This window comes from Triturus cristatus, chromosome 10 (genome assembly GCF_964204655.1).
Source record: "Triturus cristatus chromosome 10, aTriCri1.1, whole genome shotgun sequence".
Lineage (NCBI taxonomy): Eukaryota > Metazoa > Chordata > Amphibia > Caudata > Salamandridae > Triturus > Triturus cristatus.
The window spans coordinates 322,698,681-322,770,769 of record NC_140593.1 but is presented as its reverse complement, the minus strand read 5'-3'; the positions used below and the strand labels follow the sequence as shown (position 1 = coordinate 322,770,769).

The window sequence follows — 72,089 nt, the reverse complement described above, 5'->3', positions numbered from 1 at the left end:
ACTTTTAACAACAAGAAATATGGGCACCAATCCAGAATAGACCTGTTTTTGGTGGATCAAAATATAATAGACCAGGTTCGTAATGTAAATCATATGGGAGCACACTTGTCTGAACATTCAGCGATAACATTGACGTTGGCCCCGCTGACCGCAGTGGCACAACGGAGATGGACCATGGATCGTTCCATATTGTCGGACGACGAGGTGATAAATAAATTGGGCTTAGAATCCCAGGAATTCTTCCATAATAATCTGGGCAGTGCCTCAATAGGGATTGTCTGGGACACCTATAAGGCCTTTTTGAGGGGTAGGATTACATCAATTCAGCTGTATAAAAGCAAACAGAGAAAGGCGGAAATTCTTAGCATAGAAAACAAAATTCAGAGTTTGGAACATAAAATACAATGTATTGAAGTAGATTATGAAGAGGGACAATCAGGGATTCAAACTCTTACAGATTTGTTCACGGTAGTAGAAAGACGGCTACAAGAGAGATGGCAAGCTAGCAAGTTGGCCCATTTTAACTATGGGGAGGGTTGTGGCAAGTTACTTGCCTGGAAGATAAAGAGTGATCAGGCCAGGAGTTTTATAAAATAACTTAACTATGGAAAAGCTGGAGGCACAATTATAGCGGGGGCTAGTATAGAGGATACGTTGTTAAAATATTATGAGGAAGTATACAAAGAAGATTTATGTACAACAGGGAAGGGGGTTTTAGCCTGGCTAGAACAAGAATTACCTCATAAAGTATCTGAACCCGAAAAGGATGCCATCAACAACTCAATAACAGAGGAAGAAATAGAAAAAGCAATTAAATCATGGAATTCCAGTAAGGCACCGGATCCTGATGGGCTGCCTACGGAAGTTTTTAAGAAACTAAGTAAATATTTGATGCCAGCAATTAGTGAGTTATTTACAGCTATTTTTTAAAATGGAGAAGAGATCCCTCCCTCATGGAATGATGCCATTGTGACTTTGATGCTTAAACCCGATTAAAAAACAGATTACTGTGATTCATACAGACCTATTTCTCTGCCAAACTCGGATTATAAGATCTATTTGAAGATATTACCAGATAGTTTGAATGGGGTGGTGGGAGCACTCCATCATGAAGATAAAAAAGGGTTTGTGCGCGGAAGGAGTATTAAGGATTTAATTTATAGCCTTATAGGCGCCATCGATTTAGCCACTGTGGAAAAGGAGCCATTAGCGGTCATCACAGTAGACGCAACCAAAGCGTTCGACCGAGTGAATTGGTCGTATTTACATGAAGTATTGAGGTTATCAAACTTAGGAGGAAACTTCTGCAGGGCAATAAAACAGATATACAAAAACCCCACGGCAAAAATATGAATAAACTGGAGGTTATCTGAAAAATTCAACATCTACAGAGGGATGAGACAGGGGTGTCCGCTTCCCCACTACTTTTTAATCTTTACATCGAACCCTTGGCAGAGAAAATCAGGAAGCAGGAGGAGATACTCCCTTTTCGGGCCAGGGGTTGGCAAAAAAAAGTGGGGTTATATGGAGACGATCTGGTGGTATATACTTCAAATCTTATTTCAGCACTATCAAAAGTTTATGAGCTGGAGGCGGGTTTTGGAAAGATCTCAGGATATGAAATCAATCAAGGGAAAACCGTCATAATGGCTTGGAATATCACCACACAAGAGAGTTGTGTTAGAAAAGAAATGCGGTACTTGGGCATTAAAATTACTGAGAAAATAGAGCAAATCCCTGAATCTAATTTTCAAAAGACCAACAAGGAAATAGGGAAACTACTGCTGGGGTGGTCTCACCTGCCTCTATCTATTTATGGGAGAGTCAATATTATCAAAATAACCATTCTCCCCACAATTACCTTTCTATTCCAGAATATTCCACTGACTTTCAAGGATGAGTGGCTCAAAAAAACTCAATCCAAGTTTAATTTGGGCCTCTAAATGGGTGCGTATCTCGTGGAAAAAACTAAGACGACAATATGTGAAAGGGGCCTAAGGTTGCCAGACCTATCTTATTATGCCTGGGTTTTTCTATTAAAAGGAGGAAAAGGGTTGTTTAGGGGGCCAGCTGACTCAGAAATAGGAAGGATGTATACAGCAATGTTAAAAAATGTAAAAGGGAGAGAATTTTCATAATGCTTGTTTTTAGAGGGCTGACATGCATTTTTAAATGTAGGCTAGTAAGAAAGGTGCCAAGCCGAGGGCAAGGACTATATAGAAATAAGTTAGTAAGAGAGGTGAGTTATAATGAAATAGCACAAATAGAAAGGTGAAGCACAGAATGACAGGTGTTTTTAACCTAAGTAGCGAGGCAGAGAGGCAGGCAGAACCGGTGGGATTAAAATTCGAAAGTTTTGAGAAGTAGAGAGAAAAGAAGTGAAGATGAGGTAGAGAGATGAGTGTAATACAGAGGATGGGCGAGGGAGAAGTATAGCATGTAGAATTTGGGAGAGAGAGATAGAGGTAAGACCGATGTATTAAACGAGTGAGACGTAAGCAGAGATTGAACGGTAATAGTGAATGAGATAGAAAGAGAGATGAAAACAATGGTCGTAATAGATGGAGTGTAAGAGGTAGAGAGAGTATTGTAGAGATAAACTAATAAAATAATGAGCAAGGTGACATTAATAATAAGCAAGACCTGGTAGTCCAATTGTTGTGGCAAATTGAGAGGCTAGATAGTGTCTGTGAGGTGGGGAAGATAGAGATGAGGCAGTGAGTTGAGAGGCAGAGAGAGAATTGAAAGAGAATAGTGATTTAGAAAGAGGCATGCAAGAGGTAGTTAAAGGTAATGTACAGGTGTTAAAAATGTTTGTAATAAATGGTAGAAAGTGTAATAGAAAGAGATGAAATTAAGAGGGAGGTGAAGTAAATGTAAGAGAAATGATGTGGGATGAGATGTGGAGAGAGAGGAGAGAGAGGAGAGAGAGGAGAGAGAGAAGAGAGAGAAGAGAAAGGAGAGAGAGAAGCGAGAGAAGAGAGAGAAAGAGGAGAGAGGAGAGAGAGGAGAGAGAGAGGGGAGAGAGAGCGGGGCGAGAGAGTGGTGAGAGAGAGGGGAGAGAGAGAGAGAGGAAAGAGAGGAGAGAGAGAGAGGAGAGCGAGGAGAGTAAAAAAGAAGAGCGAGGGAAAGAGAGTGAGGGAAAGAGAGAGGAAAAGAGCATGAGGGAAATAGCACGAGGGAAATAGCGCGAGGGATAGAGCGCGGGGGAAAGAGCGTGAGGGAAAGAGCGTGAGGGAGAGGGTGATGGAGAGTGAAAGAGAGAGGGAAAGAGAGAGGGAAAGAGAGAGAGGGAAAGAGATGCAGAGTAAGAGGGAGAGGGAGAGTGAGAGGGAGATTTGAGGAGAAGATAGGGGCAGAGAGCTGATTGAGAGTTGGAGATCTAGAGTTAGGTTCGCAGTGAGGTTGTAAGTTGAGTTTATGAGAGGTAAGTGCAGTGGTGCACTGAGGTTTATTGAAAGAGAGGTGTGACGTACAGAGATTTTTTAAGGCTAGAACAATAGTGTGGTAGGTACCTAGTCATGTATAAATATATTTCTAAAAATTGAGTGTTTATGTAAAGGAATGAGATATGGGACATAAAGGTGGATTAGGGTTTTAGAAAGAAATGTATTTGCTGGTATAGAGAAGTGACAGTTATTTACAGAGTGTTGTATGTTGAGATGTAAGTTAGATAGAAGTGCAGGGATGTTTTTTTGTCTGGTCAGGTATATTCCCCTTGAGTGTAAATACCAAATAATTATTTTCCTTAAAATAAATTAACTCTTAAATCTGCTGTAATCCATAAACTAATGTAAACACTGTACAACGCTGAGATGAGCCCAGCATAGTCTCTTTAAAATTAGACCCAGCTAACAATACTGTTTAAGGTAGTTTTGTTTAAAAAGTACATTTTTTTCATGGTTAGTTTTTTGGGGAGTTGAGTGTAAAGTGACTCAGCTCAGAGGGGAAACAACAATTAAGGAGGATGTCTCCGTGTGCCTTGTGCTCGGCTGGTGCCTCGGGCATGTTTACTGCGGGAACACATGGGAATGCAAACCCATTAATCAAGCAGGATGGCTCTGTCTGCCTTCACGCCCAGTGGCCCCTGTTGTCTGTTTACTGCCAGAATTAAAGAGGAAAAAGACCGAGAAGGAGAGAGACATTCAGCCAGTAGACTGTGTAATGTTTAAAATATGTGACGAATGTACTATAAATGAAACTGCTTTAAAAAGTCATCCCCGTTGTATAAATTAGTAAGAAATATTCCATTGCAGAGGCCTTTTCACATCAAAATGAATGTTTATAGTTTTTTCCTGGGTGCCCTCTTTTGGTTACTCGAGAAAGTAGCATTTCACTAGATATCATGCACTGAAGTGTTTTTTCAATTACAATGTTCTGAGTAATACGGTTATGTGGGTGGCTGGCCACTTTGCAGGTTGGGAGTAATCTGTGGTTGACGAGTTTTATGATTTACAAGGGCTCATTGCGTGTCTGGTCTCAAATTATATGTGTGCGCTGGCTGAATTCAGAATTGTATTGTATGTTAATGCCCATGTCAGGCTACTACCAGAAAACAAGCAGAGCAGCATGAGTCACAGCGATTTGGAATAAATGACTAGTGAGAAGTACAGGCAAAGGAAACTAACGAAAAGGGAGGGGGGAGGGAAGGGGGAGATGCGAGCAGAAGTGACAAGAAGGGCTGGGCAAGAAGGGATGGGGGAATGCGAGGAGCCTGAATACAAGTGACGAAAAAAGGAGGAGAAGGGAGGAGGGAGATGCGAGCAGAGCAACAAAGGGCTGGGTGAGAAGGTAGGGGGGAATGAAAGGAGCAGAGGGGCAGCTGTGCACGTGCACGCCATCGTGCACGCAAGCTCTAGGCCAGCAAAACCATGTGGGTAGCACTTTTGAAAACCCACTTACAAAATGTCTCAAAGAGACAGCTTGTGCTGTCTCAGTGAGACCTAAAAATGTAAAAGGGGGAGAATATGGCTTTAGACAAAAAGATTTGTCTAAAGACCCTACAGAGCTTAGCAGAAACATGGCATAAAGTCAGAAGAGAGTTAAAAATTAATTATTTTAGTGGGTCGGCGCCAATTTTTGACTCTCCTGGATCCCCAGAATGGGCAAAGGACTGCATGGTACGTCCATTAAAGAACGCAGGAATCATCACGTGGAGTCAATTGATAAAGAATGGTTCCCTAATACCCTGGGAAGAGAGCCAAACATTGTCTAATGGCCAACTCTCAAGATTTAAGCATTTACAAATGTTGAGTTGGAATCTTATTGATGGTCGTGGAGCAGGTGCTACAGCGTGGAGTACAAAATCCCTCCCTCCGTCACAGACCAAAGATCTCACAAACATACACTATCCATACATTCGCTGGTGGGGCCCATAACACCAACATTCACTCACCATCAATCTGTGTTTCTCGGGAGGCGATTATCTTCCAAACGCTGACATGAAAGGAATTACCTTTTTACCCTAATGAGCAACAAATCTACGCAACCTTCTGATACTCATTAGGCCCTGAACTTCACCTTTTAGTATTCCTCTCATAAATCGGGATGGATCAGTTAGTTGCAGGTTTAGGTTGACTTCCAATTCTCTAATTTACCTTTAAATTAATACATTTTCAGCAAATAAACAACCCAACTCATTCTGTATTTGATCAATTTAATCTTTATCTAATTAATGCAAATTAAATCATTCATTTAATCAAGTCGCCAATCATATTTACCTACTCTGGCTAACTGTCGTCCTCTAAGTCAAATCTGGTAGTCTCGCAAATCCATGCCCATCAAATTTAGGAATTTCAGTTCATCAGGAGTTTGGGCATTAATTCAGTCCGTCAAAGATTCAGGGAAACAGCTGTCCTGCAGCGTCACCGTCCTCTCCGTCAGCATAACGTCAGGAAATCGAGAAAAGCCAAAAACAAACCCGCACCAACTTCTCTATTCTACCATAATTTATAGCAAAAATCATTGACAAATTGTAACAAATATGGGTCTTCAGCTCCTCTGATTGGACAATCGAAAATCGTCTGACAGGGTTCTCACAAAATAATGTCTCTTAGATCATCAGTCTTTCTTGTTCCGGTTTTTAAAGGCATCTTATTGTTCTTTCGGAAAAGCTGGCTTGCTTCCCAGGGCGACCTTGGTGGGTACAGTCTGGTTAGGGTCATGATGAGGCCACTGTAGCTGGCGTTAGCGCAGGCGCACTTCACCCAAACCTCGTGTAGCGTCGACGGTCAGGTCAGATACCAGAGGCAGCCATTTTGTGGCAGGCCCAAATGGTCAACTTAAGCACTAGAAACACAAAGCGTACTTAATACATAGAAATGACTAAATAAATGTTATTCCCTCACTAATACTCATATGTGTGTGTATTTATCTAGCAATAAGCAACACTCAAGCGATTTATACTTAGTAAATAAAGCACAAGTCACAAATACATCACAAAAGCAACATATATCATGCAATATTCTAAATCCGCACCACCAAAAGGACATCATTCAAAGACCGACTGGACAACAACACCCACAACAGCAAAGAACTCTTCTGCATCGTCAAAGAGCTCTCCAACCCCAGCGCCAGCAAAAACGACATCACTCCATCGCAAGAACTCTGCGACTCACTCGCCACGTTCTTCCACCGCAAGATCGCCGATATACACGACAGCTTCGGCGCTCAGACTACATACCCAGCCACCGAACCAACGCCCCCCACCACCACCCTGTGCACCTGGAACCCCGTCAGCACGGAAGACACCACCCTCATGATGAACACCATCCACTCCGTCTCCCCAGCCGACCCCTGCCCACACCACATCTTCAACAACAAAGCCGACTCCATCATCGCACCCCATCTCCGGGAAATCATTAACAACTCCTTCACATCCACCACATTCCCGGAGAGCTGGAAGCATGCAGAGATCAGCACCCTCCTGAAGAAACCCACCGCGGACCCCACAGACCTCAAGAACTTCCATCCCATCTCGCTCCTCCCCTTCCCCGCTAAAGTCATCGAGAAAACCGTCAACAAACAGCTGACCACCTTCCTTGAGATGAACGGCTCCCTCGACCCATCGCAGTCTGGATTCCGAGCGAACCACAGCACCGAGACCGCCCTCATCGCAGCCACCCACGACATCAGGACCCTGCTCGACAACGGTGAAACTGACGCCCTCATCCTCCTCGACTTGTCGGCCGCATTCGACACTGTCTGCCATCGCACCCTGACCACCCGCCTCCACCACGCCGGGATCCAAGGGAAGGCCCTGGAATGGATCACCTCCTTCCTCTCCGACAGAACTCAGAGTCCGTCTCCCGCCCTTCCGCGCAGCGGCCACCAAGATCATCTGCGGCGTACCCCAAGGATCCTCGCTCAGCCCCACCCTCTTCAATGTCTACATGATCCCTCTCGCAGCCATCGCACGCAAACACAACCTCAACATCATCTCCTACGCCGACGACACCCAACTGATCCTCTCCCTCACCAATGACCCCGCCAGAGCCAGCTTCCAGGAAGGAATGAAAGACGTCGCGGAATGGATGAAGCTCAGCCGTCTGAAGCTGAACTCAGACAAAACAGAAGTCCTGATCCTTGGACCATCCCCCTCTGCCTGGGATGACTCCTGATGGCCCCCTGCTCTGGGCACCGCCCCCAAGCTCACGGACCACGCACGCAACCTGGGTTTCATCCTTGACTCCTCCCTCATGATGACCAAGCAAGTCAACGCCGTTACATCTGCCTGCTTCAACACCCTCCGCATGCTCCGAAAGATCTTCCGGCGGATCCCCACTGGAACCAGGAAGACAGTCACCTAGGCCCTCGTCACCAGCCGACTAGATTACGGGAACGCCCTCTATGCTGGGACCACCGCCAAACTACAGCAAAGACTCCAGCGCATTCAGAACGCAGCTGCACGACTCATCCTGAACATTCCCTGACATAGCCACATCTCTGCTCACCTGAGAGACCTGCACTGGCTCCCCGTCAGCAAGAGGATCACCTTCAGACTCCTCACCCACGCACACAAGGCTCTCCACGACGCAGGCCCTGAATACCCTAATACCCGCCTCACGTTCTACAAACCTACCCGCCAGCTTCGCTCCGTCAGCCTCGTCCAACGGATTCGCAGAACCACCACCGGAGGAAGATCTTTCTCCTACCTGGCGGCCAAGACGTGGAACTCCCTCCCCGCCCCCCTTCGTCTGACCCAGGACCATCTCTCCTTCAGGAAACACCTCAAGACCTGGCTTTTCGAGCAGTAGCGGCACCCCCCTCCCAGCGCCTTGAGACCCTCGCGGGTGAGTAGCGCGCTATACAAATGTCCTGATTGATTGATTGAATATTCTAATTGTCTATCATTAGTATGCGTACATAATTTAGTTTACGAATTAATAAAGTCATGCAAAGCAATCCCACGTGTATTTCAGTCATTAATAAGGTTGATTAATAATTTCCACTTCAATCCATTAGTTTGATTATAATTGAGTAATTAATTTAATTAGCATAACATGCAAAATGGGGAGGGTATAAACATTTTTTTGAATTACCCGCTCCAGCAATCCCCCCTTTGGTGATTTTATCACCATACCAACCAAAAATTTTGTTCTGTCTTTTACGGAATCTTTAAATGTTTTCTTGCTCTTAATCATAATTCAGTTTCACCTACATCTTCTCTTTTTGCTGATTCATACATACTCTCCTTCCACTCCTCCAATTCTATCTCCTCAACTTCCCTTTCTTGTTTCTTATCTTTTCTTCTTAATTTTTCGCTTTTTACTCTTTTCTTGTTTTTATTATTTTTACAAATACAACCTAATCTTATCACTAATATTATGAAAATCACACATGTTAATGGAGACAATATTTTGCCTATAAATATACTACCAAGCTTTACTAAGAAATTTTTAATAGCAGCTATTTTCTTTCCGATCTTTTCCCAAACTCCTTCAACCTCCAATAGTACAATTTCATCATGCAATTCAGTAATATTCCTAATATACATTTTCAGATCTTTGCTTTCGTCAAGAATGTAAGTACAAAATGTTGAACTTTCAGCATTCCACAGACTCCACCCTCTTTTGCCAATAATATATCAAGGGCAAGTCAATTTTGCATTACCATAGCACGCATGGCAACCATTTCAGTGTCTACCAATAAAAATCCTCCAGCGGTGCTTGTTGACAAGCGATCCACTACTGTTGAAAGTCTTCTAATTTTGTTTGCATTCAGAGATATTCCCACTGCTGGTATCAATGCTCCAAAAATGTCACCTACAATTTCTGCCCAAGATTCTCTTTTACTCCGCACTAAATGATTACTTAAGCTATGTACACCATCTTCTCCTCTATCCATATGAAATATTTTTGGAAAGACCATGCCTACGTAACATGTGCCATACCAATGGTCTGGCAAACGATAATATGCCCTGTTCCCACAAATAAAATATTTTCCAGGAAAGACTGGATCTTTTCCGCCTTTAAATCCCCATCCACCCATGATTCGATATGTATCATGGCACTCACTATTACCTAGAAAATAATTATCATACACAGTTTGATTCCTTCGAATACAAAATTTCCCTTTCTGAGGCCAATCTAAAGCTATAGTTGGACTAGCTTTTCTCTTTCTACATCCCAGACTGTTTTCTCCACTTTCCCTTCTGCTGCCTTTCTTTGCATTTTCAGTCTCCTTTCTTCAACCATGTCTAAGAATGTCCTTTCTTCTTTCTTCAAACTGCACGTCAAATTGTTTCTAAAAATATATTCTAATGTTAGTTCTTTAGTTTCCAAGAAAAATTCACCTAATACCCTAGCAGGTTTTACCTTGTTTAGCTTGTTAAAAGTAGGCACTTGCGCAAAAATGTTATCTACATCTGAAAGATAATATTCTAATTTTCCTGTCTTATAAAATAAACTAGCTATTACACTACATGTTATTCCATACGTTGCTGGGAGGTGATAAGTCACTCCTTCAGAAACAGAGGCAGGAAACTGCATGCATACGTAGCAGTCCGTTACATCCATTATCTTTACCTATTCATACAATAATTTTGAAAACACATTATTAGAAAAATCTGTTATTGACCTGTCTTTATGTAAATAATTGTTATCTATTCTAGTTGGAACTACCTTTGGAATCTTCCCTATATTAGTTTTGTTCTCACTATGTCCTTCTAATGTATCTATAGTGACCTTAAAAGAAATAACAAGAGCAAGGATGTTCCATAAAAGCATTAAAAATCCTGTACAACAACAACACATTTTACACCATCTTTTCATGAATGTACATCTACCTTTGCTACTATCTATGTTAGCCATCTTTGTTAAAATGGACCGTGTCTTTTGACTTAGCCTCTTTCACTTCACAACTAGTTTTCTAACCTAAGGCTCTAACACCTATTTGGTTCTACCAGTATCTATCTTTTGACTTAATTTCTTATTTTCTTCATCAACAGCTTTCTTGATCTATTCAGTTTGGCATCTCATCATTCTTCACTTTCCTCTCGTCATCCAAATACAGAATATCCTGAACTTCCATTTCTTCTTCTCCAATGTCGGACAAGAGAACTCTCAGGATTTCTGATTCTTCCTCTTCTTCAACCACTTTCAGTACAGCCTCCTCTGGATTACCTTGACTATCTGCCTCTTCTCCCCTTTCAGGCTGAGCCACGTACGTCCATTCTGGTGACTTATACTTCTGGTTAGGTTTCCTTGTTCTTTTACTCTCTTTATTCTCAGTTATTTCGTCTTCTTTTGATTTTTCTTGACTTGTTACTTCATTCACCTGTTGAGCTCTTGGTGAATTCACTCGTGTCAGTCGATATCTCAATTTCCTTATTTTATTGGGCCAAATGTCATCCTTTGCATCTCTTTTTACTTTACTTCGTCGTTTTTTTCATTCCTCCAAGCTCTCTTTCTTAGAACTCAACCTTCAGGTATTTCATTTTCACTCTCTTCAGACTCTGTCTCGACTTGCTTTGTCTTTTCAACAATTTCTTCTTCCACCACTTGTTTTGTTTTCCCTTTTTCTGTCCCTCCTTGGATCTCCGACACGCAATCTTCCTGCTGGCTACTTGTCCCTTCACCTAACTGGATGTTGCAGTTCCCTACACCTCCTCGGGGGTCTTCCGCAGAAATCTGTCCCTCTCTCTCTGTACCTGTCCCTTGTTCACTTAAATTTGTTATTTCCGGTGGAATTTCTCTCTTATCTGGTACTTCCCTTTCACAAATTTCTTTTATTGTTTCTTCAGTATTTTTCCCTCTTTTCTTTTTGTGTTCTTTTTTAGAACCTTGCGTCTCTTGTTCGTTTCCAGAATCGCTGGATTCAGAAATCTGCAATCTTCTTCTCAAAGAGCTACTTCTGGGGACCAAAGTCAGACTTGGTTCTGTTTCCCCCCTTTCAGAGTTTTCTCGTGTTTTTGTCTCTTCATCATCTGACTAAGTACTTGATTCTGATTCATCAAAATATTATTTTCCTGTGCTGTCCACTGGATTTGGAATTCTCAATGTGTGACTTGCATGGATCCAGTTTTTCAGTCCAGCACACTTCACAGCTGTTGTCGTGGTCAGAATCACTTGTCTTGGTTTTCCCCACCTTGGAACCAAACAATTTCTTCTTCTGTGGACCTTTATCCTTACCCAGTCACCTGGGCTCAGATCATGGGCTGGCTTCTTTTCAAGTGTGGTGGCATCCGCTCCAACCTGATGAAACACAGAATGAACGGTCTGATTCAATGGTCACTGGGAACCCGAACCTAGGGATGAACTCTCTCAGCAGTAGCTTGGCTACTGTCATCCCATCATTTCTCCTTGTTGGGAATGCTTCCACCCACCTAGAGAATAGGCTGACCACAACCAAAACATACCTCAGTCTGTTACAGGGAGGCATCTCAATGAAAATTAACTTGCATTCTGGTGAAAGGCCCTCCTTCTCGACCTATTGTTCCCAGACTCACTACTGTCTTTCTCCCAGGATTGTATTGCTGACATATTAGGCATCTTTGACAAAGACTTTCTGCTACAAGTCTGAATTTTGCATTGTGCCAGGTCTGCTTAAATGACCTGATCATGGCATCTCTCCTATGTGTCCCTGGCCATGATACATCCGTGCCATGGTAGACATCATGCTATCAGGCATAACTGGTCTTCCATCTCGATAGACCCACACATGATCCTTTTCCCTTGGGGCACATCCTGCTTTTACCCACTGTTTCATTTCCTCATCTCCTGCCTCTTCTTACCTCTTCCCAAGTTCCTACAATGTTAGTAAACATCAATGAGCAAGAAGACATTTCTCTTTCCTTAGCCCGATTGACCGAATTCTGATTACGTGCACAATACTGTGCCATGTCATTTGCATATCGATTTCCTGTGGCGATATAATCACCACCTTGACTGTGAGCAGCACATTTTACAACAGCCAATTGTCTAGGCCAGTGGTTCCCAAACTTTTGACTCCTGAGGACCACCATTGAGTCACCACTGGAAGCTGGGGACCCCCAAGCAATTTGTAGGATTTAAATTTCAAACATTAAAACAGTAATTTGAAAAAAATAAACACGTGTGCACACAAAACAAATACTGAAATTACTAAGGATTTTAGGGGCATATTTACAAGTTTCTATTGCCATGGGAACGTCACTTTTTGCGATGTTCCTGTGGCAATAGGGGCTTATCCTTATTTACAAGGCAGCATTAAGCCACTTATTGTGGCTTAACGCTGCCTTGTAAATAAGTCCCCCTTTCGTGCAATGCTTAGCGTGAAAAAGGTGGGAAGTGGGCGTTTCACTCCAACAACCATTGATTTTGACGCTGCCCTCTATTTACAAGGTCAGCTTAAATAGGAGACAGCACCAAAATTAAGACCATTAAAAACATGGTCTTAACTTTGCAAAATGAGGAGAAATGCCTTATTTCTCCTCGTTTTTGCTTTTTCCAACGGAAAAAGCAAAACACCTTTGATTGTTTATGTTTAGGAAGGTGGCCCTTCCTGCACATAAATAATCTTTAATAAAAAATGATGTTTAGTAACTTCCATGTGTGCTGCACTAGGCAGCACACATAGAAGTGACAAAACAGCATTACAAAATTGTTCATGTGCAGGAAGTGGGAACATAGCAGCATCAGGATAATGATAGACTGGGAATAAACATATGTTGCTAACTTTTACCATGCAGTTTGCAAGCGGCTCTTTGATGACAGTTTATAGGACACTGCTAGATTACGATAGTCCCTTATGAATTGCACAGTGACAAAAGAATCTCTGTGACAAAATCAGTAACCCACTGACCTATGCACATAAAATACTGTTTTTTAAAATGCATTGTACACGTTCTTTGCAGTAGGCATATTAACCCACTGTGTCGCATAAGATAAGTCAAGGCTGCCACTGGACAAAACAGTCATCTCTCTCCAGCAGGTAAATTAATCACTGGTATTTTCTTGACACTTTTATAGTTGCTCGAAAAACTGCTAATTTTACAAGGAACTTTGCAGTGCTTTTAAAACTGCTGCCTGGGGACCCCCTGGGAATGAGCCACGGACCCCTGGGGGTCCTCGGACCCCAGTTTGGGAAACACTGGTCTAGGCAGCTGTATCGCCTCAAGCAATTTCTGGTTGATGGCGATTTACCAGCTCTCAACAAAGGGGAGGCGGACGTCTTGGGCCAGGAGGTCACGCTTGGAGAGGTCCGAGGGGCGATCAAGCATACGGCACGGAAGAAATCCCCCGGGGTGGATAGGCTCCCTATTGAATTTTACGCGGCTTATGCTGACGTCTTGGCGCCTAAGCTGGTATCCCTCTACAATCAGTCACGGGCTGCGGGCAGGCTCCCTGCTACGATGCGGGAAGCGCTGATTGTGCCTTTGCTGAAGCCGGGGAAGTCCCCTTCTGAGGTGGCCGCATACCGCCCGCTGGCAATGCTCACCGCCGATTACAAGATCTTGAGTCGGATATTGGCCTCCAGACTCCTGCCCTACATGGCTCGGCTGGTGCACAGAGATCAAGCAGGGTTCATCCCCAAGCGCGATACGGCCGGTAATGTCCGGCGTCTCCTTCGGGTACTAGAGGCTGTGTCGAATAGCTCCCAAACTGCTACCATTTTCTCGGTCGACATGGAAAAAGCCTTCGACAGCTTGGAATGGCCGTATTTCTACCGGGTCCTATGTGCCTTTGGTCTGGGGGATCGCTTTGTGTCTTGGACGGAGCTGTTATACAGGGGATCCACGGCCCGTACTAGAACGGGGGGACTGGTGTCCCCCCCGTGCGCAGTGGGCAGGGGAACGCGCCAAGGATGTCCCTTGTCGCCACTGCTGTTTGCTCTAGCCATAGAGCCGTTGGCGGCTCAAGCCCGAAAGGGCAGTTGGTTTGAGGGCCTCCAGGTGGCCGATGATACCCACTATATCGCGTTATACGCGGATGACCTCCTCCTGTTTTTAAGCAATACCCGGGGTGATCTGGAGGGAGCCAAGAGATTGCTGGGTTGTCTGGAGGACTTGGCAGGCCTGAAGGTAAACTGGGCTAAGTCGTGCCTCTTCCCCGCCTCCCGGACGACGGGAGGCCCCAGCTCTACGGAGGGGGTCGGCTGGGAATATAGTTGCATCACATATTTGGGGACCCGCATTTACCATGACCGCGCGGACCTAGTGGAGGGTAACATCGGCAGGGCGATGCGTGGTCTCCGGGGTACTATGGACTTCTGGCAGACGCTGCCACTCTCCCTGATGGGACGAGTGGCTCTACTTAAGATGGTGGCACTGCCTCGGCTGCTATATTACTTCAGGACGCTGCCAGTCTGGGTCCCGGCGTCGACATTTAAACGGCTCCAGCAGATGATCACGGGGTTCTTATGGAATTCTGGCCGGCATCGCGTAGCTTTGCACAAGCTGCTGAGACCACGGGGGGAGGGCGGTCTGGCGGCACCCGACCTGGAGACTTATTATTTGGCTGCTCAACTGCAGTGGCTGACCCAGGCTGTGGCCCGAGAGTTCCGGGGAATCGGTGAGGGTGTGGGGGGGGCGGATACCGGCCCCTATCCTGGCAAAGATAATCCTGCAGCAGCCGCTCCGCGTGGGGGATTTGCCTGCTGAAGTGCAGACTTTTCGGCAGTGTTGGTCTCGGAGTCAGCAGAGAGCGCGGGTCGCTCGTCCCTATGCGCCCGAGATACCGCTCTTGATGTGCCAGCAGCTTCCGCATGGGGGCAACTGGGCGGCGTTGTCGGGATGGTGCGACGCGGGGTTGACAACGAAAGGGGACTTATACAAGGATGGTGTGCTTCTGCCCTACGACTCTGTACGTGAGCGTTATGAGCTGCCGTGCGGGGATTACTTGCTTCACTCGGCTCTGGTGTCGGCCATTCAGCGTCGGTGGCGGAGCGGGTTATCGGAGCCACAGACCTCCATATCTTGCCAGTATGTGGTATTGGCGACGGGCACACTCAAGGCGGTCACGTGTTTATATCGGCGGATGACGACGGAACGACTGACCCCTCTTGACGGGTTAAAGCAGCGCTGGGAGGAGGATATTGACAGGGAAATTCCTGATAGGGTGTGGGCCGAATTGCTAGAGCGCCCTTGGAAATGTTCTAGGAATGCTCGCTTTCAGCAGATTCAATTCTTTATTTTGCACCGGGCTTATCTTACCCCAGCCAAGATTCAGAGTTATTTCCATACTCTCACGGCGCTCTGCCCTCGCTGTCGGGCGGAGGGTGCCGACCTCTGCCACATGCTGTGGGGTTGCCCCCAGGTTAGGGACTACTGGAGGGGGGTGTGGACATTGCTATGCACTATCACGGACAGGGAGATTGACTTTGGTATCAGCCCGAGCTTATTACATTGGTTCCCCCACACCTCCAGGAATAAACTGACTAGTAAATTTATTGACCTGGGGCTGGTACTAGCTAAGCGGGAAATAACGGCTAACTGGAAGTTGCAACGGGGACCACGATTGCAGAAGTGGAGGGCGGAATTTACTAGGTGGGCAGACTGTGAGGCGGTCCATCGAACGCAGTCGGCTGCCCGGGCGCATAGTGACAGGGCGATGGAGTCGGCCCGAGCTTGGGGTGCGCTGGTGGAACTACTGAAAGTTGCTGACCCTGTTGAGGATGAGGCCTCTGAGGCAGAGGTCGGGCAGGACCCGGCCTCTCGTGCATCTGCATAGGGTAGAGCGTTGAGATTGGGACATGGCACAACTGGGTGGTCGGTGGTCCTGGATTGGGACGGTCAGTGATGTAGAGTCCACGACTTGAATGTATTACCATGTATCCTGTCAAGCAGTCATGCCGGAGGGGGGGGTGGGTGTAGGGGGGTGGTCGGGGAGAGGGTCGTAGCAGGGGGTGGTTGTTTGTAGTTTGAATTTTGTTTGGCTGCTCCAATTTCATGGGGGTACCTTCTGAGTGGAGACCCCGCGCCCTGCGAGTATATGATATGCCTACGGGGGGATGCCGGGTGGCGGGCCTCTAAGGGTTCTCCTGCAGGGTAGCTGGGAGGGGCAACGATTTACCCCATGTACTGTGGACTCATAACTGGGAAATGTATGCGATGGGAATTGTATATTGACATGCCCAGGTGGGGGATAGTCGTTGATTGTACTGCTTTCCGAGTGTTTAAATGCCAATAAAAATATTTAACAAAAAAAAATCAGCCAGGATAGCTTGACTTCAGTGGCTTAGTGAGCACGGGACCCACATCTGGGCATACCCTTCCCACATAGGCTGAACAGCAAAACACACAAGATGATGGACGGAATGTTGCACAATGGCAAAACATTCACCCCCAGTCACAGATCTGGGTTTAATCCATCATTATTTTGCTCACCACACCACCCCAGTTCAGACATGGCCATATGCAAATCAGTCTTGACCCTGTGCCTCATGGGAACAGTCCAGCCCGAACTGCCAAGCCATGTCTTCCCTGGACCGGAATCAAGCATCCTAGGACCGGTTTCTGGCTATCAGCCGTCATCAGCCAGGATAGCTTGACTTCAGTGGCGTAGTGAGCACGGGACCCACATCTGGGCATACCCTTCCCACATAGGGTGAACAGCAAAACACACAAGATGATGGACGGAATGTTGCACAATGGCAAAACATTCACCCCCAGTCACAGATCTGGGTTTAATCCATCGTTATTTTGCTCACCACACCACCCCAGTTCAGACATGGCCATATGCAAATCAGTCTTGACCCTGTGCCTCATGGGAACAGTCCAGCCCGAACTGCCAAGCCATGTCTTCCCTGGACTGGAATCAAGCATCCTAGGACCGGTTTCTGGCTATCAGCCGTCATCAGCCAGGATAGCTTGACTTCAGTGGCGTAGTGAGCAAGGGACCCACGTCTGGGCATACCCTTCCCACATAGGGTGAACAGCAAAACACACAAGATGATGGACGGAATGTTGCACAATGGCAAAACATTCACCCCCAGTCACAGATCTGGGTTTAATCCATTGTTATTTTTCTCATCACACCACCCCAGTTCAGACATGGCCATATGCAAATCAGTCTTGACCCTGTGCCTCATGGGAACAGTCCAGCCTGAACTGCCAAGCCATGTCTTCCCTGGACCGGAATCAAGCATCCTAGGACCGGTTTCTGGCTATCAGCCGTCATCAGTCAGGATAGCTTGACTTCTGTGGCGTAGTGAGCACGGGACCCACGTCTGAGCATACCCTTCACACATAGGGTGAACAGCAAGACACACAAGATGATGGACGGAATGTTGCACAATGGCAAAACATTCACCCCCAGTCACAGATCTGGGTTTAATCCATTGTTATTTTGCTCACCACACCACCCCAGTTCAGACATGGCCATATGCAAATCAGTCTTGACCCTGTGCCTCATGGGAACAGTCCAGCCTGAACTGCCAAGCCATGTCTTCCCTGGACCGGAATCAAGCATCCTAGGACCGGTTTCTGGCTATCAGCCGTCATCAGTCAGGATAGCTTGACTTCAGTGGCGTAGTGAGCACGGGACCCACGTCTGAGCATACCCTTCCCACATAGGGTGAACAGCAAGACACACAAGATGATGGACAGAATGTTGCACAATGGCAAAACATTCACCCCCAGTCACAGATCTGGGTTTAATCCATCGTTATTTTGCTCACCACACCACCCCAGTTCAGACATGGCCATATGCAAATCAGTCTTGACCCTGTGCCTCATGGGAACAGTCCAGCCCGAACTGCCAAGCCATGTCTTCCCTGGACCGGAATCAAGCATCCTAGGACTGGTTTCTGGCTATCAGCCGTCATCAGCCAGGATAGCTTGACTTCAGTTGCGTAGTGAGCACGGGACCCACGTCTGGGCATACCCTTCCCACATAGGGTGAACAGCAAAACACACAAGATGATGGACGGAATGTTGCACAATGGCAAAACATTCACCCCCAGTCCTAGATCTGGGTTTAATCCATCGTTATTTTGCTCACAACACCACCCCAGTTCAGACATGGCCATATGCAAATCAGTCTTGACCCTGTGCCTCATGGGAACAGCCAAGCCCGAACTGCCAAGCCATGTCTTCCCTGGACGGGAATCAAGCATCCTAGGACCGGTTTCTGGCTATCAGCCGTCATCAGCCAGGATAGCTTGACTTCAGTGGCGTAGTGAGCACGGGACCCACGTCTGGGCATACCCTTCCCACATAGGGTGAACAGCAAAACACACAAGATGATGGACGGAATGTTGCACAATGGCAAAACATTCACCCCCAGTCACAGATCTGGGTTTAATCCATCGTTATTTTGCTCACCACACCACCCCAGTTCAGACATGGCCAAAAGCAAATCAGTCTTGACCCTGTGCCTCATGGGAACAGTCCAGCCCGAACTGCCAAGCCATGTCTTACCTGGACCGGAATCAAGCATCCTAGGACCGGTTTCTGGCTATCAGCCGTCATCAGCCAGGATAGCTTGACTTCAGTGGCGTAGTGAGCACGGGACCCACGTCTGGGCATACCCTTCCCACATAGGGTGAACAGCAAAACACACAAGATGATGGACGGAATGTTGCACAATGGCAAAACATTCACCCCCAGTCACAGATCTGGGTTTAATCCATCGTTATTTTGCTCACCACCCCAGTTCAGACATGGCCATATGCAAATCAGTCTTGACCCTGTGCCTCATGGGAACAGTCCAGCCCGAACTGCCAAGCGATGTCTTCCCTGGACCGGAATCAAGCATCCTAGGACCGGTTTCTGGCTATCAGCCGTCATCAGCCAGGATAGCTTGACTTCAGTGGCGTAGTGAGCACGGGACCCACGTCTGGGCATACCCTTCCCACATAGGGTGAACAGCAAAACTCACAAGATGATGGACGGAATGTTGCACAATGGCAAAACATTCACCCCCAGTCACAGATCTGGGTTTAATCCATCGTTATTTTGCTCACCACACCACCCCAGTTCAGACATGGCCATATGCAAATCAGTCTTGACCCTGTGCCTCATGGGAACAGTCCAGCCCGAACTGCCAAGCCATGTCTTCCCTGGACCGGAATCAAGCATCCTAGGACCGGTTTCTGGCTATCAGCCGTCATCAGCCAGGATAGCTTGACTTCAGTGGCGTAGTGAGCACGGGACCCACGTCTGGGCATACCCTTCCCACATAGGGTGGACAGCAAAACACACAAGATGATGGACGGAATGTTGCACAATGGCAAAACATTCACCCCCAGTCACAGATCTGGGTTTAATCCATCGTTATTTTGCTCACCACACCACCCCAGTTCAGACATGGCCATATGCAAATCAGTCTTGACCCTGTGCCTCATGGGAACAGTCCAGCCCGAACTGCCAAGCCATGTCTTCCCTGGACCGGAATCAAGCATCCTAGGACCGGTTTCTGGCTATCGGCCGTCATCAGCCAGGATAGCTTGACTTCAGTGGCGTAGTGAGCACGGGACCCACGTCTGGGCATACCCTTCCCACATAGTGTGAACAGCAAAACACACAAGATAATGGACGGAATGTTGCACAATGGCAAAACATTCACCCTCAGTCACAGATCTGGGTTTAATCCATCGTTATTTTGCTCACCACACCACCCCAGTTCAGACATGGCCATATGCAAATCAGTCTTGACCCTGTGCCTCATGGGAACAGTCCAGCCCGAACTGCCAAGCCATGTCTTCCCTGGACCGGAATCAAGCATCCTAGGACCGGTTTCTGGCTATCAGCCGTCATCAGCCAGGATAGCTTGACTTCAGTGGCGTAGTGAGCACGGGACCCACGTCTGGGCATACCCTTCCCACATAGGGTGAACAGCAAAACACACAAGATGATGAAAAGGAATGTTGCACAATGGCAAAACATTCACCCCCAGTCACAGATCTGGGTTTAATCCATCGTTATTTTGCTCACCACACCACCCCAACTCACACATGGCCATATGCAAATCAGTCTTGAACCTGTGCCTCATGGGAACAGTCCAGCCTGAACTGCCAAGTCATGTCTTCCCTGGACCGGAATCAAGCATCCTAGGACCGGTTTCTGGCTATCAGCCGTCATCAGCCAGGATAGCTTGACTTCAGTGGCGTAGTGAGCACGGGACCCACGTCTGGGCATACCCTTCCCACATAGGGTGAACAGCAAAACACACAAGATGATGGACGAAATGTTGCACAATGGCAAAACATTCACCCCCAGTCACAGATCTGGGTTTAATCCATCGTTATTTTGCTCCCCACACCACCCCAGTTCAGACATGGCCATATGCAAATCAGTTTTGACCCTGTGCCTCATGGGAACAGTCCAGCCCGAACTGCCAAGCCATGTCTTCCCTGGACCGGAATCAAGCATCCTAGGACCGGTTATTGGCTATCAGCCGTCATCAGCCAGGATAGCTTGACTTCAGTGGCGTAGTGAGCACGGGACCCACGTCTGGGCATACCCTTCCCACATAGGGTGAACAGCAAAACACACAAGATGATGGACGGAATGTTGCACAATGGCAAAACATTCACCCCCAGTCACAGATCTGGGTTTAATCCATTGTTATTTTGCTCACCACACCACCCCAGTTCAGACATGGCCATATGCAAATCAGTCTTGACCCTGTGCCCCATGGGAACAGTCCAGCCCGAACTGCCAAGCCATGTCTTCCCTGGACCGGAATCAAGCATCCTAGGACCGGTTTCTGGCTATCAGCCGTCATCAGCCAGGATAGCTTGACTTCAGTGGCGTAGTGAGCACGGGACCCACATCTGGGCATACCCTTCCCACATAGGGTGAACAGCAAAACACACAAGATGATGGACCGAATGTTGCACAATGGCAAAACATTCACCCCCAGTCACAGATCTGGGTTTAATCCATCGTTATTTTGCTCACCACACCACCCCAGTTCAGACATGGCCATATGCAAATCAGTCTTGACCTTGTACCGCAAGGTGTAGAGTTTACCATTCCAGGTCTCTAAAAGATCACGAGACGCGCCTCCGGGAAGTGATCATGTTTTTTTACTTCTATTTACCTGGGCAACGAGGACAAAAAAAAGAAAAGAGGTGATGTTATCAGAAGACAGCCCTGCTTAAATCCAGAAGTCAAATGACACACCATGTCCCAGTACAGACATTAGATCATGCTTACATAATGGAAATATAAATGTTTGCAGTGATGATGGCAAAGCTACATGCAAAAGAAAATGGTACTTGCAATTCAAGGGCAAGTGGCAAGACTTGTGTTTTGTAGTGTCATGAGTAGACAGAAAGATGCTCTATTTAGGATAATGTTCAGATCAGCAGTCATGTTGCAAAAGTTCCGATTTGCTGTGGTTGTTTGTAGGAGTCTCTACACTTGCAGAATGACTGTCCTAATGATAAAGTTAGTAATATTTTGAGTAATAGTTTCAATCCGTGGTTATTTTATCACTGTTTGATTTCAGCACTATGCTGAGAAATATCGCAAACGTTTTTAATTAAAAAGCACATCCAAATCGGACAAACCCATATAACCTACCTTAAGGCATTCTTTTTGAAACTTTTATTAAAGCACTGAGAGTTGTGTCATACACTGTATGGAAAAAGCTCTTTATTGGAAGTTGGGGGATTTTTTCTTTTTTGTTTTTAAACAGTATTGCGGCACAAGATATTGCTATTGCAGCTCTGTAAACTAGACACTGTTGTAAACTCGTTTTCTATCTTTCAGAAAAGGCCTCTGCTCGCCAGACCTAAGTACTATCATAACTATCTTGCACTCCTGAATTAACTGCAAAAGGCACTTGCAAGCTTGTCTTCATCTTGGACACTGCGGACAGCTTCGTCTTGCTGGTGAAGGTTGTCTTTTCTGCTTCAATGAAAATACATGCTGGGCTTTACGGCAGTACCTTTTCACTCCAAATCTAACTCATCATGTTCATGAGAACGTTCATTAACAACCTGTTGAAAAGGAATGGGTTGTCTTGATTAGCGCATACCACAAAATGAATCAATTATTATTATTAATATTGCAACTGCATCATTTGAACTCAATGACAACATATCAAATGCCTGTGCTATAGAATTGTCTGCTGCACTTTCCAGATTATATGTTACACATCCATGAGACAAAGTAAGACAGCAACCTTAGGGCACCCTCTAGTGGTGGTGACAAATAACAGCTAAAGGCCTTAAAAATCCCATGATTTCTAAGGGGAACGCTGTGGCACAATAACATATTGCCATGTGTATTCACAATTCTTGCTATGTTCCCCCGTCAATGCTTAGGCAGGACACATCTGTATCAGTTCCTTGGGTTCGGAAACATTCTCAGTGGTAACTCTGTGTTATGAAATGCCATTAAAAACAGAAACAATGGGACGGAAAGGCACTCCTGAAAGTGGCCATCCAGTGTGACAACCCAAACACCATAGTGCACAATTGCAAAGTACGTCACAGGCGTTTCAGTTCAAAGGTTTCCTACAGTGTTTTGTTGCAAAGATTGCTCAGGGTTTTTCAATGAAAAAGCCAACTGGAAGAATTACTTTCTTGGAAGACTGTCAAGTGGCCACTTAGACTATCAGGTGGCCATGTGTGATACCACCTGCCAGGCCACATTTTAAAGGCCACAGCTATCTGCTTCTTAAGAATGTAGATTTGCTTGCATATATTAAAACATGGAAAAAATGCAAAAAGTTCAAAGCTGCCAAATGAGCTTTTTCCCAAATGCATTTTGCATGTGGTAGCTCAGTGGTATGTTGAATGGGCCAAAGTGCCATAGTATGACTCGTGATGCACTGTTGCTTGTAATGTTTTTTGTTAATTTTGACTCACATCTTTCAGTGGTAGAAATACGACAAATGTACATTCAAAATAAGACCTTCATTTAAAGCCATAACCTGGCCAGGCTCCCCTACAGACCAAAACAGCCCAGGCTCATTTACTGCAACCAAGGAGCAAGAGGAGTGGTCTGGAGCGCGGCCCTGCCAACATGGCCAAATATGGTTCTGTCATCTTGCCACAGTGAGGCAGAGTATGGCATAGGTCTCCTGATAACTGGAGGGCTCAGTACCAGGATCATGGAAGTGCACAATCAAATCAAGTCAACTAAATATGCAGGATCTGCCATGTGTCGGAGAGGTCCTGCTACTTCCCAGAGGCTTGGGCAATCATGATAGAATCCACACTGCTAAACATGGGGATGATTCATTGCGTCAGAGTGTAGTGATTGTCTAGCCGTGATCCCTGCAAAGTGCAATCAATTAAGCTGCATTTGAGATCTACAGAATTGCATGTATAATAATGGCAGCTTCATCTAGATTTCATATAGATTAGGAGGGTTTATGTATTGAAGGAGGAGTAAGAAGTGGTCTCTGAATCGGCCTAATTTACTGACCAACTGCAACTTCATGCAAGAATTGAGACACTTATCTCTTCATATGATCCAACATAATAATCTTGGTGGTGCTGAAACGTACCTGGCCATCTCTGGTCTCAACAGTCTTAATCAGAAGTGTCCTCTTCGAGTGGGAGTCAATGGGGCGCGATTCAAGGTTGGTTTCTGTAGAAGTTAGATATACAGTCTTTGAATGGAAGACTTTAAAGGGAAGGAAACTGATTTCCCTACACACATGCATGCAACATAACTAGAGAAAACAGGTAATGCAGGCCACTTGCAGCAGACACCCAAAATATGCACACTAGCCCGAGAGTGTGACTGAAGTTATTTACTCCTATGTGTCGAGAATCCCATGGCTGGCACCAAGCGAATCCCCCAATGAGGAATGAACGCCTCCTCTCCCTTATCCGTGAATGCTACTACATAGTTCATGATATTTGTTTTATAAAGCGAATCCCTCAGTCAGTGAATAAATGCCTCTGCTGCCTCATCTATGAATGAGTGTGTTAATACATAATCCATGCGAATCCCTCAGTCAGAGAATAAAAGGCTCCTCTACCTCATCTATGAATGAGCATGTTAGTACATACTTCATGAGATTTTATTCCCAAAGTGAAACCCTCAAAGAGTGACTAACACCTGCTCTCCCTCATCTATGAATGATAACGTTACCACATGGTTCATGAAATGTTATTCACAAGGGGAATTCACCAATGAGCGAATAACATCTCTGCTCCCTCATCTATGAATATGTTACTACAGAGTAAATTACATTTTATTCATAAAGCGAACCCCTCGGTGAGTGAATAAAAGCCTCTGCTATCTCATCTAGGAATGAATATGTTATTACATAGTTCATGGCATTTTATTTTCAAGGGATTCATTAAATGTTTCTAGGAGGTAGTGCTAATATGTATTCGTAATAGCACCATTAAGGTGTGAATAGCTTTTTTCTAATATTATCTAACCTGAAAGCTTTACAAACACACTATCTCCAGTTTTCAATACGATGCAATGTACATTATAATTATGCTTCACTGCCAGATTTGTATTTAAATTTCATTTCTAATTGCTAGTTTGAATTATGGTGTATGTTGAGGAATGTGCAGTTCTATAGTTTCGAACTGAAGTAACTTTCCTGACTGTTTTGAAGTCGTGCATCTTTTTGCCAGATGGTTTATCGATAAGCAGACATTTCTGGCCTGCTTATATATAAATGCTCTCAGCATGCCTTAAAATGTGGAAATGCAGTGCAAACACCAGACATGCAGCATTTAATAGCTACTTCAAAGAAAAATAGCAACCAACAAAAAAATTAAAAAATAAAAATTGTTGCAAGCCATTTGTTGCTCATTAAAGTAGACTGAGACTGCCTCTTTGGTCTACTGATTCTCTCGAGTGGATACAAATGTTGCTGTGTAAGCACACATGTGCTTTGTTTCAATTGTAATGTGTATTTGTACAAATGTTACTACACTAGAAATATGGTGCAAAGGATTAGTGGTGCACATGTCCGAATGTTATGAGTTAGTGCTAGTGGAAATGTCTTACCTCTCATGCTCATGGCAGAGAAGGAGTGGACTGGCACTGTAATCCTGCAAAGACATGGAAGAGCAGATTATAGTCCATGAACCGGTGTTACTCTGCAAATAATGACCACATGTAGTAGTTGTGATATATCATGAGGTGCACATGGTGTTTGCAATCTACCTGCTCTCCTCCTCCAACAGTTTACTGTAAGTCGCAATCTCAATATCCAGGGCCATCTTGACGTTGAGCAGCTCCTGGTACTCGCGCAGGTGGCGCGCCATTTCTTTCTTCTTGTTCTGGATTTCATCCTGAAGGTGGGTGATATTGTCTTGGAAGTTAGCAGCTTCGATGCCAAAGTTCTCTTCCAGCTCGCGCATCTGGCGCTCCAGAGACTCGTTCTGCAAACGGTGAGAGGACCAATGGTCATTTAAAGCACACATTTCTGAATTACAATTACTTATTATCATGGATACAAGGGAATTTGTGGGTGACAAGTCGGGATGGGCTTTCAGAAAACGAAACCCAACAAATCCATGAGCCAAAAAATCCCCCACCCACCATCAGTGGTGTAACACAAAATGATGGGGGCCCCCTACAGAATATAAAGAGGTGACAGAGTCTCCAATAGCTCACATATATTTATTGGTTTATGGCTGAATAGAGGTCCCCTTAAGGGGTTGGGGGGCCCGGATGTGTTGGGGGCCCACCAGTGCCACCAGGGCCTCTGTTACGTTTCCTCACATCAGGCCTGGGGTAGATTTCAGCCTTTTATACAGTGGTGCATACTATCTCGAGCATTCTACTCAAGCGGAAATAACCAAAAGTATGCACCGCTGTAGTGACACAGAAAATCTGATCAGAATATATGGTAAGCATGGTTTTAACCCTTTCAATGTTACCGGACCCAAAAAATGTGACGTCTGTTTCATGCTAGCAGCACTGTGAGACAGATGGAACTGTGACTGAAAATGGGCGTGGAGTTACATGAAATGCATATCTGATACTGGAGGCTTGCAAATAAAAATGAGTTTAAACTCTGGTATCAGATGATTATCAGAACAAGACACTATATCCTGTCAAAGGGAGAGCCAACAAAGGGAGCAATCACCACTGGAAACATGGAGGCATTAGATATGGTTTAAAACATCCCTGTCAGTAGTGCAATGAACTTACACCACCTTTCTGTTTTGTATTTCTTGTCACACCCTGTCTTTCCTGGAGCGAGATACTGTGTGGTGCTATTGAACATATGCAGGCCTGTGGAGTCCTTATACACTTGTTTTACTCACAGTTCCTTTCAGTACATCCACTTCACAGGTCAGGGTCTGTAGCTGCCTGCGGTGGTCATTGGATTCCTGTTTAGCTTGGCGCAGGGCGTCATTGTTGCGATTCGCAGCTTCAGAAAGGTGTTAAATTATGAAACTTTGAATGATATCAAATCTATATCTGAGTGAGGTGCATGCTTCCTGGTCTCACAACAAGACAGACACCAGGACAACATCACTGCACCTGTGAATCTAATGCACTAATAGTGCAGTGCTGTTTCAAAATCAGTCATACTTAATTTAATTAAATCGTTCAAATAGAGCACAATACCATAAAACTATACAATAATATACAGTAATATATTTGGTTCATCATATTGTTAAGTCACAGACACAATTTCATAAAATGATGCACACTCCTATTTAAAGAGCATAACACTTTTTGTGGAAATTTCATACTGCCCAAATTCACCAGAGTGAAATGCATTGTCCATTGAGTTCGTACTCAAACTGCATACAATCGAAAAGCTGCTAAGTTTGTAAAGCCTTGCAAAATGAATGAAGTGCCATTATGGGTGTGGTGCGTGAGAAATCTGAAATCTGTGGGTGAATTTATGCCAAGTCTTATGCACGTAGGGCCAGATAAACTAAACACTGGTTGTTGGACGCAATTTGTGAGCAGTATTTGTGAGACCAGTTTGGTATTTTATGAACTGACCTATGTACCAATAGATCGGTTCGCAAAACACTGAACTGTAGTGAGTTGCAATTCACCTTCTTCCTGAATATTAATGAGGTAGGTCACAACACTGGGACCTACTATGATTCACTGACATCACAGGGATGGTGGACTGTGGGGTCAGCAGACAACCATGTCTGAGATTGCTATTAAATAAAGCAATTGTTGTTTTTTTTTTTAATATTCCTGTTTTCCTTAAAAAAAATAAAAATGATGATGTGTTTAACAAACATTGATTTGAAACTTAGCCAGGGGTCCATGGGACCGCTGACTACTCTTAAAAAATGTTTTTGTCAACATTCCAATTTGCGAAAGGTCTACCACTACCTTTCAGTAGTCAGTAAAATATTAATGCTTTGCGACCACATTTTGGTTGCAAAACATTCATACATCCCATTCCAAATCGCTATTTGGAAGGGATGCCATAAACGTGTCCTGATTCGATATGTAGTCACAAGTCCGAACTGCAATTCAGTAGTGTATTACCGAATCTCAATTGGGGTTTAGCACTTACAAAAAGACCATTGAGAAGGTGCAAATGGCTTTATTTTGTGAACTGGATCCTTTACAGACACAAAAAGCCTTAGTGCATCTGGCCCTGGGTTCTTAATAGTGGTAAAAATAATCTATTGGTTTATGACATTTGTCCTACGACCATGATGGATTGCCTTTTCATTTATAATTAAACTTATAGTAAATGCCATTCTGTACCTTGGACTTGTACCATTCTTCGGCCTCAGCGAGGTTGTTGGATGCCACATTTTCGTGCTGTTGGCGGACATCACGCAGGGCAGCGGTCAGGTCTGGTTTAGCCACATCCATGTCAATCTGGACGTGATGCTCCTGGATTTGTGACAGCAGTTCCCGGATTTCCTGGGAACACAAAAAATAGAAGTGACAAACAATTCAAAAGGGCAATCGATGCCTAACCCAGAGGTGAAAGCAAGCTTTGTACGGTAAAGTAAAACTATTTATAAACATTAGCACAAGGCTAATGTTATTTTATTGCAGTGAACAGCTATTTCATCTATTCCTTTTTCACTCTGTCAATGTTTAATGAAGCTTCTACAGCAGCAGAGAAAATATAAACTGAATAAGAGATACTTTGAGGAAAACTGCTTTATTTACTGCAGGTGCTATTGGTGTTTGATTTAGTTAAAGGCCATGCCATGAAATTCACTGAAGTAGAGTGGAAAGGTTTATTTTGCTCTTTACCTTACCATAATCATGAATGTTTGGAAAAAATAACAACAGTTCTGGAAAATATCTTACTTCACCGAGAAGCTTCTTCAAAAAGTCGATTTCTTCTTGCAGGGACTCTACTTTGCGCTCCAGATCCAGGCGTGCCAGGGAGGCATTGTCAACATCCTGATTTAGACATAAAACAATGAAAAGATGTTGGTAAATGAAGTTGTCCTCATTGTGTAGGCAACAGCATGTATGATACAATTTTAGGGTACTTAAAGTATACATGAAATGTAAATAGAAATCGTTCACCCTCCCCCTGAAAACTATTGAAAACATAGCAGTGATCTTAATGAAGACGGAAATTTTACATTTTCGTGATTTCCACTCAGTAATAAGGCACTTCCCAGTTACTGTTATGAAGGCTATCCGGTGAGCGGAAGGATGGGAGAGGCTTTTACGTGGGATTATTTCAATCAATCCACAGCACACAAAGCCAAAAAACTGAACCGAATATTAGGAAAGCATTGGTCAAGTGAAATTAAGTCCTGGGGGTGGGTGGGGTAGCTTTATCCCTGCAATGTCTTTAGGACTCACCTAACTCTGCTTTTAAATAAACTACATTTTGAGGCCTGTCATGAGTTTTACTATGGACTAAGATATTTTTTCTAAAAGAGCTTTGTGTTGGATGCTTTAGCTTACTTAAAAAATAGCAAAAGTAGCTCTCCAGTGATAATGCCCAAACAGACATATCTTGTATCTGCAATGACTGAAAACACATTCATCAATTCAAATTTGAATTTTGATTGGATGATGCCAGTTGAAAAAAGTTTCTACAACTCTTATTTGCACATGGTTCGAGTGGCTTGCCTGATTCTGTGTCCAGTGCATTGGGGTGGGATAGGGCAGTCATTAAAGACACTGCAGTTCTTGTCGAAGTGGAAATTACCCGCAATTGCCCACGAGTGGTTAAAATTGAGGATAGATGATGCACTAATACCAAAATTAACATGTTTAAGGATCTTCTGTGAACAAGCTCCTTAAAATGTCTATTCTGGATGCACCTCAATGACCCCTATTGGCAGGTACATGTATGATCACATACAGAGTGACCCAACACCAATCCAGTGAAAGGTTATCCCTCACTCTGTGATCTTTCGGGGCTTTGGAGGTGTGTGCCTGCCAATTGGATATAACTTGAGTATTTGTAAAGCGCACGTTCACCCCAGCAACGGGGCATCTTGGCGCTGAATAACAGATGTATATTGTTATCCAACTCAATGGTACTCATTTTATCGACCTCAAATGGATGAAAGGCAGAGTGGACCTACCAGGATTTGAACCTGTGACCATGAGCTCGAACACAGGCCCCTGCAGTGGATGCATTAGCCCACTGAGCCACCAGACCCAGCTCCACTCCACTGTAATTCACTGAACAGCACTGGTCACTGTAGAGTCCTCCGATGGCCTAAAACTATGGCTACCATCAACAAACCAGCAAAACATTTTCCAGGAAATGCTTTTGCATCCCTGTTAAAACTCAGCTGCATGAACAGCTGTCGGGAGGTGTGCATGTGTGATGGTGCCTTCAAGTGCACAACATATTTATATAGGTCCCTACAGGTGTACGTTCACATATTTAGACCATATTGGGCATGTCTGGTACAACCTCAAAATGGGCAACATGAAAGGTTTACCACATTAAAAGTCGTTTTCTACCCATTTAACATGCATAACACTCTATATTGCATACATACAAAAACATAATTGGCTCCCAGCTCCAACACTTTAAACAAAAGATGATAGAAAGTTTCAATAAAGGAAATGCTTATAAACCATTAGGAAACCCTGGAGAGTGTCTAAAAAATGATGTTGAAAATACAAAGCATCAAACAGTTAGGGGACGATGGAAACATTAAGCCATAACTACAAACACACACGCACACACACACACAACACCACCACAGCCACCAGCAGATGAAAACTGCACGCATAGTCCCTTTGGAGGCATTATCACTATGCAGGCTTTCGGGGCTGCAATCAGCTGCGTTTGCTCTCACCTACATGGCATACACATATTATAAACTGCATGAATAAAAACTAGCGTCAGCTGTACTCCCATGTTGCTTCTGTACTGGTGAAAGCTGTATGGACCAATTCACTTGGGCTCTTTTTAGATTATTGTATTGTGCTTCGTTGTAAAATAGCAAGACCAACTTGGGTTTTGACTCATAGAGCAGCAGGGCCAAGTCAAAGTAATCAAAAATAGAACAAAGGAAGGTGCCAATGCTGCACTACACTTTCAGACAAATTTAAACAAATGAACTGACTTAAACAGATCCATTTTGTCCATTTTATGGTTGATTTTAATCAAAAATATTTTAAGCAATTTTTCTTATTATTTTGCACGGTTGTATTTTAAATGATTCAGTAATATACACACAAAATCATAGGAACCACATACAAAAATACTTTACAATTATTTACATTTACATAAACACGTAAACATGTCCATACAACTAGCATACCTCAAGCGAACAGACAATAGACAACATTCAATTAGAAATTTACATTTATATACAAAAAGCAAAACATCAATGAATATCACTTGTGCTTTTCGAGAAACCTATTTGAAAGAGTATTTTGTTATGTTGAAGGCGAAGACGAGTCAGAGAGAGGTCTACGCGTTTCGAATCCCTTCACCGGGGATTCTCATCAGGACCAAAAATATCTGGGAGACAGAAACATATACAGAACTGAATTAGACCATTAGCCCTTCCAGTGGCAGTTTATTTAAAAGAAGGAAGCTAATTTTCAAAATTTTCCAAAAATGGAGTCTTACCTACACTTTGCAGTGGTACATCCACGAGTGAAACGGATGGTGGTTAGCCTGCGATAGAACGCATCTATAGGCGGCAGAATGGAGAAAGCAGTGTTTTAGAGTAGAAAAAAAGGCAGAAGAACAGCCTACGTCTAATCTAAAGGCTAATGTGCCGGCAGATTCGTGAGACAAACTTACAGGTAGTTTTGAGAGATCTCTCATATCAACGTCCGTGGCTCCTCACTCAGCCTGGGCGGAAACGGCTAGTTGTATCTCGGGAAATTCGAGAGCAGCGACTCGGTGTTTATTCGGCCGATCACTGCAAAAGAAACAGAAACATATTCAGTGGGCAATCCGGACTGTTGAATCGGAAAGGCGAACGCGCACTCCCAGCCTCCTGCGAGGACGACATACCTTTTTATTCTTCTTCTTACAGAGCGCCCTTGGGTCCCAGCTGCACCGTGCACGAGGACCAGTGTTTGAGTGCTACTGCCATCGCCATTTTGTAGTTCTTGGACGATGGCGAATCACAAGTCAGTGCTTTAGAGGATTATGGGACTTGTAGTTCGGCCGCAATTTTTTTTGTAAAAACAAACAAAACCAATTAGTGAAGACATCTTGCCACACTTAAAATGAGAGCAAGACAAGTGGATATTCCGGTCTTTTCATTATGCGATAGCTTTTTCCTGATTATTCATAAGTACAGCACAGTGAATGGCTATCTGGTCCAGCAAACAGGGGTTGTGTCAATTAATACAGATACGTCCATGTATGAAGCGTAGCTGTCCTGTTAGTGGATGATGTCGGTCCATGGGGACAAAGGGCATGTTCGAGATACAAACCTCGTTGGTGACAGACATACCTGGCTAACTGAAGAGAAAGGTTGCCAGAGGTATTTTTACAGATTAAAAATCTCGGATAGCTCATTGAGACCAGCCACTGATGTGTTAAACTTGATGATGAGCATCGCTTCTCTCTTCACTAATTTTGCGTCAAGATCGCCGCCTCGGTCATCCTGTGTGACTTTTGAAATTACAGTCCATCTAACATCTCTTTCAGTGTGATTTTAGTTAAGCCAATGGTTCACCAACGGGGCATTAGGCACGTTCTTGCGTATCCTAGATTTGTGTTGTTGTATCCTTGTCCTTATCTCCTGGTTTGTTTTTCCAATATATAATTTGTCGCAAGGGCACAATATTCCGTAGACCACAAACTTTGTTTTGCAGTTTGAGAAGGAGTCATGTTTCCAATGGACCCCCTTGTGGGTAAAGAAATTCCCTTCGATTGTGGAATCACAACAGACACAAGTCCCACATTTATGAAGTCCTTGTATTGGAGGCAAATTCAGAAGACTTCTTAGATCCTGACTTTTGGTTTTTGGCAGTGCAGCTCTGACTAGCTGGTTGGCTATGCTCTTATCTTTTTTAAAAGCAAATAGCGGAGTCTCTTTGAGTGACACATCCAGTTCTTTAATCAAATGCCAATTTTGAGAGATGGTCTTTTTAAGCCAGTTAGACGTTGGACCATAAGTTGATACACAAACAATCCTGTTGGTTTTGGATTTGGCCTTTCTCTCCAGAAGTGCTTCGCGTGGAGTCCACCAAGCACGTTTGATTGCCTTCTTTAGGAGTTTTTTGGGGTATCCTCTCTGGAGTAGGTTGTTCTTTAGATTTTCGGCATGGTATAGGTATTCATCTTTGAAGCTACAATTCCGGCGAATTCGCAAGAATTGGCCGTACGGCAGGTTGTCTTTTAAGCTGCGAGGAGGATTACTAGAGTAGTGTAACGCTTTGTTCCTGTCCGTTTTCTTCTTGTAGAGGGTAGTCACTAGACCGCCGTTGCTGGGATAAATTTCCACGTCTAAAAAAGGAATCTTATATTTGGAAAAGTTCAAGCTGAATTTTATGTCAGCCGTTCTATTGTTTAGCCAATTGAAAAATTCATGGAGTTGCATTTCATCACCAGTCCAAGTTAGGAACACATCGTCGATGTATCGGACCCAGTTCGTAATGTAGATTGTAAAGGGGTTGTTGTTGTAGACGAATTGATCCTCATATTTAGACATGAACAAGACTGCCAGCTCTGGGGCAAAAGGACACCCCATCGCAACACCTTTGGTTTGCAGAAAAAAATCATCTTTAAAACAAAAGTAGTTGTTCTTGAGGGCAAATGTGGCTAGTTCCATGATGAAATTCGTGGGGACCTTTTCAGGTTTCGGTCTACTGTTGAGGAATGACTCCAGGACTGCCAAACCCTCATCTTGTGGGATCTCTGTATAGAGTGAGGTGACATCCAATGTTGCAAGAAGATGGACATTTTCTTCAAAAACCATAGAGTTAAGTTTGGCCAAAAAATCTGTGGTGTCTTGTATATATGATTTAACATCCTTCATGAAGGGCTTGAGAAAAAAGTCAACGAATTTGGATATTGATTCATTTAACGATTCACACCCCGAGACTATCGGGCGTCCTGGGGGGCTCCTCTGATCCTTATGAACTTTTGGAAGTACATAAAAGATTGGTATCCTTGGATTTTTATTCCTTAAAAAATCGTATTCCTTTTTTCCAAGGAATCCTTGGTCAAAGCCTTTTTGTAGAATGTTAAAAAGTTTGCCTTGCATTTCAGCGGTGGGGTCCTTTGTGAGTTTCCGGTAACAATGTACATTTGAGAGTTGTCTCATTACTTCCATGGTATACCGTTCAGTGGCCCAGATGACAATTGAACCACCTTTATCGGCTTGTTTGATCACTATAGACTGGTCGTTCTTAAGTGCGGCCAGCGCTTCTTTTTGCGCTTTCGTTATGTTGGATTTAACGAATCTCTTCCTTTTATTTTCTGCTTCGTTGATAGCTGATAACACAACTTTCTCAAAAAGGATAACTTCCTTAGGTGTTTTAGCTGACGGGGGGCAAAAAATAGATTTTTTCCTCAGGCCTGTTGTTTCACTGTTCTGTTCTGCAGGATTACCCGAAAAGAACGTGATTAGACGTATCTTGCGACAAAATTCAATGAATTCCGTCTTCAGCTGGACGAAATTTGTTGCTTTGGATGGCACAAAAGATAAACCTTTTTCCAATACTCCCAGTTCATCCTGTGTCAGTGTTTTGTCTGAAAGATTGAAAATTGGTGAGCTGTTCTGTATCTGTGATTCCCGCCGGGGCAGAGCCACTTGTGTGCTTAGTTCTTGTAATTTTGGCGTCTCGTGGACATTTCCCATGGCTGATTGGTATATCTTACTCTGCCTCGTTGTTTTTGGCGGCCCCGTCCTAAAAAAGACGGTTGTTGAAAATTTGATTGGTAGTTCTGTTGAAAGTTGCCGCGTCTATTCGAATCGCCACTTATATTGATATTATCCGTATCACTTCCACTTGAGGATGACGTGGTGTCTGAAAAGGTAATACATTTTTGCCTCGATCTCCCTTGAAAGTCCGATAAGAATCTACGTGATTCTGGTCTGGTGTAAAAATCTAGGATACGCAAGAACGTGCCTATTGCCCCGTTGGTGAACCATTGGCTTAACAAAAATCACACTGAAAGAGATGTTAGATGGACTGTAATTTCAAAAGTCACACAGGATGACCGAGGCGGCGATCTTGACGCAAAATTAGTGAAGAGAGAAGCGATGCTCATCATCAAGTTTAACACATCAGTGGCTGGTCTCAATGAGCTATCCGAGATTTTTAATCTGTAAAAATACCTCTGGCAACCTTTCTCTTCAGTTAGCCAGGTATGTCTGTCACCAACGAGGTTTGTATCTCGAACATGCCCTTTGTCCCCATGGACCGACATAATCCACTAACAGGACAGCTACGCTTCATACATGGACGTATCTGTATTAATTGACACAACCCCTGTTTGCTGGACCAGATAGCCATTCACTGTGCTGTACTTATGAATAATCAGGAAAAAGCTATCGCATAATGAAAAGACCGGAATATCCACTTGTCTTGCTCTCATTTTAAGTGTGGCAAGATGTCTTCACTAATTGGTTTTGTTTGTTTTTACAAAAAAAATTGCGGCCGAACTACAAGTCCCATAATCCTCTAAAGCACTGACTTGTGATTCGCCATCGTCCAAGAACTACAAAATGGCGATGGCAGTAGCACTCAAACACTGGTCCTCGTGCACGGTGCAGCTGGGACCCAAGGGCGCTCTGTAAGAAGAAGAATAAAAAGGTATGTCGTCCTCGCAGGAGGCTGGGAGTGCGCGTTCGCCTTTCCGATTCAACAGTCCGGATTGCCCACTGAATATGTTTCTGTTTCTTTTGCAGTGATCGGCCGAATAAACACCGAGTCGCTGCTCTCGAATTTCCCGAGACACAACTAGCCGTTTCCGCCCAGGCTGAGTGAGGAGCCACGGACGTTGATATGAGAGATCTCTCAAAACTACCTGTAAGTTTGTCTCACGAATCTGCCGGCACATTAGCCTTTAGATTAGACGTAGGCTGTTCTTCTGCCTTTTTTTCTACTCTAAAACACTGCTTTCTCCATTCTGCCGCCTATAGATGCGTTCTATCGCAGGCTAACCACCATCCGTTTCACTCGTGGATGTACCACTGCAAAGTGTAGGTAAGACTCCATTTTTGGAAAATTTTGAAAATTAGCTTCCTTCTTTTAAATAAACTGCCACTGGAAGGGCTAATGGTCTAATTCAGTTCTGTATATGTTTCTGTCTCCCAGATATTTTTGGTCCTGATGAGAATCCCCGGTGAAGGGATTCGAAACGCGTAGACCTCTCTCTGACTCGTCTTCGCCTTCAACATAACAAAATACTCTTTCAAATAGGTTTCTCGAAAAGCACAAGTGATATTCATTGATGTTTTGCTTTTTGTATATAAATGTAAATTTCTAATTGAATGTTGTCTATTGTCTGTTCGCTTGAGGTATGCTAGTTGTATGGACATGTTTACGTGTTTATGTAAATGTAAATAATTGTAAAGTATTTTTGTATGTGGTTCCTATGATTTTGTGTGTATATTACTGAATCATTTAAAATACAACCGTGCAAAATAATAAGAAAAATTGTTTAAAATATTTTTGATTAAAATCAACCATAAAATGGACAAAATGGATCTGTTTAAGTCAGTTCATTTGTTTAAATTTGTCTGAAAGTGTAGTGCAGCATTGGCACCTTCCTTTGTTCTATTTTTGATTACTTTGACTTGGCCCTGCTGCTCTATGAGTCAAAACCCAAGTTGGTCTTGCTAGTTGTCTGGCGGGTGCATACCCGCGAGGTTGTTTTTGGACACTTATTGAGTCTCACTGGTTGTGAAGGGTGTTTCACATATGAATAGTGGCAATCAATTGCGGGATATATATTTCACGGTGTGTCTCGGTTGAGACAGTTCTAACAGGTGTGTCTAAGTCGTTGTTTGTATTCACTGGGTTGTTGCATTCTACCTTTTTAGATTTTTTCTTTTTTCTTTTCACTCTATCATGTCCGCTAGTGACACATTCGCATATAGTGAGGAGCATATACAGAAGCTGATCAATGACCCCCCATCATTTTCTTCAGCTGCATTAAGTACAACAGCCAAAATCAATAACGAATCTGATAAACTTATCAGATTAAAGAAAAAACAAATCAGGACAGACCTACACGGGCATTTTCTAATTGAACACCTGCGAGCTGGAACTATCCCAGGTGGCCTTCAAATACGGAACGTTCCGGTCATTTTTACAGAGGACCTTATCTATAAAAAAGGCTACAGTCAGATCGAAACAAAATGTAGCAGAGATCTAATGGTGCTAACTGTGGAAACAGCTCAAAGACTCTCAAAACAGCAGTTGGAGGAAATTGGTATCCTTGAGAACGAAATAAAATCCAACCAACTAATTACGGACGCAAAGGCACTGCTTGAAAAGGTTGATAAGGATATTCTGGAGTTCAAGGATTTCACAATCAACCAAAAGAGCACCCAGTTTGAGAAAGATAAGAAGTCTTTCTCATTGGAAAAAGTTTACCCATACCTCCAATTGGATTTTTACACCAGACCAGAATCACGTAGATTCTTATCGGACTTTCAAGGGAGATCGAGGCAAAAATGTATTACCTTTTCAGACTCCACGTCATCCTCAAGTGGAAGTGATACGGATAATATCAATATAAGTGGCGATTCGAATAGACGCGGCAACTTTCAACAGAACTACCAATCAAATTTTCAACAACCGTCTTTTTTAGGACGGGGCCGCCAAAAACAACGAGGCAGAGTAAGATATACCAATCAGCCATGGGAAATGTCCACGAGACGCCAAAAGTACAAGAACTAAGCACACAAGTGGCTCTGCCCCGGCGGGAATCACAGATACAGAACAGCTCACCAATTTTCAATCTTTCAGACAAAACACTGACACAGGATGAACTGGGAGTATTGGAAAAAGGTTTATCTTTTGTGCCATCCAAAGCAACAAATTTCGTCCAGCTGAAGACGGAATTCATTGAATTTTGTCGCAAGATACGTCTAATCACGTTCTTTTCGGGTAATCCTGCAGAACAGAACAGTGAAACAACAGGCCTGAGGAAAAAATCTATTTTTTGCCCCCCGTCAGCTAAAACACCTAAGGAAGTTATCCTTTTTGAGAAAGTTGTGTTATCAGCTATCAACGAAGCAGAAAATAAAAGGAAGAGATTCGTTAAATCCAACATAACGAAAGCGCAAAAAGAAGCGCTGGCCGCACTTAAGAACGACCAGTCTATAGTGATCAAACAAGCCGATAAAGGTGGTTCAATTGTCATCTGGGCCACCGAACGGTATACCATGGAAGTAATGAGACAACTCTCAAATGTACATTGTTACCGGAAACTCACAAAGGACCCCACCGCTGAAATGCAAGGCAAACTTTTTAACATTCTACAAAAAGGCTTTGACCAAGGATTCCTTGGAAAAAAGGAATACGATTTTTTAAGGAATAAAAATCCAAGGATACCAATATTTTATGTACTTCCAAAAGTTCATAAGGATCAGAGGAGCCCCCCAGGACGCCCGATAGTCTCGGGGTGTGAATCGTTAAATGAATCAATATCCAAATTCGTTGACTTTTTTCTCAAGCCCTTCATGAAGGATGTTAAATCATATATACAAGACACCACAGATTTTTTGGCCAAACTTAACTCTATGGTTTTTGAAGAAAATGTCCATCTTCTTGCAACATTGGATGTCACCTCACTCTATACAGAGATCCCACAAGATGAGGGTTTGGCAGTCCTGGAGTCATTCCTCAACAGTAGACCGAAACCTGAAAAGGTCCCCACGAATTTCATCATGGAACTAGCCACATTTGCCCTCAAGAACAACTACTTTTGTTTTAAAGATGATTTTTTTCTGCAAACCAAAGGTGTTGCGATGGGGTGTCCTTTTGCCCCAGAGCTGGCAGTCTTGTTCATGTCTAAATATGAGGATCAATTCGTCTACAACAACAACCCCTTTACAATCTACATTACGAACTGGGTCCGATACATCGACGATGTGTTCCTAACTTGGACTGGTGATGAAATGCAACTCCATGAATTTTTCAATTGGCTAAACAATAGAACGGCTGACATAAAATTCAGCTTGAACTTTTCCAAATATAAGATTCCTTTTTTAGACGTGGAAATTTATCCCAGCAACGGCGGTCTAGTGACTACCCTCTACAAGAAGAAAACGGACAGGAACAAAGCGTTACACTACTCTAGTAATCATCCTCGCAGCTTAAAAGACAACCTGCCGTACGGCCAATTCTTGCGAATTCGCCGGAATTGTAGCTTCAAAGATGAATACCTATACCATGCCGAAAATCTAAAGAACAACCTACTCCAGAGAGGATACCCCAAAAAACTCCTAAAGAAGGCAATCAAACATGCTTGGTGGACTCCACGCGAAGCACTTCTGGAGAGAAAGGCCAAATCCAAAACCAACAGGATTGTTTGTGTATCAACTTATGGTCCAACGTCTAACTGGCTTAAAAAGACCATCTCTCAAAATTGGCATTTGATTAAAGAACTGGATGTGTCACTCAAAGAGACTCCGCTATTTGCTTTTAAAAAAGATAAGAGCATAGCCAACCAGCTAGTCAGAGCTGCACTGCCAAAAACCAAAAGTCAGGATCTAAGAAGTCTTCTGAATTTGCCTCCAATACAAGGACATCATAAATGTGGGACTTGTGTCTGTTGTGATTCCACAATCGAAGGGAATTTCTTTACCCACAAGGGGGTCCATTGGAAACATGACTCCTTCTCAAACTGCAAAACAAAGTTTGTGGTCTACGGAATATTGTGCCCTTGCGACAAATTATATATTGGGAAAACAAACCAGGAGATAAGGACAAGGATACAACAACACAAATCTAGGATACGCAAGAACGTGCCTAATGCCCCGTTGGTGAACCATTGGCTTAACAAAAATCACACTGAAAGAGATGTTAGATGGACTGTAATTTCAAAAGTCACACAGGATGACCGAGGCGGCGATCTTGACGCAAAATTAGTGAAGAGAGAAGCGATGCTCATCATCAAGTTTAACACATCAGTGGCTGGTCTCAATGAGCTATCCGAGATTTTTAATCTGTAAAAATACCTCTGGCAACCTTTCTCTTCAGTTAGCCAGGTATGTCTGTCACCAACGAGGTTTGTATCTCGAACATGCCCTTTGTCCCCATGGACCGACATCATCCACTAACAGGACAGCTACGCTTCATACATGGACGTATCTGTATTAATTGACAAAACCCCTGTTTGCTGGACCAGATAGCCATTCACTGTGCTGTACTTATGAATAATCAGGAAAAAGCTATCGCATAATGAAAAGACCGGAATATCCACTTGTCTTGCTCTCATTTTAAGTGTGGCAAGATGTCTTCACTAATTGGTTTTGTTTGTTTTTACAAAAAAAATTGCGGCCGAACTACAAGTCCCATAATCCTCTAAAGCACTGACTTGTGATTCGCCATCGTCCAAGAACTACAAAATGGCGATGGCAGTAGCACTCAAACACTGGTCCTCGTGCACGGTGCAGCTGGGACCCAAGGGCGCTCTGTAAGAAGAAGAATAAAAAGGTATGTCGTCCTCGCAGGAGGCTGGGAGTGCGCGTTCGCCTTTCCGATTCAACAGTCCGGATTGCCCACTGAATATGTTTCTGTTTCTTTTGCAGTGATCGGCCGAATAAACACCGAGTCGCTGCTCTCGAATTTCCCGAGATACAACTAGCCGTTTCCGCCCAGGCTGAGTGAGGAGCCACGGACGTTGATATGAGAGATCTCTCAAAACTACCTGTAAGTTTGTCTCACGAATCTGCCGGCACATTAGCCTTTAGATTAGACGTAGGCTGTTCTTCTGCCTTTTTTTCTACTCTAAAACACTGCTTTCTCCATTCTGCCGCCTATAGATGCGTTCTATCGCAGGCTAACCACCATCCGTTTCACTCGTGGATGTACCACTGCAAAGTGTAGGTAAGACTCCATTTTTGGAAAATTTTGAAAATTAGCTTCCTTCTTTTAAATAAACTGCCACTGGAAGGGCTAATGGTCTAATTCAGTTCTGTATATGTTTCTGTCTCCCAGATATTTTTGGTCCTGATGAGAATCCCCGGTGAAGGGATTCGAAACGCGTAGACCTCTCTCTGACTCGTCTTCGCCTTCAACATAACAAAATACTCTTTCAAATAGGTTTCTCGAAAAGCACAAGTGATATTCATTGATGTTTTGCTTTTTGTATATAAATGTAAATTTCTAATTGAATGTTGTCTATTGTCTGTTCGCTTGAGGTATGCTAGTTGTATGGACATGTTTACGTGTTTATGTAAATGTAAATAATTGTAAAGTATTTTTGTATGTGGTTCCTATGATTTTGTGTGTATATTACTGAATCATTTAAAATACAACCGTGCAAAATAATAAGAAAAATTGCTTAAAATATTTTTGATTAAAATCAACCATAAAATGGACAAAATGGATCTGTTTAAGTCAGTTCATTTGTTTAAATTTGTCTGAAAGTGTAGTGCAGCATTGGCACCTTCCTTTGTTCTATTTTCGTTGTAAAATAAGCAAAGAAGTTACTATGCAATCGCTCCGTTGGGTTGTTTGCACAAAAATAACATTGCAGTGTTAAAATTGGGCAGGTAATGTTAAGATGATCAGTGATACTCGTGTTTGAATAGGGCAAGAGCTTATCTACAATAAACCTACAAAAATAGAGAAATTGACTATGACTTTGCAGAAATCTCGTTTTTAATGCACAACAGGCTAGGGCACTTACGTTTTCTTTTCTTTTTACAGAGTTTTATATCGCGCGAACTTGACCCAAGGTATCAGAGCGCTTTACATAGCACCAGTTGCATTACATGACAACAAATTCATTTTTGTTAGGCACGGGGAGATTAAGTGATTTGCCCAGAATCACAGGATGTTCAGCATCGTTGCCGAGACTCGAAACCAGTTCCCCAGATTCGAGGTCGACCGCCCTAGCCGTTAGGCCAACTCCTCACCCCCAAACTTAGGTGTTCAATGATGTGGCACCGCCTGGAAATTTTAGGAGATACAATACCCCTAACGGAATCGTGGAATGTAGGCTTTAAAACAAAAGAAATGTAGAGCTTCTTATATTATTAGTATGCAGGGCTTTAAGTGGGCCGGGTCTCACCGGGTCTGAGCAATTGCAGTTTTTTTAAGGGGGCCTCAAAACGGGTCTCTATCAGGCTCTGTTTTGTGCCCTGGCACAGGCAGCCCGTTTTTTTCCCCCAGACTGCAGTGACTACACTGCTTACTAGTGTAGAAGTTACGGCATGAGCGTTGTAGGTGAGCGCTGTAGGGGAGCGTTGTAGGGGAAGGGAAATCCTTTAAAGAGAGTCATTTTCTCTCTGGAATTCCCTTCTCTTTTTAAACTCTGGAGCAGCAACATTGTCGTGGTGTCACCAGGACTTTAAGTGGAAGCTTTTTCAATAATATTCAAGCCATAGTTGCTGCTTATTTATCTTATGCAATGAACCACTGACAAAGCCAATAGTCCTGACTTGTTCTAGGTATAATGTTACTAGTTGTATCATATATCTAGATGCAATGACAGAAACAGCAAAATACAAGTCCGGCAGCAAACTATGCTAAACACAGATTTTTAGCTTACGTGTTTTTAAGCCACGCTCTTAATTACATTGGCCACGCCCCTTTGAGAGACGCCCCCCCCCACACAGTTTTTTCATCCCACTTAAAGCCCTGTTAGCATGTAAGGGGAGAAAAAAACTTTCCTGGCTGTTGTTAAGAATGCGGCCCATCCCCCTTATCCCCCCCTCGCACAAAGACTGCTGGCCTCCCAGCCCATTGCCATGGCACTAGATTCTACCATGCTTGGCCTGGCATTCCGATGGGAATCCCAGAGCGACCAGTTAATCTCCCTGTCAACCAGCAGATGGCGCCATTCGGCTTCCGGGGCATTCAGGGATTATGTGCAGTGACCCTTGTGTTTGCCTTGGGTGTCAGCAAGACCACACTGTGACGAGCTCATTTTCTAACTGGGAAGGGGAGAGTAAAGCACTCAAGGTGACGTCATATGAACTGCAGAAGCACATTTTCATTGAACGCCTATATTAACAATGTAACCGCTCGGGATTCGCTTGTTAAGAGGTGCATGCAACTTTTATAAAAAAACGTTTCTTAAAATTATAACCATGTAATTGTGAGGAAAAAATAGAGATAATGAATGCTTTAGCCTAAAAGGATTATTAATTAGTAATCCTTGGGATGAATATACAAAAACGCTTCTCACAAATATAACATCGGTCCTAACATCTCTTTCAGGAAAGCAGACTTACAAATACCGAAATAAGAGACCAACAAAAGTTTAGTTTTGGAGATAAAAGTAAGTGTCCCAGACCTGTCTGAAAGACTGCAGGGTGTTCTCCGCCTCCTCTCGCTGCATCATTTCATCCTGCAGCCTGCAAACAAAAACATGACAGCAGAATCAGGAACAATTTAGCCAACACACTTTCTGTGTCAATGTGTGGTGTTAATGTGCATACGTTCTCATTGTATATAAATTGTGGCACTGAAAGTATAATGAGAGACGCTCTGATTCCCCTTGAGGCCTAGCTTGGGCTTCATAAAATTCCGAAAGTAACATTTTAAAAAAGAATAAAAAGCGTTGTGACAAGGAGTTGGGTCTGAAGGATGGGGGTGGGCTGTCAAATCCGTTTTCACCCCCCAGCCGCCAGTTACATTACGCAACTCCCACCCTCTCAAAAGATTTGAGGAGCCTCAAAAAATGTCAGTCAGCCTGGCCGCCTGAAAGACAACAAAGGACGTGGGGGCGCCGAACACTCCCACCCCCTGTGCTAGGCCCCTCGCAGCCACCTACCCCCTCCTTGCATAATGGACCTCGAATGCAGGTGGGGGGAGGGAGGGTTGGGATCATTTTGACAGCACGAGGACATTTTTAGGTCTCGCTGAGCCCAGCGCATGCGCTGGCTCGGAGAGACATTTTGTATGTGCGCTTTTTTAAGTGCTGCTTGCTGGCCTAGCGCTTGCGTGCATGTGAGCGTGCACGCGCGCTGCTGCCATGCGCTAGGCCAGCCAGCAGCACTGAGGAGATCATGATCGCGATCACTTTCGCTTTCACAGCGATCATGATCGCGATGACGTTATAATCACTGCACCCGCGCTTTACTTTAAACATTAAAAGTAAAGCGCGGGTACCGCGATTATACCAAAAGTAAAAAAATAGATGTTTTTTCTATTACTTTACTTTTGGTATAATCGCGGGACCCGCGCTTTAATTTTAATGTGAAAAGTAAAGCGCAGGTGCCGCGGCTGCCTGGTTGTTTAATTGTATCTGCTCCCCCACCCCGTAGATGCCAGCTGCCATTGTCTGAGAGGGAACTCATGTTACAAAACATTCTTTAAAAAGATGCCCCCCAGGTTCTTAATGGATCAGTCTTCTTGTTACTCTGTTTACAATGTAAGCATATCAGGCTGCATTTTTACCTCCTTGTTCTCCGCCGAATAGGGATTTCTCAGCATTTGGATGCTGCAATGGAGTTCTATGACATTAACCTGGAAGATTATATTTATTGAACATTCAGGGGATACAAATGAGACCTCTGTTAAGCCTCCTTTCTGCAGATCTGAGTACGAACTTGCAATTAAATACACGCTATGATGCTGTTTGCATGGAAGAAAACTTTGCAAAAAAGGAGGTATGTGCCGAAAACGAAGCGGGGAATTATTATTATTATGCAGAACCAGGACTACAGATATGTAACCTTTTCTTCACATACTCTGCATACCCCTGCATTTAGTGTTGGGTACAGATTTTTGCAACTTCTTTGAGAGAGTCGAGTCACAAGACCAGCAGTGACCATACCCATGGTCCACAATGCACCAGCACAGAGGCTCCTCCACAGATTGTTTTCAGCTCAGCAAGCAAGGGAATCATGCGCAGGCCCCCTCCTCTCTCCCCTCCCCCTGCAGCTTTTTACTTTCAGCGCGAGGGTTCTTCTGGAAAGGTAGTGTTATGCCTTTTAAATACGTGGTTTTTTTTTATTTGCCAAAACTATGAAAACAGGCTTTCTGTATGTAGTCAACTATGCCCTCTGCGCTAGTTAAACATCACTTTGATCTGCATCTCTTCTCCTCACTTCCTCTGCCACGCTGCAGTTTCAATCACGCTGCGCTTTAATCTGCGCCTCGCTGTGACAATAGCTTCTTTCTTTGCCTTTACCTACTCTGCTACGCACGCAGCGCGTCGCGGCTGCAATTACCATTCAATTCCATGTGCGCTTCAGAGACAGTTGCTCCGGTCTCTTAGCTAGAGAGCGCCCACTCGTAAAACAAGAGCACTAACAAGCAGAAAACCGTATCCTGCTTTAGTTAACGCTCTATGTGGCAGCATGCACTTGCCTCTCTTCACGCCTCTACTTTCACTTTGATCTGCGCCTCACAGTGGCAGCTGCTTCAGATTTTGCCTTCACTTTCTCCCCCTGTGAATATAGTCTACAATATGCGCTCTTCCGTCTCCATCCACCGCAACACTGCCTCACTTTAATGCGCTGACACTTTCTCCACGGTGCAAATCACGTTTGGGTTCCTCCCGCGTTCAGCCACGCTGCCCTTCCGAAATTTCCTTTAATTTACTGCTTGTTGCAGTTGCCAGGGGCACTTTTTCATAATTAGGATTACCTAATAAATCAGTCGCGTCAGAGAGTGAATCAAGTAGAGATTAAAGCGTGCTTGCAGCCGCGGAGCTCCTGGTAACACCCAGGGTAGCGTGAGGGGGGCTCCTGCGGGGAGGCATCATGTTGAGCTGGCCCCCTGCTCCTCAGCGCATTACACCCCCCATTTCCCCCCAACTCACTCATCTCCACTAGTTTGCTGATCTGGCAAACTGCAGCTTGCTTTCCTCACCGTCAGGCATCTCAAAATCCACCAAATGTGTACTTTAAGAGCTGAAGCAGGGGGTTAATATATTCCTGAATTTCTGGTGATTTGAGAAGCATTTCTCACGTTCTGCCGTTCAATCACCCATTGCTTGCATTTACCCAGACCTTAATTTTGTGAAAGTTTCATGAACTAGGGCAAAGGTGACCGCTGTACTCAGCAAACAGCATTTACTGCCCAACACTTCTGTCTTTTACGTAAAGTAAATTTTAAAAAAACCGACCACAATGTAAAGCACTGATCTTTAGTTGCGGTTAGACCCTTGTACAGCTCCCGGACAATGAGCCTGTCTTGCTTGTTTCATACTAGTTGAGTAAGGAGGTATGGACTGGTGGGTACTGTACATAGCGCACTTTAGGCTCAGTAAGCCCGGTTTAAAACCCCCCAACTATCATTAACCAACCTGTGTGATCCTCGTCAAGTTATTATGTTTGCCGACCGGCACCTACGTTCTAATAGTTGTGAAAAACCGGCAGTGCCTCTAGTCAAGGCGGGTCAGTCATTCACACGTTCCAGTTGTTCGAATGTATTACACCTCCATGTCCCAAGTTTGGCACTGCAAAGGCAACAGAACGGCCTTTCCTGTGAGGCACTAATCCCTCTAAATCAGTAACGTGCTGGCCTGTTATTGCACCACAGAGGGCAGTTTACATAACTCAGTAATTTCCAGCCCTGCATGCAGACTGCACTTAGCAAGTTCACCCTCAATGCTGAACCACCTGCATATGCCAAATTAGTTGCTTTGTAATATTAGCAATATTTTTTCCTAAACTGCATTCTTGTGTGCGTGATTTTACACGCGGATTGCTTCTGATTTAAACCTTGAATGTTGCTCTGGTATATTTCTCTCCAACTCCCCCCTTCCTCTCTCAAAGTTTACCAGTGCCTGCTGCACTTAACCTCTGGGAGCTGGGGAAAAGTGGCAGATACAATGAGTGGCATTGAGCTCTCAAAAGTGGGCTCCAAGGGCACAAGCAGTGCCGGTAAATGCCCGGGGAATAAAAGGCCTGGCAACCCTCATTTACCATCTTCACCCATCGCCAACATATCTCTCAAAAAAGCAGCAGTATTCCTGTTCACTTCGTTATTTTTAAAAACCTTGCCGACATTTAACTTCACGATTTGGATACTTTAGAATAACAGGAACAGGAAGAGAAAAAAAAAATCACTGTCTGGTGTTGACTGCCAGCCTCGTCTTTGTCAATGCGTTTTTTGTAATGGATTTAGCAAACATATTTTCTAGGCACTGCTCGGCCCTTATTAACGTATTTTAAAAAATGGCTAAAGACAAAATGGAGTCTTAAAAAACCCACATTGCTTTAGTGGTCCACAGCACCGAAGTGCAGATATGCTTCTAGTGAAAGAGCAGAACTACATCACCCAGGAGAAGTTAGTCACTGGGTCAAGTGGAATGACCCACTGTCCCATGCTGTAGTTGGCGGAAGGTAAGATATGAATGACAAATGAATGGATGAAGAGGATTTGCTGAAAGTCCCAGTAAGTACAACCATTGAATATATCATTTTAGTAAACTAAAAATGCCTTGGAAAAGATGCCATCCCAAAAAAGTGATCAAGGTAAGCATCAAAAATGAACAATTTTTTTCAGGGTACATCTCTCCTTTTGGTAATATTGTGTGAAGTCCACAAACATAGTAACTTTAAGGGCATAAAATGTAAATTTGTGAACTCTGCACAACTTATCTAGGAGAAAATCTAGATCACACAGACTAATAGCAAAAAACTGCTATAATAGACAAACCAAAGCGCATGTCATCAACACACCCTACATTAATTGGATTCAATGCAGTCAAAATATAAGCTACGAAGTTTGTAGATATGAACCACCAAATTATCTGTGACTCCAACTTTGATGCTTTCACCTTTAATTAGGGAGCCCTAAAAGCTTGGATGAGCAGGTCTCAACCGGCTAGCACTTACCGTTCTAGCAAGTAACCAACTGATTAACAATTTATCCCCGGCAAAAGCATTGGCATAGCCAATAGGTCTCGTCTTTGGGACCTTATAAGTGTTTAGCCATGTAACACTTGATGTTGTTGCACCAAGGATATTGTGCTGGATAACTAAACACTTATAAGGTCCCAAAGGCGAGACCTATTGGCTATGCCAATGCTTGTTTAAGTGCTGCTGGCTGGCCTAGTGCTTGCGTGCACGTGAGCATGCACGCGCGCAGCCGCCATGCGCTAGGCCAGCCAGCAGCAGAGAGCGTCATCCCGATCACTTTCGCTTTCACAGCGATTGCGATGACTTTCGTGTTTTTTGGGAAAGCATTGGCTGTGCGCGCACACAACTCCGGCTTCTCCTGCCGCGCGCGCGGCCAATGCTCGTTTGGTTTGTTATGGATATTTGAATATTGTTTCGCTATTTGTGATGTCCATGTCTTTAATCAATTATACGGCATTATATTTCTGAGCATATAAACAAAAGAAGGTATACGTATTTGTGCATCCTTGAGCATTGTAAGTGTTAAAACTATGTGCATTTTTCGCAATCTCCTGTGGTACCCAATTATGGTAAAGAACGTAGCTCGGATGGTGATAAATTCGAGTGTTTGTGAATGAAAGTTGGTTTTGCACATTTATCCTAAGACAGATTTTACTGTTTAACATGTGTTAAACACGGCTGCAACACCCGGCAGGCAACGAAAAAAACAACATATCTGGATAGGACAAGGCAATCCTACATGGAACCTGAAAACTTGAGAGCTCTGCCATCTGTCACTTGGCTTCGTATCATACGTGTGACTTTCCGTCAGTCATTGCCATGCTGGTCCTTGTAATCCAACATTTTGTGGGAAAGTGAAACTAAAACACTCAGAATACTTAGTGCAGTAAACTGTACACAAGGCAGATTTAAGGTGACCCTCGTGACATATGGCAAAACTATGAACAAAGTAAAAAGATGGACATTTTACACTAACAACCTAATTGTTAGCACGAGTACAAGCGCTTGACTCTTCGCCAGACTGGGCGGAGCTCCAAATCCCACACCTTTGTGGATTAAAAGGGCCGAATGCCGGTGCAGCAACACCCCCACCTTTGAGCTCCCCTCACCTGACCGGGGTGGTACACCCGAGCAGCAGCGGTACCAGCAGGATCAGGCGAGACACCCCCATGACTGCGTGCAGTCCTCTCGCGGCAGTAAATGAGACAGAGCTTCGCTGTCTCCTCTCACTGGATTTTATTCCGTCTCTGCTAGTCTCCTTCCTCCTGTTATTGAATTGAGCAGGTACTGGGGACTAGGCATTTGACGCCGCATCATCTGCCCGCGGCCACAAAGGGTCATGTGATCTCGCGTCAGGTTTGGGATGGGCGTGTCTTTAAATATGAACTTCAAAATTCAACAGGGAATTAATTGTAAGGTTGCGTGCGTAATGGAACAATACGGATTAGGAGCATAGTAGGACTTGTTTACCTCCGCGCGCGTATGTGATAATGATGATGCCAATGACAGACCTTATAAGAGGGTGATTTAATAGAGAATCGAGAGGATTTAATTTCCATATAAACTTTCATTGAACTGAAGAGTTTTTAACCGAGGTAAAAAAGTTAAAGCCATTTATGGTTTGAGATCGGCTTGTAACATGTATAAACGCACTGGCAGTGGCAGATGCGTGTTTGATGTAACCCACGCGTTATTAATCTCCTTGTCATAAACGTAAACTCCCAGCTTCAACTGAGGTATTGTTGAAGCAGGTTATTCTGCTTGCATGTAAGCAATTTGTGCAATTCGGAATGAAGGGCCTTGTGCTATCTCTACTGCATAGCAGGGCTTTAAATGGGATGAAAAAACTGGGGGGGTCTCTCAAAGGGGCGTGGCCAATGTAATTAAGGGTGTGGCCTAAAAACACTTAAGCCTAAAATCTTTGCTTAGCGTAGTGTGCCGCCAGTCTTGTGTTTGGCTGTTTCTGTCATTGCATCTAGATATATGATACAACAAGTAACATCATATCTACAAGAAGTCAGGACTATTGGCTTTGTCAATAGTTGTTAGTTGCATAATAAAAAATAGCTACAACTATGGCTTGTATATAATATTGAAAAAGCTTCCACTTAAAGCGCTGGTGACACCGCGACAATGACAATGTTGCTGCTCTTGAGTTTCAAAAAGAGAAGGGAAATCCAGAGAGAAAATGACTCTAAAGAATTTCCCTTCCCCTACAACACTCACCTGGCATGACGTCATGCCAAAACTTCTCCACTAGTGAGAAGTGAGCGGTGCAAGCACGCGCACATGAAGTGCCTGCTGTTACTGCAGTCCGCAAAAAAAACAGACCGTCTGTGCCAGGGCACAAAACAGAGCCCGATAGAGACCCGTTTTGAGGCCTCCTTTAAACAAGCATTGGCATAGCCAATAGGTCTCGCCTTTGGGACCTTATATGTGCTTAGCCACGCAACAGTTGCATAACAAAATACTTATGAGGTCCCAAAAGCGAGACCTATTGGTTATGCCAATGCTTGTTAAGTGCGAGACAAGGGCGCAGATTGTAATGCTCCCCCCTCACTTCCCACGCCTGGTCACCCCACCCCTCCCTCAGCGGCACACAATGGGCACTGAGCCTGGGGCGGAGGGGCTATAGGAAGTTCGGCAAGGGTAGATTCTCTTAACAAAGGGGGGGTGGCACGGTACAGAGAGAGAGAGCAGTAGCTGCTGCTACCACACCTGCTCATCACAACCGCCCACAGCATCGGCAGCAGCTTCGGAGACGGTAGAATCGATGTTATGCGGCTGTGGTATTCGCACACAACGAAATAGAATAAGCCTGCCCTCAGCGTCTGAAAGAAGCTTCGGGTCCCAGCACTTATTATTTTACAAATTAAGCACTGTGGCCCCGGCCTATTTTCAGTCCCAGTTGGGCTTTGAGTTGCTGTAAGCTGTCAGAGTTAGAGGGGTGTGGCTCTCCTCCCCGTCTACCCACTCTCCGGACCCAGCAGCAAGCTCCCACCCGGGGAGGTTTGGCGAAGGGCCAGCTCTATGCAGCTTGGGGCCCTCCCGCATGATTACACGTTTGAGGGTTTCTGCCACCGCAGCAGCGCACAAAGGCCAAAAACCCCAGCCCGCGCACAGAGCCAAGAGCGCGCAGCATCAGCTAATGAGCCGAGGAGACGCTGACCCGGCTCCCGATCCAGTAATCTCTTGGCAGTGGGCCGAGGTCTGCCCTCGGCAGAGGTCTCGCTGCAGAGAGAGCCCCCTGGACCTTTGAGCAGGTGGGGGCAGGAGGACACCCGAGCTTATGGAAGAGGGAGCCAGACAACCCAGAGCAGATGTGACTCCACTCCAGTGGCGTGACAAATGCCCCCGTGGGGGGGGGCATTAGGGGCCCCCTTAGCAAAAGTGCTAGGTGGTGGACCAGATAGCCCCCCGTGTACTTTGAAGGGGGGTCAGAGGTGCTCAAGTTTCGTTACGCCGCCTCTCCCAGCGAGCCCCAGACACAGGAGCATGTGGCGCCCATAGGAAGCCAATGATAAAAACAAGGAGGGACCTTGAATAGTTAATTAGGAGGGGAAAGGAGTCAGGGAATAATCAGAACAGAAAACAGAAACGCTTTCCCCCCACTGGTACGGTATTCATGGGCAATAAGTCCATAAATCAGAATGTACCCACAGACCAAGCATAATATTTATGTTATTTTTACTTTCATTTATTTATCAAAAATAATTTTATGCATTTCAGTAGTGATGTCACTACTAATATTCATTTTTTTATATAAAAACAAACACATTTAAAGTTCAACATTACCACAGTATATAAATAGGAGCAGAAAAACAATAATTATACCCGACGCAAAAGTTAATTAGACATACAAACAATGCATACAATACATTAATTCATACACAGGCACAATAAGTTACCTAGAAAGAACAAAAACAAAACAATATACCTTACAATATAACATACATAAAAGACAATAAATAAGACAAAAAGGCGCCAACGCGCGTTTCGGAGATCCCAAGATGACCAATGAGCTCCTTCCTCAGGGCGCAAATATGATAACAGTCTTAATGGAAATGGCCAAATAAATTACTTAAGACCGAAAATACATTTACATGTCGGGCTTCATTCATATAAAAACTGTCGGTCTGTGGAGCACAAAAACAAAAAAATTTTAGATACAAAATACAGAGAAAAAGAAAAACTGTTGGAGCTAAGCTTCAATCCTTAAGGAGAAATATAGAATAAGACAAAGAAAAAACCTTCACCAAGGAATAGTGCTCAAGAAAATATTAAGGTGACGTAATATTGGCAGTGTAGCATTCTTCATTTAACGAAAAACTTTAAACAAAGAAAAATCCAATGAAAAAATGAAAAGAAGGGAGAATTACTGAAGGTCGTACTTAGAGGAAACACCGTCTTGGCGGAACTAGATTAGTCCCAGTTTTTGGCGTGGTTTATACACCAATCACAAATACGTAATTTCAGCTGGAAACTCAAGCAGAGAGAACCAAATCTAAAAAACACAAAATAAAAAATGAAAAGAGATCCAATGTTGTGAAGATAATATATGGTCAGCAACCTATATCAATAAAGAAAGATAAAGACGAAAAGAGGGAATCAGAGAATAAAAAAACTCAGAGAATAAAGAACTGGCTAGAGAGTAACATCCACCAAAGGATTAAATAGTAAGTCCAAAGAGGACTGATAGATAAAAGGAAGCCACATGAGACGCTCGCAGCAGTGCCCCGCCCCCCCAAAGGAACATGTGATCTGATCTTCCTTACACATGCACAAGAGCTTTTACGAGCTTGCATTTGCCTATTGTAAAACACAATGAAAAAGGGAGAGAAGTGTGCAGTGATGTGAAATGCCGTTTGCGGTTCGCGTTCTGCACATCTCAGATCATGAAAATCGCAGCGGCGATGGAGGATTCTGTGGCATTGTGTTCCTTCACTCTGTGCCGTGTCCCTGTCCAGCACAAAGGATGTTGCTCCCCTCCCCTCAAAGTAACTTGAAGAGATGTCTCGCCACCCTCTGGGACGCCCCACTCACCCCTCCACCCAACACACACATAGTCCCATTATTGGCAACACACCCCACCCCACCACAACAGAATAGCATGCATAAATAAATACACAACACAACTTTTGTTTGGGAAAAATATTGCTGCCGGTTTATTCCAAACAAAAGTATGCAATATGGTGGGTTACCTTACGGGCGATCCAAGGGCAGGCAGCTGTACTAACCTATGCTGCCCTGCCCGCCTGATGAGCCAAGCACTGTGGAGAATCCAATCAGCGCTACCCTTTTGGGGGGTGATCCCCTTACTGGATCATGTGACACATTGGTCCCTTATTACTCACGCCCCTTTCAGGGCAGAGCGTAGCAAGGCAAGCCCCCGGTTGTTTAGGCCCCCAACAGCCCGAAGGACTAACGGGGCGCCGATGTAATTATTCCAGGCCTCTCTGCTGAGGTTCCCGGGATTTGGCTCTGGCACCCCAATTGTGCTCTTGCAGAGGTACCGTTCTGTACCCATATGCTTCCAGATCGCCCTGTAACTCCGCCTGCAACGACAAAAGAAAACATTACAGCGTTCTATATACTGCGTCTGACAACCCCACGCCGGGTAAGCGGTAGGGTGAGAGACGACATGTCCGGCGCAAAGAGGACGCCAAGATGGCCGGGGGAGGCCTAAATACCTCCCCACCTCCTCAGAGCACCGGAAGTGACGCACCTCTTGCACCAGGTAAGGGTACTCCTCCTCAAATCCGCCATTATTCTTGGGGGTGGGGAAGTGCCCAAATGTGACTAAAGGGGCTGCCCGCTGAGGGTGGCCCCCTGCGGGGGCCGCGGGCAGCCGCATAGTCCCATTATTGGCAACACACCCCACCCCACCACAACAGAATAGCATGCATAAATAAATACATAACACAACTTTTGTTTGGGAAAAATATTGCTGCAGGTTTATTCCATACAAAAGTATGCAATATGGTGGGTTATCTTATGGGCGATCCAAGGGCAGGCAGCTGTACTAACCTATGCTGCCCTGCCCGCCTGATGAGCCAAGCACTGTGGAGAATCCAATAAGCGCTACCCTTTTGGGGGGTGATCCCCTTACTGGATCATGTGACACATTGGTCCCTTATTACTCATGCCCCTTTCAGGGTAGAGCGTAGCAAGGCAAGCCCCCGGTTGTTCAGGTCCCCAACTGCCCGAAGGACTAACGGGGCACCAACATAATTATTCCAGGCCTCTCTGCTGAGGTTCCCGGGATTTGGCTCTGACACCCCAATTGTGCTCTTACAGAGGCACCGTTCTGTACCCATATGCTTCCAGATCGCCCTGTAACTCTGCCACAGCTCTGGAGGCGTCCACCGTCGCCTAAAGAGCCACCCCACCAAACAGCTCCTTCCACGCCTGGTCACCCCACCCCTCCCTCAGCGGCACACAATGGGCACTGAGCCTGGGGCGGAGGGGCTATAGGAAGTTCGGCAAGGGTAGATTCTCTTAACAAAGGGGGGGTGGCACGGTACAGAGAGAGAGAGCAGTAGCTGCTGCTACCACACCTGCTCATCACAACCGCCCACAGCATCGGCAGCAGCTTCGGAGACGGTAGAATCGATGTTATGCGGCTGTGGTATTCGCACACAACGAAATAGAATAAGCCTGCCCTCAGCGTCTGAAAGAAGCTTCGGGTCCCAGCACTTATTATTTTACAAATTAAGCACTGTGGCCCCGGCCTATTTTCAGTCCCAGTTGGGCTTTGAGTTGCTGTAAGCTGTCAGAGTTAGAGGGGTGTGGCTCTCCTCCCCGTCTACCCACTCTCCGGATCCAGCAGCAAGCTCCCACCCGGGGAGGTTTGGCGAAGGGCCAGCTCTATGCAGCTTGGGGCCCTCCCGCATGATTACACGTTTGAGGGTTTCTGCCACCGCAGCAGCGCACAAAGGCCAAAAACCCCAGCCCGCGCACAGAGCCAAGAGCGCGCAGCATCAGCTAATGAGCCGAGGAGACGCTGACCCGGCTCCCGATCCAGTAATCTCTTGGCAGTGGGCCGAGGTCTGCCCTCGGCAGAGGTCTCGCTGCAGAGAGAGCCCCCTGGACCTTTGAGCAGGTGGGGGCAGGAGGACACCCGAGCTTATGGAAGAGGGAGCCAGACAACCCAGAGCAGATGTGACTCCACTCCAGTGGCGTGACAAATGCCCCCGTGGGGGGGGCATTAGGGGCCCCCTTAGCAAAAGTGCTAGGTGGTGGACCAGATAGCCCCCCGTGTACTTTGAAGGGGGGTCAGAGGTGCTCAAGTTTCGTTACGCCGCCTCTCCCAGCGAGCCCCAGACACAGGAGCATGTGGCGCCCATAGGAAGCCAATGATAAAAACAAGGAGGGACCTTGAATAGTTAATTAGGAGGGGAAAGGAGTCAGGGAATAATCAGAACAGAAAACAGAAACGCTTTCCCCCCACTGGTACGGTATTCATTGGCAATAAGTCCATAAATCAGAATGTACCCACAGACCAAGCATAATATTTATGTTATTTTTACTTTCATTTATTTATCAAAAATAATTTTATGCATTTCAGTAGTGATGTCACTACTAATATTCATTTTTTTATATAAAAACAAACACATTTAAAGTTCAACATTACCACAGTATATAAATAGGAGCAGAAAAACAATAATTATACCCGACGCAAAAGTTAATTAGACATACAAACAATGCATACAATACATTAATTCATACACAGGCACAATAAGTTACCTAGAAAGAACAAAAACAAAACAATATACCTTACAATATAACATACATAAAAGACAATAAATAAGACAAAAAGGCGCCAACGCGCGTTTCGGAGATCCCAAGATGACCAATGAGCTCCTTCCTCAGGGCGCAAATATGATAACAGTCTTAATGGAAATGGCCAAATAAATTACTTAAGACCGAAAATACATTTACATGTCGGGCTTCATTCATATAAAAACTGTCGGTCTGTGGAGCACAAAAACAAAAAAATTTTAGATACAAAATACAGAGAAAAAGAAAAACTGTTGGAGCTAAGCTTCAATCCTTAAGGAGAAATATAGAATAAGACAAAGAAAAAACCTTCACCAAGGAATAGTGCTCAAGAAAATATTAAGGTGACGTAATATTGGCAGTGTAGCATTCATCATTTAACGAAAAACTTTAAACAAAGAAAAATCCAATGAAAAAATGAAAAGAAGGGAGAATTACTGAAGGTCGTACTTAGAGGAAACACCGTCTTGGCGGAACTAGATTAGTCCCAGTTTTTGGCGTGGTTTATACACCAATCACAAATACGTAATTTCAGCTGGAAACTCAAGCAGGGAGAACCAAATCTAAAAAACACAAAATAAAAAATGAAAAGAGATCCAATGTTGTGAAGATAATATATGGTCAGCAACCTATATCAATAAAGAAAGATAAAGACGAAAAGAGGGAATCAGAGAATAAAAAAACTCAGAGAATAAAGAACTGGCTAGAGAGTAACATCCACCAAAGGATTAAATAGTAAGTCCAAAGAGGACTGATAGATAAAAGGAAGCCACATGAGACGCTCGCAGCAGTGCCCCGCCCCCCCAAAGGAACATGTGATCTGATCTTCCTTACACATGCACAAGAGCTTTTACGAGCTTGCATTTGCCTATTGTAAAACACAATGAAAAAGGGAGACAAGTGTGCAGTGATGTGAAATGCCGTTTGCGGTTCGCGTTCTGCACATCTCAGATCATGAAAATCGCAGCGGCGATGGAGGATTCTGTGGCATTGTGTTCCTTCACTCTGTGCCGTGTCCCTGTCCAGTACAAAGGATGTTGCTCCCCTCCCCTCAAAGTAACTTGAAGAGATGTCTCGCCACCCTCTGGGACGCCCCACTCACCCCTCCACCCAACACACACATAGTCCCATTATTGGCAACACACCCCACCCCACCACAACAGAATAGCATGCATAAATAAATACACAACACAACTTTTGTTTGGGAAAAATATTGCTGCAGGTTTATTCCATACAAAAGTATGCAATATGGTGGGTTACCTTACGGGCGATCCAAGGGCAGGCAGCTGTACTAACCTATGCTGCCCTGCCCGCCTGATGAGCCAAGCACTGTGGAGAATCCAATCAGCGCTACCCTTTTGGGGGGTGATCCCCTTACTGGATCATGTGACACATTGGTCCCTTATTACTCACGCCCCTTTCAGGGAAGAGCGTAGCAAGGCAAGCCCCCGGTTGTTTAGGCCCCCAACAGCCCGAAGGACTAACGGGGCGCCGATGTAATTATTCCAGGCCTCTCTGCTGAGGTTCCCGGGATTTGGCTCTGGCACCCCAATTGTGCTCTTGCAGAGGTACCGTTCTGTACCCATATGCTTCCAGATCGCCCTGTAACTCCGCCTGCAACGACAAAAGAAAACATTACAGCGTTCTATATACTGCGTCTGACAACCCCACGCCGGGTAAGCGGTAGGGTGAGAGACGGCATGTCCGGCGCAAAGAGGACGCCAAGATGGCCGGGGGAGGCCTAAATACCTCCCCACCTCCTCAGAGCACCGGAAGTGACGCACCTCTTGCACCAGGTAAGGGGACTCCTCCTCAAATCCGCCATTATTCTTGGGGGTGGGGAAGTGCCCAAATGTGACTAAAGGGGCTGCCCGCTGAGGGTGGCCCCCTGCGGGGGCCGCGGGCAGCCGCATAGTCCCATTATTGGCAACACACCCCACCCCACCACAACAGAATAGCATGCATAAATAAATACATAACACAACTTTTGTTTGGGAAAAATATTGCTGCAGGTTTATTCCATACAAAAGTATGCAATATGGTGGGTTATCTTATGGGCGATCCAAGGGCAGGCAGCTGTACTAACCTATGCTGCCCTGCCCGCCTGATGAGCCAAGCACTGTGGAGAATCCAATAAGCGCTACCCTTTTGGGGGGTGATCCCCTTACTGGATCATGTGACACATTGGTCCCTTATTACTCATGCCCCTTTCAGGGTAGAGCGTAGCAAGGCAAGCCCCCGGTTGTTCAGGTCCCCAACTGCCCGAAGGACTAACGGGGCACCAACATAATTATTCCAGGCCTCTCTGCTGAGGTTCCCGGGATTTGGCTCTGACACCCCAATTGTGCTCTTACAGAGGCACCGTTCTGTACCCATATGCTTCCAGATCGCCCTGTAACTCTGCCACAGCTCTGGAGGCGTCCACCGTCGCCTAAAGAGCCACCCCACCAAACAGCTCCTTCCACGCCTGGTCACCCCACCCCTCCCTCAGCGGCACACAATGGGCACTGAGCCTGGGGCGGAGGGGCTATAGGAAGTTCGGCAAGGGTAGATTCTCTTAACAAAGGGGGGGTGGCACGGTACAGAGAGAGAGAGCAGTAGCTGCTGCTACCACACCTGCTCATCACAACCGCCCACAGCATCGGCAGCAGCTTCGGAGACGGTAGAATCGATGTTATGCGGCTGTGGTATTCGCACACAACGAAATAGAATAAGCCTGCCCTCAGCGTCTGAAAGAAGCTTCGGGTCCCAGCACTTATTATTTTACAAATTAAGCACTGTGGCCCCGGCCTATTTTCAGTCCCAGTTGGGCTTTGAGTTGCTGTAAGCTGTCAGAGTTAGAGGGGTGTGGCTCTCCTCCCCGTCTACCCACTCTCCGGACCCAGCAGCAAGCTCCCACCCGGGGAGGTTTGGCGAAGGGCCAGCTCTATGCAGCTTGGGGCCCTCCCGCATGATTACACGTTTGAGGGTTTCTGCCACCGCAGCAGCGCACAAAGGCCAAAAACCCCAGCCCGCGCACAGAGCCAAGAGCGCGCAGCATCAGCTAATGAGCCGAGGAGACGCTGACCCGGCTCCCGATCCAGTAATCTCTTGGCAGTGGGCCGAGGTCTGCCCTCGGCAGAGGTCTCGCTGCAGAGAGAGCCCCCTGGACCTTTGAGCAGGTGGGGGCAGGAGGACACCCGAGCTTATGGAAGAGGGAGCCAGACAACCCAGAGCAGATGTGACTCCACTCCAGTGGCGTGACAAATGCCCCCGTGGGGGGGGGGGCATTAGGGGCCCCCTTAGCAAAAGTGCTAGGTGGTGGACCAGATAGCCCCCCGTGTACTTTGAAGGGGGGTCAGAGGTGCTCAAGTTTCGTTACGCCGCCTCTCCCAGCGAGCCCCAGACACAGGAGCATGTGGCGCCCATAGGAAGCCAATGATAAAAACAAGGAGGGACCTTGAATAGTTAATTAGGAGGGGAAAGGAGTCAGGGAATAATCAGAACAGAAAACAGAAACGCTTTCCCCCCACTGGTACGGTATTCATTGGCAATAAGTCCATAAATCAGAATGTACCCACAGACCAAGCATAATATTTATGTTATTTTTACTTTCATTTATTTATCAAAAATAATTTTATGCATTTCAGTAGTGATGTCACTACTAATATTCTTTTTTTTATATAAAAACAAACACATTTAAAGTTCAACATTACCACAGTATATAAATAGGAGCAGAAAAACAATAATTATACCCGACGCAAAAGTTAATTAGACATACAAACAATGCATACAATACATTAATTCATACACAGGCACAATAAGTTACCTAGAAAGAACAAAAACAAAACAATATACCTTACAATATAACATACATAAAAGACAATAAATAAGACAAAAAGGCGCCAACGCGCGTTTCGGAGATCCCAAGATGACCAATGAGCTCCTTCCTCAGGGCGCAAATATGATAACAGTCTTAATGGAAATGGCCAAATAAATTACTTAAGACCGAAAATACATTTACATGTCGGGCTTCATTCATATAAAAACTGTCGGTCTGTGGAGCACAAAAACAAAAAAAATTTAGATACAAAATACAGAGAAAAAGAAAAACTGTTGGAGCTAAGCTTCAATCCTTAAGGAGAAATATAGAATAAGACAAAGAAAAAACCTTCACCAAGGAATAGTGCTCAAGAAAATATTAAGGTGACGTAATATTGGCAGTGTAGCATTCATCATTTAACGAAAAACTTTAAACAAAGAAAAATCCAATGAAAAAATGAAAAGAAGGGAGAATTACTGAAGGTCGTACTTAGAGGAAACACCGTCTTGGCGGAACTAGATTAGTCCCAGTTTTTGGCGTGGTTTATACACCAATCACAAATACGTAATTTCAGCTGGAAACTCAAGCAGGGAGAACCAAATCTAAAAAACACAAAATAAAAAATGAAAAGAGATCCAATGTTGTGAAGATAATATATGGTCAGCAACCTATATCAATAAAGAAAGATAAAGACGAAAAGAGGGAATCAGAGAATAAAAAAACTCAGAGAATAAAGAACTGGCTAGAGAGTAACATCCACCAAAGGATTAAATAGTAAGTCCAAAGAGGACTGATAGATAAAAGGAAGCCACATGAGACGCTCGCAGCAGTGCCCCGCCCTTCCAAAGGAACATGTGATCTGATCTTCCTTACACATGCACAAGAGCTTTTACGAGCTTGCATTTGCCTATTGTAAAACACAATGAAAAAGGGAGACAAGTGTGCAGTGATGTGAAATGCCGTTTGCGGTTCGCGTTCTGCACATCTCAGATCATGAAAATCGCAGCGGCGATGGAGGATTCTGTGGCATTGTGTTCCTTCACTCTGTGCCGTGTCCCTGTCCAGCACAAAGGATGTTGCTCCCCTCCCCTCAAAGTAACTTGAAGAGATGTCTCGCCACCCTCTGGGACGCCCCACTCACCCCTCCACCCAACACACACATAGTCCCATTATTGGCAACACACCCCACCCCACCACAACAGAATAGCATGCATAAATAAATACACAACACAACTTTTGTTTGGGAAAAATATTGCTGCAGGTTTATTCCATACAAAAGTATGCAATATGGTGGGTTACCTTACGGGCGATCCAAGGGCAGGCAGCTGTACTAACCTATGCTGCCCTGCCCGCCTGATGAGCCAAGCACTGTGGAGAATCCAATCAGCGCTACCCTTTTGGGGGGTGATCCCCTTACTGGATCATGTGACACATTGGTCCCTTATTACTCACGCCCCTTTCAGGGCAGAGCGTAGCAAGGCAAGCCCCCGGTTGTTTAGGCCCCCAACAGCCCGAAGGACTAACGGGGCGCCGATGTAATTATTCCAGGCCTCTCTGCTGAGGTTCCCGGGATTTGGCTCTGGCACCCCAATTGTGCTCTTGCAGAGGTACCGTTCTGTACCCATATGCTTCCAGATCGCCCTGTAACTCCGCCTGCAACGACAAAAGAAAACATTACAGCGTTCTATATACTGCGTCTGACAACCCCACGCCGGGTAAGCGGTAGGGTGAGAGACGGCATGTCCGGCGCAAAGAGGACGCCAAGATGGCCGGGGGAGGCCTAAATACCTCCCCACCTCCTCAGAGCACCGGAAGTGACGCACCTCTTGCACCAGGTAAGGGGACTCCTCCTCAAATCCGCCATTATTCTTGGGGGTGGGGAAGTGCCCAAATGTGACTAAAGGGGCTGCCCGCTGAGGGTGGCCCCCTGCGGGGGCCGCGGGCAGCCGCATAGTCCCATTATTGGCAACACACCCCAGTCCACCACTACAGAATAGCATGCATAAATAAATACATAACACAACTTTTGTTTGGGAAAAATATTGCTGCAGGTTTATTCCATACAAAAGTATGCAATATGGTGGGTTATCTTATGGGCGATCCAAGGGCAGGCAGCTGTACTAACCTATGCTGCCCTGCCCGCCTGATGAGCCAAGCACTGTGGAGAATCCAATAAGCGCTACTCTTTTGGGGGGTGATCCCCTTACTGGATCATGTGACACATTGGTCCCTTATTACTCATGCCCCTTTCAGGGTAGAGCGTAGCAAGGCAAGCCCCCGGTTGTTCAGGTCCCCAACTGCCCGAAGGACTAACGGGGCACCAACATAATTATTCCAGGCCTCTCTGCTGAGGTTCCCGGGATTTGGCTCTGACACCCCAATTGTGCTCTTACAGAGGCACCGTTCTGTACCCATATGCTTCCAGATCGCCCTGTAACTCTGCCACAGCTCTGGAGGCGTCCACCGTCGCCTAAAGAGCCACCCCACCAAACAGCTCCTTCCACGCCTGGTCACCCCACCCCTCCCTCAGCGGCACACAATGGGCACTGAGCCTGGGGCGGAGGGGCTATAGGAAGTTCGGCAAGGGTAGATTCTCTTAACAAAGGGGGGGTGGCACGGTACAGAGAGAGAGAGCAGTAGCTGCTGCTACCACACCTGCTCATCACAACCGCCCACAGCATCGGCAGCAGCTTCGGAGACGGTAGAATCGATGTTATGCGGCTGTGGTATTCGCACACAACGAAATAGAATAAGCCTGCCCTCAGCGTCTGAAAGAAGCTTCGGGTCCCAGCACTTATTATTTTACAAATTAAGCACTGTGGCCCCGGCCTATTTTCAGTCCCAGTTGGGCTTTGAGTTGCTGTAAGCTGTCAGAGTTAGAGGGGTGTGGCTCTCATCCCCGTCTACCACTCTCCGGACCCAGCAGCAAGCTCCCACCCGGGGAGGTTTGGCGAAGGGCCAGCTCTATGCAGCTTGGGGCCCTCCCGCATGATTACACGTTTGAGGGTTTCTGCCACCGCAGCAGCGCACAAAGGCCAAAAACCCCAGCCCGCGCACAGAGCCAAGAGCGCGCAGCATCAGCTAATGAGCCGAGGAGACGCTGACCCGGCTCCCGATCCAGTAATCTCTTGGCAGTGGGCCGAGGTCTGCCCTCGGCAGAGGTCTCGCTGCAGAGAGAGCCCCCTGGACCTTTGAGCAGGTGGGGGCAGGAGGACACCCGAGCTTATGGAAGAGGGAGCCAGACAACCCAGAGTAGATGTGACTCCACTCCAGTGGCGTGACAAATGCCCCCGTGGGGGGGGCATTAGGGGCCCCCTTAGCAAAAGTGCTAGGTGGTGGACCAGATAGCCCCCCGTGTACTTTGAAGGGGGGTCAGAGGTGCTCAAGTTTCGTTACGCCGCCTCTCCCAGCGAGCCCCAGACACAGGAGCATGTGGCGCCCATAGGAAGCCAATGATAAAAACAAGGAGGGACCTTGAATAGTTAATTAGGAGGGGAAAGGAGTCAGGGAATAATCAGAACAGAAAACAGAAACGCTTTCCCCCCACTGGTACGGTATTCATTGGCAATAAGTCCATAAATCAGAATGTACCCACAGACCAAGCATAATATTTATGTTATTTTTACTTTCATTTATTTATCAAAAATAATTTTATGCATTTCAGTAGTGATGTCACTACTAATATTCATTTTTTTATATAAAAACAAACACATTTAAAGTTCAACATTACCACAGTATATAAATAGGAGCAGAAAAACAATAATTATACCCGACGCAAAAGTTAATTAGACATACAAACAATGCATACAATACATTAATTCATACACAGGCACAATAAGTTACCTAGAAAGAACAAAAACAAAACAATATACCTTACAATATAACATACATAAAAGACAATAAATAAGACAAAAAGGCGCCAACGCGCGTTTCGGAGATCCCAAGATGACCAATGAGCTCCTTCCTCAGGGCGCAAATATGATAACAGTCTTAATGGAAATGGCCAAATAAATTACTTAAGACCGAAAATACATTTACATGTCGGGCTTCATTCATATAAAAACTGTCGGTCTGTGGAGCACAAAAACAAAAAAAATTTAGATACAAAATACAGAGAAAAAGAAAAACTGTTGGAGCTAAGCTTCAATCCTTAAGGAGAAATATAGAATAAGACAAAGAAAAAACCTTCACCAAGGAATAGTGCTCAAGAAAATATTAAGGTGACGTAATATTGGCAGTGTAGCATTCATCATTTAACGAAAAACTTTAAACAAAGAAAAATCCAATGAAAAAATGAAAAGAAGGGAGAATTACTGAAGGTCGTACTTAGAGGAAACACCGTCTTGGCGGAACTAGATTAGTCCCAGTTTTTGGCGTGGTTTATACACCAATCACAAATACGTAATTTCAGCTGGAAACTCAAGCAGGGAGAACCAAATCTAAAAAACACAAAATAAAAAATGAAAAGAGATCCAATGTTGTGAAGATAATATATGGTCAGCAACCTATATCAATAAAGAAAGATAAAGACGAAAAGAGGGAATCAGAGAATAAAAAAACTCAGAGAATAAAGAACTGGCTAGAGAGTAACATCCACCAAAGGATTAAATAGTAAGTCCAAAGAGGACTGATAGATAAAAGGAAGCCACATGAGACGCTTGCAGCAGTGCCCCGCCCTTCCAAAGGAACATGTGATCTGATCTTCCTTACACATGCACAAGAGCTTTTACGAGCTTGCATTTGCCTATTGTAAAACACAATGAAAAAGGGAGACAAGTGTGCAGTGATGTGAAATGCCGTTTGCGGTTCGCGTTCTGCACATCTCAGATCATGAAAATCGCAGCGGCGATGGAGGATTCTGTGGCATTGTGTTCCTTCACTCTGTGCCGTGTCCCTGTCCAGCACAAAGGATGTTGCTCCCCTCCCCTCAAAGTAACTTGAAGAGATGTCTCGCCACCCTCTGGGACGCCCCACTCACCCCTCCACCCAACACACACATAGTCCCATTATTGGCAACACACCCCACCCCACCACAACAGAATAGCATGCATAAATAAATACACAACACAACTTTTGTTTGGGAAAAATATTGCTGCAGGTTTATTCCATACAAAAGTATGCAATATGGTGGGTTACCTTACGGGCGATCCAAGGGCAGGCAGCTGTACTAACCTATGCTGCCCTGCCCGCCTGATGAGCCAAGCACTGTGGAGAATCCAATCAGCGCTACCCTTTTGGGGGGTGATCCCCTTACTGGATCATGTGACACATTGGTCCCTTATTACTCACGCCCCTTTCAGGGCAGAGCGTAGCAAGGCAAGCCCCCGGTTGTTTAGGCCCCCAACAGCCCGAAGGACTAACGGGGCGCCGATGTAATTATTCCAGGCCTCTCTGCTGAGGTTCCCGGGATTTGGCTCTGGCACCCCAATTGTGCTCTTGCAGAGGTACCGTTCTGTACCCATATGCTTCCAGATCGCCCTGTAACTCCGCCTGCAACGACAAAAGAAAACATTACAGCGTTCTATATACTGCGTCTGACAACCCCACGCCGGGTAAGCGGTAGGGTGAGAGACGGCATGTCCAGCGCAAAGAGGACGCCAAGATGGCCGGGGGAGGCCTAAATACCTCCCCACCTCCTCAGAGCACCGGAAGTGACGCACCTCTTGCACCAGGTAAGGGGACTCCTCCTCAAATCCGCCATTATTCTTGGGGGTGGGGAAGTGCCCAAATGTGACTAAAGGGGCTGCCCGCTGAGGGTGGCCCCCTGCGGGGGCCGCGGGCAGCCGCATAGTCCCATTATTGGCAACACACCCCAGTCCACCACTACAGAATAGCATGCATAAATAAATACATAACACAACTTTTGTTTGGGAAAAATATTGCTGCAGGTTTATTCCATACAAAAGTATGCAATATGGTGGGTTATCTTATGGGCGATCCAAGGGCAGGCAGCTGTACTAACCTATGCTGCCCTGCCCGCCTGATGAGCCAAGCACTGTGGAGAATCCAATAAGCGCTACCCTTTTGGGGGGTGATCCCCTTACTGGATCATGTGACACATTGGTCCCTTATTACTCATGCCCCTTTCAGGGTAGAGCGTAGCAAGGCAAGCCCCCGGTTGTTCAGGTCCCCAACTGCCCGAAGGACTAACGGGGCACCAACATAATTATTCCAGGCCTCTCTGCTGAGGTTCCCGGGATTTGGCTCTGACACCCCAATTGTGCTCTTACAGAGGCACCGTTCTGTACCCATATGCTTCCAGATCGCCCTGTAACTCTGCCACAGCTCTGGAGGCGTCCACCGTCGCCTAAAGAGCCACCCCACCAAACAGCTCCTTCCACGCCTGGTCACCCCACCCCTCCCTCAGCGGCACACAATGGGCACTGAGCCTGGGGCGGAGGGGCTATAGGAAGTTCGGCAAGGGTAGATTCTCTTAACAAAGGGGGGGTGGCACGGTACAGAGAGAGAGAGCAGTAGCTGCTGCTACCACACCTGCTCATCACAACCGCCCACAGCATCGGCAGCAGCTTCGGAGACGGTAGAATCGATGTTATGCGGCTGTGGTATTCGCACACAACGAAATAGAATAAGCCTGCCCTCAGCGTCTGAAAGAAGCTTCGGGTCCCAGCACTTATTATTTTACAAATTAAGCACTGTGGCCCCGGCCTATTTTCAGTCCCAGTTGGGCTTTGAGTTGCTGTAAGCTGTCAGAGTTAGAGGGGTGTGGCTCTCATCCCCGTCTACCACTCTCCGGACCCAGCAGCAAGCTCCCACCCGGGGAGGTTTGGCGAAGGGCCAGCTCTATGCAGCTTGGGGCCCTCCCGCATGATTACACGTTTGAGGGTTTCTGCCACCGCAGCAGCGCACAAAGGCCAAAAACCCCAGCCCGCGCACAGAGCCAAGAGCGCGCAGCATCAGCTAATGAGCCGAGGAGACGCTGACCCGGCTCCCGATCCAGTAATCTCTTGGCAGTGGGCCGAGGTCTGCCCTCGGCAGAGGTCTCGCTGCAGAGAGAGCCCCCTGGACCTTTGAGCAGGTGGGGGCAGGAGGACACCCGAGCTTATGGAAGAGGGAGCCAGACAACCCAGAGCAGATGTGACTCCACTCCAGTGGCGTGACAAATGCCCCCGTGGGGGGGGCATTAGGGGCCCCCTTAGCAAAAGTGCTAGGTGGTGGACCAGATAGCCCCCCGTGTACTTTGAAGGGGGGTCAGAGGTGCTCAAGTTTCGTTACGCCGCCTCTCCCAGCGAGCCCCAGACACAGGAGCATGTGGCGCCCATAGGAAGCCAATGATAAAAACAAGGAGGGACCTTGAATAGTTAATTAGGAGGGGAAAGGAGTCAGGGAATAATCAGAACAGAAAACAGAAACGCTTTCCCCCCACTGGTACGGTATTCATTGGCAATAAGTCCATAAATCAGAATGTACCCACAGACCAAGCATAATATTTATGTTATTTTTACTTTCATTTATTTATCAAAAATAATTTTATGCATTTCAGTAGTGATGTCACTACTAATATTCATTTTTTTATATAAAAACAAACACATTTAAAGTTCAACATTACCACAGTATATAAATAGGAGCAGAAAAACAATAATTATACCCGACGCAAAAGTTAATTAGACATACAAACAATGCATACAATACATTAATTCATACACAGGCACAATAAGTTACCTAGAAAGAACAAAAACAAAACAATATACCTTACAATATAACATACATAAAAGACAATAAATAAGACAAAAAGGCACCAACGCGCGTTTCGGAGATCCCAAGATGACCAATGAGCTCCTTCCTCAGGGCGCAAATATGATAACAGTCTTAATGGAAATGGCCAAATAAATTACTTAAGACCGAAAATACATTTACATGTCGGGCTTCATTCATATAAAAACTGTCGGTCTGTGGAGCACAAAAACAAAAAAATTTTAGATACAAAATACAGAGAAAAAGAAAAACTGTTGGAGCTAAGCTTCAATCCTTAAGGAGAAATATAGAATAAGACAAAGAAAAAACCTTCACCAAGGAATAGTGCTCAAGAAAATATTAAGGTGACGTAATATTGGCAGTGTAGCATTCATCATTTAACGAAAAACTTTAAACAAAGAAAAATCCAATGAAAAAATGAAAAGAAGGGAGAATTACTGAAGGTCGTACTTAGAGGAAACACCGTCTTGGCGGAACTAGATTAGTCCCAGTTTTTGGCGTGGTTTATACACCAATCACAAATACGTAATTTCAGCTGGAAACTCAAGCAGGGAGAACCAAATCTAAAAAACACAAAATAAAAAATGAAAAGAGATCCAATGTTGTGAAGATAATATATGGTCAGCAACCTATATCAATAAAGAAAGATAAAGACGAAAAGAGGGAATCAGAGAATAAAAAAACTCAGAGAATAAAGAACTGGCTAGAGAGTAACATCCACCAAAGGATTAAATAGTAAGTCCAAAGAGGACTGATAGATAAAAGGAAGCCACATGAGACGCTCGCAGCAGTGCCCCGCCCCCCCAAAGGAACATGTGATCTGATCTTCCTTACACATGCACAAGAGCTTTTACGAGCTTGCATTTGCCTATTGTAAAACACAATGAAAAAGGGAGACAAGTGTGCAGTGATGTGAAATGCCGTTTGCGGTTCGCGTTCTGCACATCTCAGATCATGAAAATCGCAGCGGCGATGGAGGATTCTGTGGCATTGTGTTCCTTCACTCTGTGCCGTGTCCCTGTCCAGCACAAAGGATGTTGCTCCCCTCCCCTCAAAGTAACTTGAAGAGATGTCTCGCCACCCTCTGGGACGCCCCACTCACCCCTCCACCCAACACACACATAGTCCCATTATTGGCAACACACCCCACCCAACCACAACAGAATAGCATGCATAAATAAATACACAACACAACTTTTGTTTGGGAAAAATATTGCTGCAGGTTTATTCCATACAAAAGTATGCAATATGGTGGGTTACCTTACGGGCGATCCAAGGGCAGGCAGCTGTACTAACCTATGCTGCCCTGCCCGCCTGATGAGCCAAGCACTGTGGAGAATCCAATCAGCGCTACCCTTTTGGGGGGTGATCCCCTTACTGGATCATGTGACACATTGGTCCCTTATTACTCACGCCCCTTTCAGGGCAGAGCGTAGCAAGGCAAGCCCCCGGTTGTTTAGGCCCCCAACAGCCCGAAGGACTAACGGGGCGCCGATGTAATTATTCCAGGCCTCTCTGCTGAGGTTCCCGGGATTTGGCTCTGGCACCCCAATTGTGCTCTTGCAGAGGTACCGTTTTGTACCCATATGCTTCCAGTTCGCCCTGTAACTCCGCCTGCAACGACAAAAGAAAACATTACAGCGTTCTATATACTGCGTCTGACAACCCCACGCCGGGTAAGCGGTAGGGTGAGAGACGGCATGTCCGGCGCAAAGAGGACGCCAAGATGGCCGGGGGAGGCCTAAATACCTCCCCACCTCCTCAGAGCACCGGAAGTGACGCACCTCTTGCACCAGGTAAGGGGACTCCTCCTCAAATCCGCCATTATTCTTGGGGGTGGGGAAGTGCCCAAATGTGACTAAAGGGGCTGCCCGCTGAGGGTGGCCCCCTGCGGGGGCCGCGGGCAGCCGCATAGTCCCATTATTGGCAACACACCCCACCCCACCACAACAGAATAGCATGCATAAATAAATACATAACACAACTTTTGTTTGGGAAAAATATTGCTGCAGGTTTATTCCATACAAAAGTATGCAATATGGTGGGTTATCTTATGGGCGATCCAAGGGCAGGCAGCTGTACTAACCTATGCTGCCCTGCCCGCCTGATGAGCCAAGCACTGTGGAGAATCCAATAAGCGCTACCCTTTTGGGGGGTGATCCCCTTACTGGATCATGTGACACATTGGTCCCTTATTACTCATGCCCCTTTCAGGGTAGAGCGTAGCAAGGCAAGCCCCCGGTTGTTCAGGTCCCCAACTGCCCGAAGGACTAACGGGGCACCAACATAATTATTCCAGGCCTCTCTGCTGAGGTTCCCGGGATTTGGCTCTGACACCCCAATTGTGCTCTTACAGAGGCACCGTTCTGTACCCATATGCTTCCAGATCGCCCTGTAACTCTGCCACAGCTCTGGAGGCGTCCACCGTCGCCTAAAGAGCCACCCCACCAAACAGCTCCTTCCACGCCTGGTCACCCCACCCCTCCCTCAGCGGCACACAATGGGCACTGAGCCTGGGGCGGAGGGGCTATAGGAAGTTCGGCAAGGGTAGATTCTCTTAACAAAGGGGGGGTGGCACGGTACAGAGAGAGAGAGCAGTAGCTGCTGCTACCACACCTGCTCATCACAACCGCCCACAGCATCGGCAGCAGCTTCGGAGACGGTAGAATCGATGTTATGCGGCTGTGGTATTCGCACACAACGAAATAGAATAAGCCTGCCCTCAGCGTCTGAAAGAAGCTTCGGGTCCCAGCACTTATTATTTTACAAATTAAGCACTGTGGCCCCGGCCTATTTTCAGTCCCAGTTGGGCTTTGAGTTGCTGTAAGCTGTCAGAGTTAGAGGGGTGTGGCTCTCCTCCCCGTCTACCCACTCTCCGGACCCAGCAGCAAGCTCCCACCCGGGGAGGTTTGGCGAAGGGCCAGCTCTATGCAGCTTGGGGCCCTCACGCATGATTACACGTTTGAGGGTTTCTGCCACCGCAGCAGCGCACAAAGGCCAAAAACCCCAGCCCGCGCACAGAGCCAAGAGCGCGCAGCATCAGCTAATGAGCCGAGGAGACGCTGACCCGGCTCCCGATCCAGTAATCTCTTGGCAGTGGGCCGAGGTCTGCCCTCGGCAGAGGTCTCGCTGCAGAGAGAGCCCCCTGGACCTTTGAGCAGGTGGGGGCAGGAGGACACCCGAGCTTATGGAAGAGGGAGCCAGACAACCCAGAGCAGATGTGACTCCACTCCAGTGGCGTGACAAATGCCCCCGTGGGGGGGGGCATTAGGGGCCCCCTTAGCAAAAGTGCTAGGTGGTGGACCAGATAGCCCCCCGTGTACTTTGAAGGGGGGTCAGAGGTGCTCAAGTTTCGTTACGCCGCCTCTCCCAGCGAGCCCCAGACACAGGAGCATGTGGCGCCCATAGGAAGCCAATGATAAAAACAAGGAGGGACCTTGAATAGTTAATTAGGAGGGGAAAGGAGTCAGGGAATAATCAGAACAGAAAACAGAAACGCTTTCCCCCCACTGGTACGGTATTCATTGGCAATAAGTCCATAAATCAGAATGTACCCACAGACCAAGCATAATATTTATGTTATTTTTACTTTCATTTATTTATCAAAAATAATTTTATGCATTTCAGTAGTGATGTCACTACTAATATTCTTTTTTTTATATAAAAACAAACACATTTAAAGTTCAACATTACCACAGTATATAAATAGGAGCAGAAAAACAATAATTATACCCGACGCAAAAGTTAATTAGACATACAAACAATGCATACAATACATTAATTCATACACAGGCACAATAAGTTACCTAGAAAGAACAAAAACAAAACAATATACCTTACAATATAACATACATAAAAGACAATAAATAAGACAAAAAGGCGCCAACGCGCGTTTCGGAGATCCCAAGATGACCAATGAGCTCCTTCCTCAGGGCGCAAATATGATAACAGTCTTAATGGAAATGGCCAAATAAATTACTTAAGACCGAAAATACATTTACATGTCGGGCTTCATTCATATAAAAACTGTCGGTCTGTGGAGCACAAAAACAAAAAAAATTTAGATACAAAATACAGAGAAAAAGAAAAACTGTTGGAGCTAAGCTTCAATCCTTAAGGAGAAATATAGAATAAGACAAAGAAAAAACCTTCACCAAGGAATAGTGCTCAAGAAAATATTAAGGTGACGTAATATTGGCAGTGTAGCATTCATCATTTAACGAAAAACTTTAAACAAAGAAAAATCCAATGAAAAAATGAAAAGAAGGGAGAATTACTGAAGGTCGTACTTAGAGGAAACACCGTCTTGGCGGAACTAGATTAGTCCCAGTTTTTGGCGTGGTTTATACACCAATCACAAATACGTAATTTCAGCTGGAAACTCAAGCAGGGAGAACCAAATCTAAAAAACACAAAATAAAAAATGAAAAGAGATCCAATGTTGTGAAGATAATATATGGTCAGCAACCTATATCAATAAAGAAAGATAAAGACGAAAAGAGGGAATCAGAGAATAAAAAAACTCAGAGAATAAAGAACTGGCTAGAGAGTAACATCCACCAAAGGATTAAATAGTAAGTCCAAAGAGGACTGATAGATAAAAGGAAGCCACATGAGACGCTCGCAGCAGTGCCCCGCCCCCCCAAAGGAACATGTGATCTGATCTTCCTTACACATGCACAAGAGCTTTTACGAGCTTGCATTTGCCTATTGTAAAACACAATGAAAAAGGGAGACAAGTGTGCAGTGATGTGAAATGCCGTTTGCGGTTCGCGTTCTGCACATCTCAGATCATGAAAATCGCAGCGGCGATGGAGGATTCTGTGGCATTGTGTTCCTTCACTCTGTGCCGTGTCCCTGTCCAGCACAAAGGATGTTGCTCCCCTCCCCTCAAAGTAACTTGAAGAGATGTCTCGCCACCCTCTGGGACGCCCCACTCACCCCTCCACCCAACACACACATAGTCCCATTATTGGCAACACACCCCTCCCAACCACAACAGAATAGCATGCATAAATAAATACACAACACAACTTTTGTTTGGGAAAAATATTGCTGCAGGTTTATTCCATACAAAAGTATGCAA

General features: G+C 45.2%; 1 protein-coding gene across 1 annotated transcript; it reads right to left on the bottom strand.

Moving 5' to 3' along the window:
* Nucleotides 1-22,006: 22,006 nt before the first annotated feature.
* LOC146789387 (vimentin-4-like) lies at nt 22,007-49,043 on the bottom strand. Its single transcript, XM_085631514.1, has 8 exons — nt 48,819-49,043; nt 43,188-43,248; nt 28,613-28,708; nt 28,052-28,213; nt 25,517-25,734; nt 25,358-25,401; nt 23,886-23,968; nt 22,007-22,368 (listed from the first exon to the last, which is right to left on the bottom strand). The coding sequence occupies exons 1-8, from the start codon at nt 48,878-48,880 to the stop codon at nt 22,321-22,323; spliced, it is 774 nt and encodes a 257-aa protein (XP_085487640.1). The 5' UTR covers nt 48,881-49,043; the 3' UTR covers nt 22,007-22,320.
* Between the last annotated feature and the right edge of the window lie 23,046 nt (nt 49,044-72,089).

Bases quoted from the DNA above. Each gene is read 5' to 3' on its own strand.
- LOC146789387 (XM_085631514.1), bottom strand. From the start codon at position 48,880: ATGGGGGTGTCTCGCCTGATCCTGCTGGTACCGCTGCTGCTCGGGTGT. The intron at 43,249-48,818 runs GTGAGGGGAGCT...TTTTGTTTGCAG, and splicing joins GGGTGTACCACCCCGGTCAG to GCTGCAGGATGAAATGATGC. The intron at 28,709-43,187 runs GTCTGGGACACT...TGTCTAAATCAG, and splicing joins CCCTGCAGTCTTTCAGACAG to GATGTTGACAATGCCTCCCT.